Source organism: Heptranchias perlo, chromosome 35 (assembly GCF_035084215.1).
Source record: "Heptranchias perlo isolate sHepPer1 chromosome 35, sHepPer1.hap1, whole genome shotgun sequence".
NCBI lineage: Eukaryota > Metazoa > Chordata > Chondrichthyes > Hexanchiformes > Hexanchidae > Heptranchias > Heptranchias perlo.
The window spans coordinates 10,395,538-10,467,626 of record NC_090359.1 but is presented as its reverse complement, the minus strand read 5'-3'; the positions used below and the strand labels follow the sequence as shown (position 1 = coordinate 10,467,626).

General features: G+C 47.9%; 1 long non-coding RNA gene, 2 other non-coding genes and 1 pseudogene across 3 annotated transcripts; 2 read left to right on the top strand and 2 right to left on the bottom strand.

The window, feature by feature from the left end:
* Window positions 1-12,981: 12,981 nt before the first annotated feature.
* Window positions 12,982-13,433, top strand: LOC137302349 (uncharacterized). The gene is made up of 3 exons (XR_010958439.1): window positions 12,982-13,059; window positions 13,147-13,250; window positions 13,342-13,433. It is a non-coding gene; the product is annotated as an uncharacterized lncRNA (long non-coding RNA).
* A 20,886-nt stretch (window positions 13,434-34,319) lies between these two features.
* Window positions 34,320-34,394, bottom strand: trnaf-gaa (transfer RNA phenylalanine (anticodon GAA)). Its single transcript has one exon. It is a non-coding gene; the product is annotated as a tRNA-Phe (tRNA).
* Window positions 34,395-36,965: 2,571 nt separating this feature from the next.
* Window positions 36,966-37,037, bottom strand: trnah-gug (transfer RNA histidin (anticodon GUG)). Its single transcript has one exon. It is a non-coding gene; the product is annotated as a tRNA-His (tRNA).
* Window positions 37,038-56,540: 19,503 nt separating this feature from the next.
* LOC137302607 (U2 spliceosomal RNA) lies at window positions 56,541-56,718 on the top strand (annotated as a pseudogene).
* Window positions 56,719-72,089: the final 15,371 nt, after the last annotated feature.

Below are 72,089 nucleotides of genomic sequence, written 5' to 3'. Positions count from 1 at the left end.
CATCTCCCAAAAGACTAGTGTTTGTACAATGATTGGTGGCTCCAGCTGTGAATCACTTCCATCCCCTCCAGCCCATCTAAAAAAAAAAGTTTTATTCCAAGGCAACATATCTCATCACATAATCCAGGACTGAAAACCTCAACCATTTTGCAATGAAACCAGCTGTCAAGACTTTGGATCTCAGAGAAACACCAATGTGATGAGCCAGACTGTTAGAGAACATCAGAGTCTCATTTCAATCAGATTTAAATATTCTTTAGCCTCATTGAACGCTGATCATAAAAGGAACACGATGGAGAAAATAGAAAGAAAGAAAGACTCCCATTTCTATAGCACCTTTAACAACCTCAGGACGCCCCAAAGTGCTTCACAGCCAATGAAGTACTTTTGAAGTCGAGTCACTGTTGTAATGTTGGGAACGGGGCAACCAAATTGTGCACAGCAATGTTCCACAAACAGCAATGTGATAATGACCAGATAATCTGCTTTAGTGATGTAGGTTGAGGGATAAATATTGGCCACTGGAGAGAATTCCCCTGCTCCTCCTCAAATTAGTGCCATGGGATCTTTTACAGGCAACTGAGAGAGCAGAGAGGGCCTCAGTATAATGTCTCATCTGAAAGATGGCACATCTGATGTGGGGAAATATGAGGTTATTCACTTTGGTAGGAAGAATAGAGAAACAGAATATTTTTTAAATGGTGAGAAACTAGTAAATGTTGGTGTTCAGAGAAATGTTGGGTGTCCTCGTACAAAGAAATACAAAAAGTTAGCATGCAGGTACAGCAAGCAATTTGGAAAGCAAATGGCATGTTGGCCTTTATTGCAAGGGGGTTTGAGTGCAAGACTAAGGAAGTCTTACTACAGTTAGACAGGGCTTTGGTGAGACCTCACCTGGAGGAATACGTACAGTTTTGGTCTCCTTATCTAAGGAAGGATATACTTGCCTTCGAGGTGAAGGTTCACTCAATTATTTCCTGTGATGAGAGGGTTGTCCTCTGAGGAGAGGTTGAGTAGAATGGGCCCAAACTCTCTAGAGTTTGGAAGAATGAGAGATGATCTCATTGAAACATATAAGGTTCTGTGGGGGCTTGACAGGCCTGAGAGATTGTTTTCCCTGGTTGGAGAGTCTAGAACTAGGGGGCATAGTCGCAGTATAAGGGGTCGGCCGTTCAGAGTGAGACAAGGAGGAATTTCTTCACTCAGAGAGTTGTGAATCTTTGGAATTCTCTACCCCAGAGGGCCATGGAAGCTGAGTTGTTGAGTATGTTCAAGGCTGAGACAGATAGATGTTTGAACTCAAGGGGAAATCAAGGGATATGGGTATTGGGCAGGAAAGTGGATTTGAGGTCGATGATCAGCCATGATCTGATTGAATGGCGGAACAGGCTCGAGGGGCCATATGGCCTACTCCTGCTCCTATTTCTTATGCTTTTATGTCTGACAGTGCAGCACTCCCTCAGTGTTGCACTGAAGTATCAGTCTAGACTTTGTGCTCCAGTCCCTGGAGTGGGACTTGAACCCACAACCTTCTGACTCTGAGGTGAGAGTGCTGCCACTGAGCCACAGCTGACACAAATGGAGATGTTTGTGTGGGTGACATTGCATTCAGTAATCTTCACTCCCTCTCATTCTCGCTGAATATCCTGAATTTTACCAAACAACATTTCATGAGAATCAAAACTAAAAATGACACATCCCACAATGCTTTGCCCAGTTGATGCCCCCATGCTGCCAATCCTCAGACACACCCATTCTCTATATTAGAACTGGGGGCGATTCCCACCATCCATGGGATGGAATTTCCATTTCTCTGTCCAATGGTTGGTTTGCAAATTCACTCAAGGCTACTTGATTGCTTTGAATATTGTCTCAGCATCACAGTTAATTGAATTTTGCACTTCAGTCCTGCGCTCCTGATCTTTAGCTGCCCGGTGCGGAGTGGGGGAGGCAAGTCGGAGGACCTCCTCATGAGTCTGCTCCTGGGCCTGGCCAAGGTGACCAGCCACGGGTCCAGGTTGGATATGGCCCATGGGGGCTGTCGCTCTGGCTGCGTACCTCTCTGCCGCGGCTTTCTCCATGCCTGGGTGGCCCTGGAGAAGGAGCACGCGTTGTCTGCAGGTACACTTGAGGCCTTCCACGACCGATGGGCACAGCAGGGACTGGAGTGTATGGTAGACACTGCCAATAATATTATGAGTTAATTTGCTAAGTTTTCTTTGTCTTTTGTTTGATTTTGGTGTTTATTAGTTGTGCCCCTTTGTTAGATATCCTTTATTTTGGGTTGATGACACGAGGGCAAACCCAGTGTCTCCTAAACGGGTTATTTATATATTTCTTTTGCTTTTGATTTTATTTAAGCCCCATTGGCTGGGGGTAGGTTTTGGATGACAACTTTATTTTTAATACAAATCAATAACCAGAGTCAAATAAGAATTTTAATTTTCCTGATCAACTCTGTTCTCCAGTCCTTGCAGAAACGGGCATATTTTTTTTTTTTTCTTTTTAGGCCCCCCTTTTATAAGAAGGGGGGGTGTGGGGTGTGCTTAAATACTAAAAACCAAATAAACCAAAACCAAGTGTTCAAATTAAAATGTTATTATCCTCGTCCAGGATGCACTCCAGCCCCTGCGGTGCCCACCGGCCGCGGAAAGCCTCGAGCGTACCGGCAGACACCGCGTGCTCCATCTCCAGGGCCACCCGGGCGCGGAGCATTCCGCGGAAGAGAGGCAGACAGGCCGAGCGACCGCCCCCACGGACCACGATCATCCTAGACCTGTGGATGGCCACCTTGGACAGGCCCAGGAGCAGGCCCACGAGAACGTCCACCGACCTGCCCGCCCCCCTCCTCACCGGGCGGCCAAAGATCAGGAGCGTGGGACTGAAGTGCAGCCAGAACTTGAGGAGCAGCCCCTTCAAATAATGGAACAGGGGCTGCAGTCTCGCACACCCAGTGGACAGATGGAACACGGACTCCTCCAGGCCGCAGAAATCACAAGCGGCCTGGGTGTCCGTGAAATGGCTTAACCGCCGGTTGCACGCGACTGCTCCGTGCGCCACCCCCCACCCCAGATCCCCAAAGTAACACGGGAGGACCCCTGTATAGAGAGCCTCCCAATGGGGAACCCCGTCTCCGCCGGACGGCAGGACGGCACGCCAGGGCGTGTCCGGCCGAGAGACGAGGGCGAGGAAGTGGATGGTGTGCAGGAGCAGCCCGTACAGGAAATCCCTCCGCGCGGTGTGAAACGGCACGGAGGGAATTTCCGAGAGACGACTCAAGTTGTGAGGCGCGGCCCCCCGAGGGAGGTTCCGGGGTTTGGCGCCGAGGAGGAACTCCGTCCGAACGGGGGTCAGGTCGGACGGGATGGCTCCGCACGCCTGAGCCGCCTCCACATCCCGAGTGGAGTCAGGGCCGAGCGCCGATTTCAACGCCTGGATGGCGGCGGCCGCGTCCCCGGCACGCCACGAGGACATCCGTGCGGCGAGCGCCCACGGCTCCAACCAACCCGACCCACCGCCATCCAGGACGTCCCTGATTCTGGTCACCCGACTGGCCACGGCCCTCCGCACCGACAGCCGCGAGTGGCCGAAGCCGACATCGCGGAGGAACGGATTCCCGAGCAGCGGCTCCTGCAGGACGGCCGCTACCCCTGACGGGCGAGAGCACCGACTGGAGGCGACCATGTTCCAGACCCTGAGCAGATCCTGGTAAAAGACAGGCAGCTCCTGCAAAGACGTGCGGCCGCCCACCAGCGAGATGAACAGGAGCTGCGTGTCGTAGTTCAGGCCGTGCAGCTGGCGGAAAAAATACGTCGCCAGCGCACGCCATCTAAGAGGACGCTCAACGTACAGGTATCGCCGCAGCGTCCGAAGGCGGAAAGTTGCCACCTGGGTGCGGACGCACACCAGCCCCTGACCGCCCTCCCTAAGCGGGAGACTCAGGACCGCGGCAGCGACCCAGTGCATCCCTTTGGCCCAGAAGAAGTCGACGAACTTCCTCTGAATCTTGGCGACAAACTCGGGGGGTGGGGTCAAAGTGACCAACCGGTACCACAACATGGCGGCCACCAGCTGGTTTATGACCAGCACTCGACCCCTGTAGGATAACACTCGGAGCAGTCCTGTCCAGCGCACCAGGCAAGCGGCGACTTTGGCCTCCAGCTCTTCCCAGTTCGCCGGCCAGGCTTCCTCAGCAGGGCCGAGGTAGACTCCCAGGTACCGGAGGTGCGTGGTACTCCAGGCGAAAGGCCTGAGCTCCTCCGGCAGGGAGTCCACCCGCCACTGACCCACCAGGAGTCCGGAACATTTCTCCTAGTTGATCCTTGCGGAAGACGCCGCAGAGTAGACCTCTTGGCACTCGCGCATCCTCCGCAAGTCAAGGGGATCGGTGACCACGAGGAGCACGTCGTCGGCGTAAGCCGAAAGGACGACCTCCACGTCCGGCTCGCGCAGAGCCAGTCCCGACAACCTCTTGCGCAAGAGGCGCAGGAAAGGCTCCACGCAGACGGTGTATAATTGGCCGGACATGGGGCACCCCTGACGCACTCCTCTCCCGAAGCGAAGGGGCGCCGTCAAGGATCCGTTAACCTTAATCAGACACTCCGCGGCGGCGTACAGAAAGTCGGATCCGGGCGACGAAATGCGACCCGAACCCGAAAGCGCGCAGAGTCCCGAATAGATACTCGTGATCCACCCTGTCGAACGCCTTCTCCTGATCTAAGGAAAGGAAGGCGACCGACAGACCAGCCCTCTGGGAATGGTGGATCAGGTCCCGGACCAGATGGATGTTATCGTGGATCTTTCGGCCCGGGACCGTGTAGGACTGGTCGGGGTGGATCATGTGGTCCAGCACGGTGCCCAGGCGAGCAGACATCGCCTTGGCAAAGACCTTATAATCCGTGCTGAGGAGGGAGACCGGGCGCCAGTTTTTAAGGTTGCGGAGATCCCCCTTCTTAGGCAGCAGGACCACGACCGCCCTGCGCCACGAAAGGGGCATCTCCCCGGTCGCCAGACATTCCCCCAGGACCCGCGCGTAGTCGCCCCCCAGGACGTCCCAGAAGGCCCTGAGGAACTCCACGGTCAGCCCATCCAGCCCCGGGGACTTGCCCCTAGAGAGCTGGTGGAGGGCGCCCGTCAGCTCCGCCAAACTGAGGGGAGCGTCCATACTGTCGGCGTCCTCCGGGCCGACCTTCGGCAGGTCCTCCCACAAAACTCTGCGCGCCTCCTCGCTGGACGGATCCGGAGAGAACAGAGCCTCGTAGAAAGATCGAGCCCGGGCCCTGACTCCCTCCGGGTCCGAGACGAGGGACCCGTCGTCGGCCAGCAGCGTAAGGAGCTGCTTACGAGCCCCCCGCCGCTTTTCCAGCGAGTAGAAGAAGGGAGAGCCGCGGTCCAGGTCCCGCAGGAGCTGGAGCCGCGACCTCACGTACGCTCCTCGGGACCCGACCAGTTGCAGGTCCCTCAGAGCGTCCTTCCTCTCCTCGTACACCTGCCGCAGGGCCGGATCCTCGGCGGCCTGACCGAGACGGGACTCCAGGCCAAGCACCTCCTGCTCCAACCGCCTGACCTCGGACTCCCGCCTCTTGGTCGACCCCCTAGCGTACTCTTGACAGAAGAGGCGGACGTGAGCCTTGCCCACGTCCCACCATAGCCTCAAGGAGGAGAAGCCTCCCCGCTTCCCTCTCCAGTCGCTCCAGAACAGACGGAACGAGTCCCGGAACCGCGCGTCCTCCAGCAGCCGGTTGTTAAAGTGCCAGTTCGCGGACCCTGACCGGGCGCGGAGCAGAGCGAGCTCCATCCACACCAGGTGGTGGTCCGAGCACGACACCGGCCGGATGGAGGCCGACGGGACGCAGGAGGCGTACGCCCGCGAAACGTACAGGCGGTCGATTCTGGTGCTCCCTCCTGCAGCCCTCACAAAGGTGAACTGGCCGGAGTCGGGATGGAGATTCCGCCAGACGTCCACCAAGTCGAAGGACCCGACCAGGTCCCTCAACTTCCCCGTCGCCGACCGGTGATCCGCGGGACCGGAGCGGTCCCTCGCCTCGAGGGTACGGTTAAAATCCCCCCCGAGGATAATGCACTCGCCGGCGTCGACGGAGTTCAGGTAAGTGGACACTTCTTCAAAGAAGCTCACTTGCTCGCCCTCGGACCAGGGGGCGTACACGTTCACCAGGTGAAGCGGCACGTCCCCGTGGCGAAGGGCCACGTGGAGCAAGCGGCCCGGCACCGGCTCCTTGACCCCCAAGATCTCCGGCTGAAAAGTCGGGGCCAACAAGATGGCCACCCCGCTCGAAACGCTGGCGAGGTGACTCAAGTAGACCCCCCCTCCCCATTCCAGGATCCACGTGGCCTCGTCTCCCGGAACGGTGTGGGTTTCCTGCAGAAAGCACACCGCATACTTCCCGTCCCGCAGGACCGAGAACTTGTCAAATCTACGGCGGGCGTCTCTGCCGCCGTTGATGTTGAGGCTGGCTATGGTTATCTCCATGGCAAGAGCACAGCGCAACCTACTTAAACCTAACGCGCGGAGGGAGCGGGGCCGCTAGTCGACCGCCACTCCCTCAAGAGCCCGGTGAGGAGAAACCTGAGCCGGCGCAACCCGACCCTGCCGCCGCCCCCCTCCACGGCCACGGACGCGACGGCGGCCAGGACCGAGCGGATTAACTGCGCCGGCTCCGACCAACGGTCGAGGTCCAGCCGGACGCCATCGCGACGATGGCTCCAAACGGACAAAAATCCCGGAGCTCCTCAACGGGGATGAGGGGAGACTCGGTGCCGGGCACGAGGGCGTCCACCACCTCACTGGTGGTGAACTCCAAATCCTCCCCAGTGCCCACCACCGAGTCCCCGTCCTCCTCCGGATCATCGTCGCTCGCGGCCGACCCACTCCCCGCACAGGGTGCGGAGAACGAGACGGCCGCGCCGGCCGGCCCCGCCTCTGTCACGATCCCACCCCCAGGATCATCGGCAGAGGAGTCCCCCCCGGGCTCTACCGGGGGCTCTGGGTCAGAGGGCGGCGCCGGCCGGGGACCCTCCCCATCCTCCGGGTGGTGAAAAACGGGCACCCGGATATAGGGGCAAACCGGGGAAACGGGGGAGAACGTGTACTCCAGTTCTCCCACCTCCCCCGGCTCCGTGCCCAGATACTGGGAGGAGGGGGACCCCCCACCCACGTCGCCACCGACCGACCCGGCCCGTGAGATGTTTTTATTAAACCCCGCCACCAGGTCGAGCAGGTCCTGGGAGAGGTCGAGCCGAGGGCAGACGAATCCGGCCTCTTCGGCCTCGCCCGCCCCGGCACCCAGGACGCCCGACCCGGTGAACGGGGTACGTATGTCTATGGGCGGATCCGCGACCCCCCCTATCAGCAGGGTCTCTCCATCCCCCCCGGGCGGCACGGGCACGATCTCCTCCCCCCAAGAGGCAGAAGACCCCCGCCGCTGTTTAGATGTAGCGGGTGGGGCCGCAGGATCCGCGAGTGGCGCCAACTCCCCATCCACGGGGGGCCGTCCCTTAGCAGGTTGCCCCCCCGCTTCCAGGGAGTGGCGCCTTTTCTTCTTGCCGGAGGGTCGCGGAGGGAGGGGGAGCCCCATGTCTGCTGGGGCCCCCACCTCCGCTCCCTCCTGACTACCCGCCAGCCCGGGCTCTGTCGCGACCGCGAGATGTTGATCAGCCGCGGTCACGACCACGGCCTTGGGCTGGCTAGAACCGTTAACGTCCCGGGGACCAGCCTCCTGGTGCCTCGTCTTCTTCAGCGCTTTTCGCGGCCGAGGGTGCCCTCCTTCCCCCCCGGCGGAGGCCTCGTCGGCAACCTCCGCCCGCGCAGTTGACTCTCCCGACGCGGGGGCGGGGTTAGGGGGAGGAGCGGTGGCGGCGCCAGCCTTGGCCGCCGTAGCTTGTTTGGCGGCCTGGGAGGCGGGGCAGTTCTTCTTTAGGTGCCCCACCTCCTTACAGGCATGGCACCGCCCACCCTCCGCCGTCCAGAAGACGCGGTAAGGGGTCCCCTCGTGGAGGGCGTTAAAGCCCCCCTCCGTCACCTCCTCCCGTGCCAGCTTGACGAATGCCTGGCGACGGAAGGAGTAAACATGCCGGAGGCTGTTCTCCCTGAGTCCGAGCGGCAGCGGCGTTACCCCCGACCTCACCTCCCCCAGTTGACGTAGGTGGGGGAGGAGGAGCTCGTCCGACAGGAAAGGCGGGACGTTGGATAAAATGACTCGCTGCGCGGTGGCCTCCAGCGGGTCCACCGGCAGGAAGGTCCCGCCAACCGTGAGCCCCTTACTAAGGGCCAGGGACACCGCCCGCTCGGACCTCAGGAAGAACACCGCCCTCCCGTACATTTTTGAGGCCGCGACGATGGCCGAGGGGCCGACAACCTCGGCCATGGCCTTTACGCAGGCCTCAATGGTCATGTTGGGGTGGGCGTAGCTCTTCACCCCATGCTTCCTCGTAATGAGGCGGAAAGGCGCCGGCCCAGCAGGAGCGGCACGAACTGTAGGAGCGGCCCCCGAGGTAACCGCCGCATACGTCCTGCTGGGTCCCGGCACCGGCGAAGATGGTGACGCCATGACTGTGAGAGCCACACCCACCCCAAGTCTCGGGCCTACTGATGAATTTAGGCCTTTTTTAAAAGAAGCCCTGAGGAAACCTCTCTCCCCGAATCCCAGAGCTTGGTTGGGAGAGGGGCCCCTTTGCTGGTTTTATTTTCCCCCAGAATATCCGGGAGAGCAAGAGAAGGTGGGAGGGATGGATGGTGGAATGGGAAGGAGGGAGTCTGCAGGGGTAGGCTGCTGCAGAAGTGGGTGGAAGAGGGGCGGGGTTGCACCTTAAAAGGTGGATCTTCTTCTGTCTGTCTTCCGGTGGGCAGGGGGAGGAGATGTCTTCCCCTAGACAGCTGGAGCTGCCTAGGCTCAGTCCTCCAAAGATTGAAAAAAGTAACTTCACCCAGGCAGCTCCAGCTGTCCTGGGCCAGACACTTGGGGGAACCCCCTGTCCTCTAAGGTCTTCTTCCTCCCCCTACCTTCAGCCGACGCACCTCACTGCACCGACCTCCTCTTCCTCCCTCTGTTCGGTGTCGCAAACCAGCAGCAGCAGCAGCACAACCCCTCCCGGCTGCTGTTTGGTCGTATTCTTCTTCACCCTCCCTCCTTGTTGATGGTGGTTTCTCCTCCTTCTCCTTCTCCTTCTCCCCAAGGGACCCAGGCAAGGGCCTGCTCTCTCTGCTCTCCACTCAGTGGCAGTTCAGCCACAAACACCTCCAATGCCGAGCTGGTGTGTCTCAAAGACAACCCAACAGAGATGTGATCAGATTCCGTTTGAGGAAAGTCAAAGAAACCAACAGCAATGGCATCACAGAATAATTCTCCAATCCCACCTGTATTCCAAAGCTCTGATTGGTTCTGGGAATCACACCCCACCTTCTGTCCTTTGTTAATTGGTGCCTGGATTTTTTTTTTTTTTTCTTCTCTCTTTAGGCCCCCCTTTTATAAGAAGGGGGGGTGTGGGGTGTGCTTAAATACTAAAAACCAAATAAACCAAAACCAAGTGTTCAAATTAAAATTTTATTTTCCTCGTCCAGGATGCACTCCAGCCCCTGCGGTGCCCACCGGCCGCGGAAAGCCTCGAGCGTACCGGCAGACACCGCGTGCTCCATCTCCAGGGCCACCCGGGCGCGGAGCATTCCGCGGAAGAGAGGCAGACAGGCCGAGCGACCGCCCCCACGGACCACGATCATCCTAGACCTGTGGATGGCCACCTTGGACAGGCCCAGGAGCAGGCCCACGAGGACGTCCACCGACCTGCCCGCCCCCCTCCTCACCGGGCGGCCAAAGATCAGGAGCGTGGGACTGAAGTGCAGCCAGAACTTGAGGAGCAGCCCCTTCAAATAATGGAACAGGGGCTGCAGTCTCGCAAACCCAGTGTACAGATGGAACACGGACTCCTCCAGGCCGCAGAAATCACAAGCGGCCTGGGTGTCCGTGAAATGGCGTAACCGCCGGTTGCACGCGACTGCTCCGTGCGCCACCCTCCACCCCAGATCCCCAAAGTAACACGGGAGGACCCCTGTATAGAGAGCCTCCCAATGGGGACCCCCGTCTCCGCCGGACGGCAGGATGGTACGCCAGGGCGTGTCCGGCCGAGAGACGAGGGCGGGGAAGTGGATGGTGTGCAGGAGCAGCCCGTACAGGAAATCCCTCCGCGCGGTGTGAAACGGCACGGAGGGAATTTCCGAGAGACGACTCAAGTTGTGAGGCGCGGCCCCCCGAGGGAGGTTCCGGGGTTTGGCGCCGAGGAGGAACTCCGTCCGAACGGGGGTCAGGTCGGACGGGATGGCTCCGCACGCCTGAGCCGCCTCCACATCCCGAGTGGAGTCAGGGCCGAGCGCCGATTTCAACGCCCGGATGGCGATGGCCGCGTCCCCGGCACGCCACGAGGACATCCGTGCGGCGAGCGCCCACGGCTCCAACCAACCCGACCCACCGCCATCCAGGACGTCCCTGACTCTGGTCACCCGACCGGCCACGGCCCTCCGCACCGACAGCCGCGAGTGGCCGAAGCCGATATCGCGGAGGAACGGATTCCCGAGCAGCGGCTCCTGCAGGACGGCCGCTACCCCTGACGGGCGAGAGCTCCGACCGGAGGCGACCATGTTCCAGACCCTGAGCAGATCCTGGTAAAAGACAGGCAGCTCCTGCAAAGACGTGCGGCCGCCTACCAGCGAGATGAACAGGAGCTGCGTGTCGTAGTTCAGGCCGTGCAGCTGGCGGAAAAAATACGTCGCCAGCGCACGCCATCTAAGAGGACGCTCAACGTACAGGTATCGCCGCAGCGTCCAAAGGCGGAAAGTTGCCACCTGGGTGCGGACGCACACCAGCCCCTGACCGCCGTCCCTAAGCGGGAGACTCAGGACCGCGGCAGCGACCCAGTGTATCCCTCTGGCCCAGAAGAAGTCGACGAACTTCCTCTGAATCTTGGCGACAAACTCGGGGGGTGGGGTCAAAGTGACCAACCGGTACCACAACATGGCGGCCACCAGCTGGTTTATGACCAGCACTCGACCCCTGTAGGATAACACTCGGAGCAGTCCTGTCCAGCACGCCAGGCGAGCGGCGACCTTGGCCTCCAGCTCTTCCCAGTTCGCCGGCCAGGCTTCCTCGGCAGGGCCGAGGTAGACTCCCAGGTACCGGAGGTGCGTGGTACTCCAGGCGAAAGGCCTGAGCTCCTCCGGCAGGGAGTCCACCCGCCACTGACCCACCAGAAAACTAGACGAAACTGGAGTGCATCCTGGATATCCACAGGTCCAGGATGCTCGCGGTCCGTGGGGGCGGTCGCTCGGCCTGTCTGCCTCTCTTTCGCGGGTTGCTCCGCGCCCGGGTGGCCCTGGAGATGGAGCACGCGGTGTCTGCCGGTACGCTTGAGGCTTTCCGCGACCGGTGGTCACCGCAGGGGCTGGAGTGCATCCTGGACGAGGAAAATAAAATTTTAATTTGATGCCTGGTTTCGTTTTATTTGGTTTTTCGTACTTAAGCACACCCTACACCACCCCCCCTTCTTATAAAAGGGGGGACTAAAAAACACAAAAAAAAAAGAAGAAAAAAAAGGGTGCTCGTTCGTGGGTAAAGTGATAGTTGAATTATTTGGTATCATGGGGGATTTTGCAGTGAGAGGTTTGTTCCCGGTGCTGGTGTTAGTTGGAGCGGTTTGTTGCTCTGATATTTGGCAACAGTTTCGAGGCCAGAGATTTCCATGGAGAAGAGTAAAACCCACCCCTGTGCCCCAGAGAGTCCCTCCCCCTGTCCCTCCCTTTGGTTCCCATTTCAGTGTGTCTGAGGGGAGAAGTCTGTCTCCACTGCAGACTGTGATGGTGCAGTGTGGAGAGCAGAACCTGCTGGTGAGGGTGGACATGGATTTATTTGGAACCAGGCACCTGATTAAAGCTGCTGACCTGACCCTGGGGACAGCAGGTTGTCGGCCAACTGGGATCTACTCTCAGAACCACACTGTCCTCTTTGACTATGGGCTCCATGAATGTGGCAGCAGATTGCAGGTAATGTGATTCCTCAACTCTTGTTCCAATTTCACTGTGCAGATTACTGCCCACTCTGAACTCATTAACATCGGGTGAAACTTCAGCCACTGAGGAGATCCCTGAATGAAATCTGTGTATAAATTTTTGCCCACTGTGAAGTATCACCCTGTGTGAAACTACTTCTTTATGTTGACATGTCAATCTTCGCTTTATAGTTAAAAAGAACTTCATCTTGTCACTGAGGGACTGCATCTTTCTTGAATGGGTCATTGCTACTCTCTAACTCTGAGATTCAACTCTATTGACCTTGAACCTTCACCTGCATTTCTCCAAACCACTCTGTTCTTTTGTGCCTCAATTGATTTATCTTTTCCGTTCCTTCCTGTGGATATTCAGGCCTGCTGCCTCAACTTGTGGTCAATGAATGTTCAGTGTGGAAGTTCCTGTTGAGACTTCCCTTGAAAGATGAAACAAGTGGAACAATAATTGGGATACAGTGTATTAAAGGGGAACTCCACTTTTGGTTGTTACACCTGCCAATACCATTGATTCCACGGACACAGATGAGGTTTAAAAGTGATGTTGTGTTTTGTGCTCCATATCAGGGGTAACTTGAGCCCCTTAAGGTGAAAGCTCTAATCTATATGGGAAAGAATGCTCATCAAATCTGGCAGTGCCAATCATTTCAGGGTTTCTGACTGCAGGCCTGAAGTCCCCTGTAATAGAAGGTGGACTGAGTCGAGGAACAGAGGCTGCTGCAGGCAACTTCTACCAATGGTGGAGCCTCTTCAATCATGTGTCATTGAGGATCAGCTGAAACCCCTTAAACTGCTGCTTAACAGGGTAGGAAAATGACCAGAAATAGCTTTTGTTCAATGAGACCAGCTCTTCATTCCTGAACCGGATGTCTTTCAGATGGCTGGCGATTTCCTGGTCGACACCACCCACCTGAACCACACCCCAAATGCTCGTGGATCTGTCATTGTGAGAACTAATGGAGCAGTCATTCCCATTGAGTGCCACTATTTTAGGTAAGTATCTTTACTCTATTGCAAATAAGGTCTACAGCAGGTGCAGTTCTGTGAAGTTGTCCTGAAATTACTGTACTGTCCTTTCAGGAAGGGCAATGTGAGCAGTGACCCTATCAAGCCCACCTGGATCCCATTCAGCTCGACCAAGTCTGGAGAAGGGCTTCTGTCATTCTCACTGCGTCTTATGAACGGTATGTGATGGGTGGATGGGGAGTGCTTTTCTGTCGTCTCCCACTGGGAGTTACACCCACTGTCTCCAACCATTTTCCTCTTGTACTTCAGATGACTGGCTTACAGAGCGCACCTCGACTGTCTACTACCTGGGTGACCTCATTCACATTGAGGCCTCTGTTTCATTGACCAACCACATGCCCTTGAAGCTCTGCATTTACAGCTGTGCAGCTACATTGAGCCCAGACAAGGATTCCACCCCAAGATACAACATCATTGACTCCCATGGGTAAGGAGCTCTCTGCTTTCTCCAGCTGGTTCTGTCTCAATCGGTTCACTTTATTCACTTTGTCCCTTTTTTAATCTTTCTTCAGTTGCCTCCTGGACAGCAAAGCTGAGGACTCCTTTTCAACCTTTGTGTTGCCAAGAGGTGAACGTGAGCTGGACAAACTCCAGTTTGATCTGGATGCGTTCCGCTTCTTTGGAGATGACCGTTCCTTGGTAAGAGGAAGCCAAACATTGGGTTGCCCATGTTGGGAGGAGGTCACGAAATAACAACTTGTATTGAATGTGTCCCTCAGATTTTCATCACCTGTCACCTGAAAGTTGCTGGAGTGGATCGGAGAAATTCCATGAACAAGGCTTGTACTTTCCAGAATATGTAAGTTCCCTCTCTCGTTCAGGGATGTGTTGATTAAAGGGTGATGGACAACCTGGTTGATAAACTGATTCTCTGGTTGAGCTGGACCCCATTGGAAGAATCGACCAATGACGTGTGTGCCTGTTGTCATCTGGGCAACTGCAGTGCCACAAGGGATTTCCTCGTTGATTCCAGAGGAAGGAGGGATCTTGTATTTGGACCTGGTAGGACATTGATCCTCTTGATTGTTGGAGGTCACCCTTTACTCTCTAACTGGAATGTTTGATATTGCAGAGAGTGATGCTGAGTTGAAGTGGGAGGGTGAGGCCTCACTTGGACCCTTGGTCATTCTGGATCCTCATGTGACAGACCTGGCAACTGAGCACCTTAATGATGTTGAGCAAAGGATGCAGGAGAGGTCTCCAGGTAGTGAGTTGGCCGACTGCTAGTTTCCATTTTCCCCTCAGTATTTCCTTCACTAACCATTGGTTTCTTGTTGCTTTATAGGTGTGGCGTCTGAGGTGGTCCTGATCTTGGCCCTGACTGTGAGCGCTGTCTCTCTGATCTCTGCTTCTTGGATTGCCTTGTTCCTGAACAGGAAACACAAGCAAACCCAGTTTAACTAGTTATCAAATGACCAATAAAGCAGTGACCACTTGTATCTTCTCATGGCTGGTTGCTCATTTCTCACTGTCTCCAGTCAACGACACAATGAGTGCTCAATACCGTGTTAGTAACACACTGCACTCCTCCGTCAGTTCCTCCTGTTAGTGAAATGGGTTGAAATGGGTCCATGTAACTTGTGGCAGAATGGCTGGTAATAGTGTATCCAGGCCCAGTCCAGGGATGGCTGCAGCAATGGGTGAAGGCTTGCCAGGCCCTCATTGTGCAGGTCAATGAGCTCTGAAGGGACAGTGGGACTGGCCTGAAGTACTGGTGCCGGGTGGTTGACTGCCCAATCATTCCCTTGGTGCTCTGTGGCCATTGATCACTCGAATCCGCACATGGGCTCCAAACTCCTAAACTTTCCCATTTGGAGCTAATTGTCCAAACACCAATCGGATTGAAAGTCGGTGGACTTGAACTCTCTTCCAAGATTGAAGATCTCTGCCCCTGGTGTGAAGATCTTTGTTTTGTTGGGCTGGGGCTCCAAGTAAATTTCCAATGCCCAGTGTAAAGATTAATGTTCACAGGGGGCAATGTTGTGCTCATTGGGTACAGGCACAGAGTGCGAGGGACGGGGAGCCCAGCGGTTGTGATTTACCTCTGTTGGATTTGAATTTCACCTGTCTTCTCGTGAGCACAGACTGAAGTTTCGTTATCCTCCGCTTCCCCTCATGGCAGGCCCTCAGGATTGTATTGTAAGTAGTTAGTCCTATTTTTCAGATTACGTTATTGTTCATCATTCACTATATTTGAGGGGTGGCAATAGGAACAGGAGTTGGCCATTTAGCCCCTCTCGCCTGGTCCACCATTCAATGAGATCATGGTTGATCTGTGACATAACTCCATATACCTGCCTTAGTCATATCCCTTACCTTTTTGATTAACAAAATTTTAACCTGAGATAATAGATTTAACAATTGAGCTAGCATCAACTGCCATTTGTGGAAGAGTGTTCCTAACTTCTCCCACTCGTTGTGTGTAGAAGTGTCTCTTAACTTCATTCCTGAAAGTCCTAATTCGAACTTCGAGGTTATGTCCCCTGGTCGTTAAACTGGCTGTGTCTTTATAACTTTACAGTGAATTGGGTACAATCCATGTCTGGGACAACCTTGCCTTTGAAATACTGAAATTTGTTCATAAAATATTCAGATTTAATAAGAGCATATTTGTTTATCTTTACTGAGCTGGGTTTTTCTTTTTGGTAAATCAGACATTCAGGGGGTCTATTAAACAGGATGGGAGCTGTTAGCAGTAAACACCCTCTTCAGACAACATTCTTTGGCAGGTGGAAACCACTTCTCCATTTAAATCAAATCATGGTAATATTTTACTTGAGCTATAATCACTGAAGTTTAGTGTTTAAACACAGCAGGAGATCCAGGCTCGTTCTGTTGCAGTAGAATCACAATAAGTTAGTGGGAACTTTTAACAATAGCAATTCATTTCTGCTCACTACACACAAGGTGATTTTTCTTCCAGTGGAAACTGCAGTCAGACGGCCCCTCCTCACTTTCACTCTCAGCTTCCTCACACTATTGATGAATAATGTTAGGAAACATTAAACCCAATAGATGACAATACATTGTATTGTAGTGTAGGGCCATCCTACCCTCTTCTGACTGTTGTCTGATTTACATGTAAACATTTCAGGGAGGCTTTACAAACTGGATATACTGGCCAGGACACCAGGAGAACTACTTTGGGGTATTTTTAAAATGTTGCAACAAAATACCATGTAGAAATGCTTCATGAATTCATTCTCAATGAAGCTTAGGATCTTACAGGACAGAAACAGGTGACTTTCCTCTCGCCCCCTCATCCAATTTAATGTTCCTCTGTTCCAAGGTGCCTCCACTATTATTCCCATTTAAAATAATTCATGGAGTCTGTGTGAACAACATTTTCGGGCAGAACTCGACATTGTCCCTTCCCTATAAAGATATTTTTTGAACCGTAGACATGTATCTTTTGCCATGTTACATTTGAACCTGGGGGTTATAGAATCATAGAAATTTACAGCACAGAAGGAGGCTATTCGGCCCATTGTCTGTGCCAGCTGAAAAAGCTATCCAGCCGAATCGCACTCTTGGTCCGCAGCCTTGCAGGTGACGGGACTTCAAGTGCGCATCCAAGTACTTATAAAAAGCGATGTTGGTTTCTGCCTCTACCACCCTTTCATCGAGTCAGGTTCAAACCCACACCACCCTCTGGGTGAAAAAAATTATCCCCAGATCCCCTCGAATTCTTCCAATTATTTGAAATATATGCCCCCTGGTTATTGGCCTCTCTGCTAAGGGATATAGGACCTTCATATTCTTTTTTTATTTGTTCATGGGATGTGGGTGTTACTGGCAAGGGCAGCATTTATTGCCCATCCCATTTGCCTTTGAGAAGGTGGGGGTGAGTTGCCGCCTTGAAGTGATGCAGTCCGTGTGGCCCCCAATAATTTTATACACCTCAATTAAATCCCCCATCAGCATCCTCTGTTTCAATGAAAACAACTCCAGCCGATCCAATCCTTCCTCACAGCTAAAATTCTCCAGTCCTGGAACATCCTTGTAAATCTCCTCTGGACCCTTTCTGGTGCAATCCCATCTTTCCTGTAATGTGGTGACCTGAACTGGACACGGGTTAAATTTATTAGTCCGCCTGTTCCCACAGGTCCCAGTCGAGTTTCTTCATTCCTTTCCTTGGTTCAATCCGTCATTCACCGATTGGGTTTATGACCGGTCACCACCTCCTGTGATTTCCCCAATTGGCTGCCCCTCTTCTCAGAGATTCTCTCGCTCCACAGACCACCTGCACTCTGTCGGTTCCACCAATCCGGGAAGCTTCACCTGTGATTGGATGAACTCGGTGACCCGGGCCCGTCATGGCGGCCGAATCTCCCACAATGCAGAGCGGCAGAGAAAAGGCCCCACCTGTGAGACAGGCCGCGCTGCCCTCTGGGAGAATGTTCGCACATGCGCACATCACCCGCCGGATCAGCGGCCGCTTCCTGTTGTGTCGCGAGACAAACTTTCCGTTTTTTCGGTTGAGAACGAGCGGTTTTTATTGTGACGGAAACTGACGTCACTTTTCCTTTGAATCGCGCGGTTTGATTTAAATAAACGGCGCACATGCGCAGTGTGGCGCGTCCCTCTTAAAGGGCCCTGGACCGGCCGAGAGTCCCCGAGCCCGGGGACAGGACCGAGAGACGGGCAATGGGATTAGAGCGGAGGGCGGCCCCGGGGAGGGGGAACTTGCATTTCTCCAGCGCCTGTCACATCCTCAGTACATTACACTCTGTATAAACACAGAAAGCTGACACACCAGGGGAGATCGCACGGTGTTGGACACGGAGTGAAATAAACTGAAATGTTTATAAAAAGTTACAGATCACAACCCGTGTCTCTGTCTCTCTCCGCCATCCCGGCCTGTGCTCTGTCATCTGATCTCACTCAATGTGTTGCTGATCATTTTCATCAACATCTTTGACTGGCAGCACAAGTTGATGAAACCGTTAAAACAGCATCCGGTTCCTTGGCTTAATAATCGAGAAATAGAGCACAAAAACAAGGAAGTTATGTTAAACGTTTATAAATCATTGTTCAGGCCTCATCTGAAGTATTGTGTCCAATTCTGGGCACTATAATTTATTCAGGAGGTCAAGGTCTTGGAGAGGATGGAGAGGAGATTTCCCAGAATTATACCAGGGATGGGGTTTAGTTGTGTGGAGAGACTCGAGAACCTGGGATTGTTCTGCTTCGAGCAATGAAGGTTAAGGGTAGAAGTAATCCACGTGTTCAAAATTAAGGGGGGTTTTGATCGAGTAAATAAGGAGAAACTTCACCCACTGGTGGGAGGGTCGGCAACCAACGGACGCAGATTTAAGATGATTGGCAAAAGAACTAGAAGGGAGATAAGGAGATTTTTTACACAGCGAATTGTTATGATCTGGAACGCACTGCCTCAAAGGATGGTGGAGCTCGATTCAATCGTAACTTTAAAAGGAAAATTGGATAAATACTTGAAAAGGTAAAAATTACAAAGTTTATGGGTAAAGAGCACGGGAATGGGAGTAATCGGTTACATCCTTCAAAGAGCTGGCCACTGCACGATGGGTCGAATGGCCTCCTGTGCTGTGAGATTCTAGGATTGTATATTTTCCATATATTTGTTTCTGTAAGAAGGACAATGACAGGCTGTCTGAGCAAAGCAGATGTTCAAAAGGTCCAAACACACGAGGCATCAAAGAATCAGGTGTAGATTTCAGCCCAAAGATGTTTTTTCTGCTCCAGTCATCAGCACAACACAGACCTCTGAAACACAACCAGTCACTCCTTCCAATATCACAGAGACAGAAACAGACCAGCTCTCAGTTTGCTTTCGAGTGAGTGCTGAACTCATCACATGGTGTCTGCACTAAACTGGCAATTAGAATCTCCTAATCACTTGGCTGTTTGTTAATACGCTAAAAAATCAGATTTTAACTGACCTGCCCTTTTCAATCCATTTATTGATCATTCACAGAGGCCCAAAGAGACCTCTTAGAGTGTCTGAATCAGCTGTACTAATGATGATCTATTAGTTCTTCGCGATGAACGTGATGAAAACATATGTCGCTCGTTGATTTTGGTGTCAGAGGGTTAGATATTTATCTCACGGTGGGAGAGAGATGAATAAGATGAAATAAAGCGAGTGTCTGTGACAATGTTTGAATGACCGACACCAATCCGGAATTTGTACAATGCTGAATGTTTCAATTCACAATGTGGATTTCCAATGGATTCTCTGCAATGTTAACACAAATCCGTTTGTTCCACAGGAGATGGTCGTGGTTCTGGTCACAGGAAATGTACAAATTCAGAAAATTTATTGTCTTGAATTTCTATATACTTCAGTTCCCAGAACGAATAATTACAGACTCTCTGGGGTACATTTTCCGCTTGGTGATCTGGTGTAAAACTGGCCTTGCAGATTGACCGCTCGTTATTAAAACCACCTGGGGCAGGAATTCTTCCTGGACGGTACCGCCTGACGGCCGGTATCGCTCGCTGAAGCTTCCTCCTGATATTCAGTCAAGTCCCACTGAAGTCAAGGGAACTGAATATCAGGTGGGATGTGTGATGGGAGGCCTATCCGCTATCACCCACTTTGTGCTGCAGCCCAAGACCATTCTGATTCCCATTGAAATGAACGGCAGGGAAATTCCCGCGGTTTGTATAAACGGCGGGCGATCCGCCCACCAAATGACCTCCAGGCGGTGAAGACATATGTCGACATCTCCTCGTCACCGGGGCAGATTCGGTACTGGCGCTCTGGCATGAAACTGCCGTTGGCTCTGTGGGACTGGAGAGACCCAGACCGACTGGAAGTGTACGGGGATATGCTTCTGGCAGACAGCATGGCAGAGTCCACGAGGAAAGGCATCATCACCCTCATCTCCAAGTGAAGCTTTGTTACACTGCCTCTCAGGCAAGTTTATCCTTGCTTAGATAAGGAGACCAAAACTGTACACATTACTCTAGGTGTGGTCTCACCAAAGCCCCGTACAATTGCAACAAGACTTCCTTACTCTTGTATTCCAGCCCCCTTGCAATAAAGGCCAACATGCCATTTGCCTTCCTAATTGCTTGCTGTACCAACATGTTAACTTTCTGTGTTTCTTGCACCAGGACACCCAAGTCTCTCTGAACATGAATATTCAATAGTTGCTCACCATTTTAAAACATTTTGTTTTTCTATTCTTCCTATCAAAGTGAATAACCTCACATTTCCCCACATTATACTCCACCTGCCACCTTGTCCACTCACGTAACCTGTCTGTATCCCTTTGCAGACACTTTGTGTCCTCCTCACAGCTTACTTTCCCACGTAGCGAGCGTCAGAGATCTTTTTACACTCATATACATTGGAAATAGCTGAGGCCCAGTAAAGGCCGGTATCGCTCGCTGATAAGTCAAGGGTAAAATCCCTACGAGGACATTGGTCCCAGCCTTGTTGAGGTGCAACCCGTCCATCTTGTACAGGTCTTTAGTATTAATCAAAGTGCACAATGACGCCCCCGGTAAAGCGAGTATCTCCCCACAGATACGACCTGACCTGCTGAGTGTTGCCAGCAGTTTCTGGGTTTATTTTTGAGCTTTCACGATAGCAGTTTTCCTGACAACCTGCAACTTGCCTCAAGGGCGCAGCTTCAAGCACAACTTTCTTGTGCTCTTCTCACACACAAGATCACACTTTACTTTCCGACACATGCGTTTAAAATCTGCCGTTTCCGCACACAGCGTCCTGCGCCACGAGAATTTGAAAGACCTTCCGCTCATGGCCTGTAATCGCTCCTTTTCCCCACAGGCGCTCTTTACATTTATCCTCTACTCGATTCAATCACAGGTTTCAACAGAACTATTAAGATCAAGGCGGAACACTTCCGATCTTACTGCACCGCCCCAACTTGCCAAATGTGAACCTTTCAACCGCCATTCGCAGCTCTGTGGCGCTGCCCGTCGCTCACGCAACTCAACTGCTGAGAGAAAAGAGCCAACAAGCATCAAAACAAAAACCCCAGTTCTTCAGTTACCATCCCCTGGATCACAAGATTCCCCAAGTAAATTTCGTGAACATTCGGGCGGCTGTCTTTCCAGAGACCAGCCCTGCTTTCGTCGTGTTTGTCTGTCGAGCGGTCACGCAGATCGAAATGTATCGACTGGTTTCAAGGCACAAATGAACATTGGTGTGAATGGGACATGTGCCCAATAGAAACAGCGGTCGGAGCAGAACAAACTTATAAGGCGTGAGATCGTGAAAGTGAATGTTAGAGTCGGCAATGGAGCAGGAAAGTGTCCATGAAATAGAAGGAGGGAAGTAAAGGCGGCCCATTGACTGTGGAAGGATGAAAAAGCTGGGAGAAGAGGCGGGTTTGAACTGTGGAACATCAAGTACAGGCATGTGAGAGTGCTGGGATTTGACGGAATTAAAAGGTTTCACCAAAATAATATTATTTCTTGTGCGAAAGATTGATTTCTTGCTGCATTCTCTCAGCATATGTGGCAAAGGAGAAAATCGGTAAATGACACTCTGTGGAGACTCGGATTCGCACGGAGGTGACTGCGACCACAACGCAGAGTATTCACCACAAAACGATCACGACGAGGGACATCAGGTGTGGCAGTTGTGCCCGAACAACAGCAATGGCGCTGCTTCGAAAAGAAGGATTCTGAGCGATGAGGTCAAAACAACCAGCACCTCAAATTGGAGCAGCGGTGGGATTTAAACCCACGCCCCACAGAGACTGGGACCTCAATCCAGCGCCTTCGACCGCTCAGCCACACTACCATATCACCTCTACTGCCCTCAGAATCTGGGAACTGGTGATTGAAAAGCGGCTTTCTTACTCTGACCTTTCAGTCCAAGACTTTTGCCTTGAAAGAATAAAATAAAAGGGCTTTCTTTGCACTGTTCATGCGACAAGGTGGCCGAGTGGTTACGGGAACGGGCTGCTAATCCACTGTGCTCTGCACCCATGGTTTTGTATCCCACCCGCGCCATTATTGTATTTTTTTAATCGTTCATGGGATGTGGGCGTCGCTGGCAAGGCCACCATTTATTGCCCATCCCTAATTGCCATTGAGAAGATGGTGGTGAGCCGCCTTCTTGAACCGTTGCAGTCCGTGTGGTGAAGGTTCTCCCAATGTGCTGTTAGGTCCGGAGTTCCAGGTTTTTGTCTGAGCGACGCTGAAGGAAGGGTGATATATTTCCAAGTCGGGATGGTGTGTCACTTGGAGGGGAACGTGCAGGTGGTGTGGTTCCCATGTGCCTGCTGCCCTTGTCGTTCTAGCTGTTAGAGGTTGCGGGTTTGGGAGGTGCTGTCGAAGAAGCCTTGGCGAGTGGCTGCAGTGCATCCTGTGGATGGTACACACTGCAGCCACGGTGCGCCGGTGGTGAAGGGAGTGAATGTTTCGGGTGGTGGATGGGATGCCAATCAAGTGGGCTACTTTGTCCTGGATGGTGCCGAGCTTCTTGAATGTTGTTGGAGCTGCACTCATCCAGGCAAGTGGAGAGTATTCCATCACACTCCTTACTTGTGCCTCGCAGATGGTGGAAAGGCTTTGGGGAGTCCAGAGGTGGGTCACTCACCACAGAATACCCAGCTTCTGGCCTACTCTTGTAGCCACAGTATTTATATGGCTGGTCCAGTTAAGTTTCTGGTCAATGGTGACCCCCAGGATGTTGATGGTGGGGGATTCGGCGATGGTAATGCCATTGAATGTCAAGGGGAGGTAGTTAGACTCTCTCTTGTTGGAGATTGTCATTGCCTGGCAATTGTCTGGCGTGAATGTTACTTGCCACTTATCAGCCCAAGCCTGGATGTTGTCCAGGTCTTGCTGCATGTGGGCACTGACTGCATCTTATCTGTGGGGTTGCGAATGGAACTGAACACTGCGCAATCGTCAGCAAAGATCCCCATTTCTGACCTTATGATGGGGGAAAGGTCATTGATGAAGCAGCTGAAGATGGTTGGGCCAAAGACACTGCCCTGAGGAACTCCAGCAGCAATGTCCTGGGGCTGAGATGATTGGCCTCCAACAACCACTCCATCTTCTTTTGCGCTCGGTGTGCCGATCCAGTGGAGAGCTTTCCACCGGAGCGGCAGCTGAACGGATGGTCTCAATCTTTGTGACAAAATAGTCCAGGCGCTCCTCGCAATTTTTTTGGTGAGTGTGGAGGGGGAAGGGGGTGCAAGAAGACGGTTTGTGGTCGGGAAGAGATACAGGGGATATCTTTGGATTCCAGGATGATCCTGGAATAGTGAGCAGTTTTCTGTCTCACTCTGTTCAGAGAGAAAGAGACAGAGACAGACGCAGGAAAACATAGAAACGATGAGGCACATACACAGACAAACAGACACAGACACACAGAAACAGACACACATACACATGGAGTGACTCAGAAATACAGAGATACAGAACATGGATAATTTGGCTGATTTTTGTTCGATTTCTGTCGTAGATTTCGTGAAATCTTGCAGATCAATTAAAATGAGCATAAAATTCGCGGTGTTCAACATCGTGGAATTTCAATTCACTTAAGAATTATTAATTCGACAAGGAACTTGTTGAATTTTGAAACGCAGAGATGAAACGGGTTGATGAATGACGGGATCTGATGTCTGTCCGATTTGAACCTGCGCGGGGGAAATGAATGAATTTCGAATCTGTCACCTTAATCACCAGTTAGTAAAAATCACAATTGCTCTGCATCCAGTCCTCAAATAGTCTTCGTACAATAATATTCTGAAAGTGACAATCACCTGTTTTTTTGCTCTGTATTTTATTTTTAGGAAGAAGCTCGGCGAAGACATAAAATTAAAAGTTGGCGTCTTCTCAATGCTTCCTCCCCGTCGGGGAATTAAACCCCGGACGAAGGCGGGGCAACTCACCACGATAAGAGAGAAAGAAAGAACGAATGAAAGACAGAGTCAGTTGTTCGTTGTCTAACAAAGAGATGGAAATGTAAAAGGTTCTTTCAAGAGTGGCCCGTAGAAAATGAAACAAACTGTCATCAAATAAATAGTTGAAAGAAATGCACTGATACATGAAGCATGTCTAACACCATCTGGGATGAGTGCACAGTCAATGTAGCAGCTCCTCGTTAGTACAGTGGTGAGTGTCCCCGCCTGTTACGCGAGAGACCGGGGTTCAATTCCCCGACGGGGCGATTAAACTTTCGCCGCCTTGGAAAGCTTTTTCTCTCATTTATCTCCAATATTGGATGCGGAATACACAGTGTAAAACTGACTCGGAGTTTCCCACTTTCCCCAATTTAATTTCACTGATATTCCAGCGGTTTTAAAATCTGCTCTCAGCTTCACTCTTCACCTCGATGTTCGACTGGTTTCTGTGATGTTGGGGATTTCGGGAGGAGGCCGAGATGGATCATCCACTCGGCACTTCTGGCTGAAGACGGTTTCTAAAACTTTGCACTCACACGCTGGGCTTTACCATCATTGAGGATGGGGATGTTCATAGAGCCTCTTCCCGTTAGTTGTTTAATTATCCACCATCATTCACAAATGGGTGTGGCAGGACTGCAGAGCTTTGATCTGATCCGTTGTTTGTGGGATCGTTTAGCTCTGTCCACAGCATGCTGCTTCCACTGTTTGTCAAGTATTCCTGTGTTACTTTCAGGTTTTTGGTGTGTGAGTGTTTATGTAGCTAGGAATGTGTGTGTTTGTGTATGTGTGAATATGACGATGTCTGTCTCACTTGTTATATTCGTTTCTGAGTGTCCCTCTCTTTCTTTCTATCTGTCACTTTTTCCCTGCTCCCCAAATAATTTTTCTCTGGACCTTGACTGACAAAGAGATAGTAAGTAAGTCTTCTTTCAACAGTGGCATGTGGAAAGTTAATCAAATTGTCATCAAAGAAGTAGTTAAAATAGATTCACTGAAACATGCATCCTTTTCATTGCTGTTTGTGAGATCTTTCATGTCTGCGCCTGTTCCGAGACCTGTCTCTCTCTGTTTCGGGCTGGTGACAGCGCGATTCTGCGTTTCATTTTTTGCCCATCATTGTGGTTCTCACATCGAGCTGAAGAGAGAGGCAGAGAGCAGATTTTGAAAATCGCTGTGAAATCAATTTGTGGAAGTGGGAAAGGCCGAGTCAGTTTTTCATTGTATTTTCAACATCCAATATTGCAGAGAAATGAAAGTGAAGCTTCGAAAGCAGCAATAACCTTCTCGTCGGGGAATTGAACCCCGGTCTCCCGCGTGACAGGCGGGGATACTCACCACTATACTAACGAGGAATTCGTGTCGATATTTGCCGTATATTCACCACAGATGCTTCACGTTTCAGTGAATCTGTTTGAACTGTTCATTTGATGACAGTTTGTTTAACTTTCCACGGACCCCTGTTGAAAGAAGAATTACCGACCACTTTTCCATCTCATGTTGGATCATGATGTGGGTAACGCGGGAGAGAGTGAGACAGATCTTCTCAGGAAAATATAGAAAATATGAGGCACATACACAGACAGACAGACACAGACACACAGACACATGGATTGACTCAGAAATACTGAGAGTCAGAATATGGATAATTTGGCTGATTTTTGTTCCATTTCTGTCGTAGATTTCGTGAAATCTTGCAGATCAATTAAAATGAGCATAAAACTCGAGGTACTCAATGCTGTGGAATTTTAATTCACTTCAGAATTATTAATTCTACAAGAAACTTGTTGAATTTTGAAATGCAGAGATGAAACAGGTTGATGAATGACGGGATCTGAAGACTGTCAGATTTGAACCTGCGCGGGGGAAATGAATGAATTTCTGATCTGTCACCTTCACCACCTGTTAGTAAAAATCACAATTGCTCTGCATCCAGTCCTCAAATAGTCTCCGTACAATAATATTCTGAAAGTGACAATCACCAGTTTTTTTGCTCTGTAGTTTTTGTTTAGGAAGAAGCTCGGCGAAGACATAAAATTAAAAGTTAGCGTCTGTAAAATGCTACCTCCCAGTCGGGGTATTGAACCCCGGACGAAGGCGGGGCAACTCACCACGATAAGAGAGAAAGAAAGAACGAAAGAAAGACAGAGTCAGTTGTCGTTGTCTCACAAAGAGATGGAAATGTAAAAGGTTCTTTCAACAGTGGCAAGTGGAAAATGAAACAAACTGTCATCAAATAAATAGTTAAAAGTAATGCACTGATACGTGAAGCATGTCTAACACCATCTGGGATGAGTGCAAGATCAATGTAAGAGTTCCTCGTTGGTATTGTGGTGAGTATCCCCGCCTGTCACGCGGGAGACCGGGATTTAGTTCCCCTACGGGGGGTTTAAACTTTCGCCGCCTTCAAAAGCTTTTATCTCCAATATTGGATGCGGAATATACAGTGTAAAACTGACTCGGAGTTTCCCACTTTCGCCAATTTAATTTCACTGATATTCCAGCGGTTTTAAAATCTGCTCTCAGCGTCACTCTTCACCTCGATGTTCGACTGGTTTCTGTGATGTTGGGGATTTCGGGAGGAGGCCGAGATGGATCATCCACTCGGCACTTCTGGCTGAAGACGGTTTCTAAAACTTTGCACTCACACGCTGGGCTTTACCATCATTGAGGATGGGGATGTTCATAGAGCCTCTTCCCGTTAGTTGTTTAATTATCCACCATCATTCACAAACGGGTGTGGCAGGACTGCAGAGCTTTGATCTGATCAGTTGTTTGTGGGATCGCTTCGCTCCATCTGCAGCATACTGTTTGTCAAGTAGTCCTGTGTTACTTTCATGTTATTGGTGTGTGTATGTTTGTGTGTATATGTCTGTGTGTGAGTGTTTATGTCTCTAGCATGTGGGCCTCCATTTTTACAGCTTTTTTATTTTAAACTCTTGGGGGCCGGGATTCCTGGGCCTTCTCCTTCACACCACATGAGAGGAGGCGAGAAGGCCCGAAACAGCAGGTAAATGCCTTTATCGCACAGCTTGTTGGCCCGGAGGAGCAGGAGTGCTTCCCCCAGGCCCAACAAGCCAACCGGCCGTGATCCCACACAGGCGATCGGCCGACCCCCTCCAAATCACCGACACCCCTGCACGAGCGACAAACCCCATGATCTCCGACCCCCGCGATGACCCCCGACCCCCGATGACTGACTCGCCGATGCCTCCGATGACTGACCCACCCATGACCTCATGACCCCCGTGACCCCCCTCCTCGATAAAATCATGCCCAATGGGTTTGATTCCCGTTGTGTTTTCTCTCTGTCGGTTTGCTGATAAACGTCTAAATCGCGGCCTGTTCCCATCAATGGTCACAAGTAGTAACAGACAGAGCGGGTCTGACCGCCCCGAGATGTGGAAAAGACATCAGTTTAGGACAAATGCCTCAAATCAAATGGTCTCCCGGCACCGAGAGAGAGAAATTCCAGAGAAAAAGGCAGAAGAGAAAAGAGAAATAAAAACTCAATAAAGACGCTATCAATATTTCCCATTCTTGATGCCTGTCTATTCCTTCCCCAACCTTTCTGTGCCGGTTAAAATTTCAGTGAAATAAATGCGAGAATCGACTCGAAGAACGAGAACAGAGCAACAAAAATCACCGAACACAGAATCAAACCCAGAGACCTTCAGATCTTCAATCTCACGCTCTCCAAACTCAACTATTTCGACTCCACTGTAAATTGGACTTTGTGACATCACCTTGGACAAAAATATAAACCGGGTGGAAATTCCCCTCCCGCTCATTCCTCCCTCTGGGGGAATGGGACCCGGTCAGATCTCGGAGCTCAGGTTATGTTAATGTTCAGCTGATGATATCTTAATATTATCTTGTGTTTGGCCTCATTTAATCAGGTTCATGGGCACTTTCTTCCATCATCCCTTCTCCCTGAAAGGAATGTGGTGCAGCGGTTGCCAAATTTAACAGGAAAAATCAATTATCGCCCGCTTTTCACAGGAGAAGAAACTCATCCTGGAGATTCACGCGGAGCAATTTCCCAAATAATGGTCCCGCCCCGGATTGAATCAGAGACTTTTCATGAGTGATGTAAACATGATAACCGCTGCACTCGGGAAACCACTGCTCAATTTAAGGCAGCGTGTGCCTTCTCCGTTAAACAACTTCTGTCCCACACTTGAAGCTCTCATTCCATCTCTTTCTCAAACATTTCACTGATCAAAACTTCACAAGTCACAGAGGAAAAAGACTTAATTTCAAAATCATTAAACTCCCGAAGGAGCTGCGGGGACAGACTGAGCGGTGTAACTGAGTACAGAGATACAGAGAGACACCAGCAGAGGGAGGTAGAGAGCGGTGTAACTGTGTACAGAGATACAGAGAGACACCAGCAGAGGGAGGTAGAGAGCGGTGTAACTGAGCACAGAGATACAGAGAGACACCAGCAGAGGGAGGTAGAGAGCGGTGTAACTGAGCACAGAGATACAGAGACACACCAGCAGAGGGAGGTAGAGAGCGGTGTAACTGAGTACAGAGATACAGAGAGACACCAGCAGAGGGAGGTAGAGAGCGGTGTAACTGAGTACAGAGATACAGAGAGACACCAGCAGAGGGAGGTAGAGAGCGGTGTAACTGATTACAGAGATACAGAGAGACACCAGCAGAGGGAGGTAGAGAGCGGTGTAACTGAGCACAGAGATACAGAGACACACCAGCAGAGGGAGGTAGAGAGCGGTGTAACTGAGTACAGAGATACAGAGAGACACCAGCAGAGGGAGGTAGAGAGCGGTGTAACTGAGTACAGAGATACAGAGAGTCACCAGCAGAGGGAGGTAGAGAGCGGTGCAACTGGGTACAGAGATACAGAGAGACACCAGCAGAGGGAGGTAGAGAGCGGTGTAACTGATTACAGAGATACAGAGAGACACCAGCAGAGGGAGGTAGAGAGCGGTGTAACTGAGCACAGAGATACAGAGACACACCAGCAGAGGGAGGTAGAGAGCGGTGTAACTGAGTACAGAGATACAGAGAGACACCAGCAGAGGGAGGTAGAGAGCGGTGTAACTGAGTACAGAGATACAGAGAGTCACCAGCAGAGGGAGGTAGAGAGCGGTGCAACTGGGTACAGAGATACAGAGAGACACCAGCAGAGGGAGGTAGAGAGCGGTGTAACTGAGTGCAGAGAGACAGAGAGACACCAGCAGAGTGTCCAGGAAACCAACCTTTTATCTGAAATCTGAGGCGAGATATAAACTGCACAGAGTAGAGGAAGCATTACTGTGTATCTAACCCGTGTTGTACCTGCCCTGGGAATGTTTGATGGGGCAGTTCAGATGGAACTTTAATCAGTCTCTCCACATAACTGAAGTCCCTCATCCCTGGTACCATTCTAATAAATCTCCTCTGCACCCTCTCTAAGGCCTTGACATCCTTCTTCATGTTTCGTGCCCAGAATTAAACACAATACTCCAGCTGAGGCCTCACCAGTGTTTTATAAAGGTTTTGTATCAATTCCTTGCTTTTGTATTCAATGCCTCAATTAATAAAGCAAAGGGCCCCATTTGCTTTTTTAACTGCCTTCTCAACTTGTCCTGCCACCTTCCAAGATTTGTGTAACTACACCCCCAGGTCTCTCGATTCCTGCACTCCCTTTAAAATTGTGCCATTTCGTTTAAATTGCCTCTCCTCATTCTTCCTACCAAAATGTATCAATTCACAATTCTCTGCATTAAATTTCATCTGCCCATTTCACCAGTCTGTCTATGTCCTCCTGAAGTCTGTTACCATCCTCAACATTGTTTATTACATTTCTGAGTTTCGTGTCATCTGCAAACTTTGAAATTATACCCTGTACTCCCAAGTCCCGGTCATTAATATATATCAAAAAGAGCAGTGGTCCTAATACCGAGCCCTGGGGGACACCACTATATACTTGCCTCCAGTCTGAAAAACAACCGTTCACCACTACTCTCTGTTTTCTGCTCCTTAGCCAATTTTGTATCCATGCTGCCATTGTCCGTTTAATCCCATGGGCTTCAATTTTGCTAACAAGTCTATTGTGTGATACTTTATCCTCCCTTAATCTCTCCCTGCATAGAAACTCCCCGACCCATATTCATGGCCACCCCCTCGACCTTGCCATCTCACGTGGTCTCTCTTCTCCTGATCGTGTCAATCATGGATAAGGCCATCTCTGATCACTTCCTTGTATCCCTCTCCACCCACATGGAATCAGAGAATCATAGAAAGGTCACAGCATGGAAGGAGGCCATTTGGCACATCGAGTCCTTACCGGCTCCATGCAAGATCAATCCAGCTGGTCCCCCTCCCCCAATGCACATCATAGAATGAACTCAGGAATCACACGCCACTTTCTATGAGCGGTATCAGGCTGAGGTTATGGTGCAGACCGGGACCCAGGGCTGAGGCTGTCGTCATCAGTTACTCTGGGAGTGGCACAGTCTGGTTCATGACTAGCCGGGGGTGAGAGTAACACCAGAGAGTCAGGCTGGTGTTTAGAAGGGTGTGGGTACCAGCTCCAGTTCCAGGACTGGGACACATGATCCAGACTGACTGTGTCGTGCTGAGAGGGAGCTGCATCGTGAGAGGTGCTGTCCTTTGAATGAGGTGTTTAATGGGGGTCCCTTCTTTCTGCTCCGAGGTGTAAAAGATCCCGTGGCAATTTGTGAAGAGCAGGGAGTTCTCCCGGTGTCCTGGCCAACATTCTTCCCTCGACCATCAGCACCCAACAAACAGGAGATCGGCTCAATATCTCATCACTGTTTGTGGGATCTTGCTGTACACAACTTGTCTGCTACCTTCTCTTAAAAACGATAGTGACTGATCTTCGAGAGAAGTGCGTTGGGATGTCCTGAGGATGTGAAAGGTGCTATACAAATGCAAGTTCCTTGTTTCTCACAGGGGGCCGTGTCTCGTTCCTCGTCTCATTGAGACTCTCAGTTAATTGGTCCGTTCTCTGCGCAGATGGGGCCCGACTCACTGAGTGTTTCCCGAATGTTCTGTGTGTGTTTCACTCAGACTCGGGCTTTACAGTAAATAATAAAAGGACTGTAGTCAAAAACTTGGCCATGAACTGCTGCCCAACCTGTCGTGACATTGTTGCTTGCTTCCCTTCAGTTTTTGGTGCACTGTCGCCTGAAGAGCTGTGGTTTGCCTCATTTCTCAGTGTGATTGTGGGACTGACACAGAAGTGAGAGAGAAAGCAGCAGCCACAGCCTGGACTGCAGGCAAATTGGGAGGCTGAAACTAAAAGTTGACTATTCCCACACCGGGAATCGAAGCCGTGCCACCTGGGTGAAAACCAAGAATCCTAACCGCTAGACCACATGGGAACTGAAATAAAACACCAGCAGGAAGGGCACTGAGACTACAACCGGAAAGTTAACGGACGATTCAAAGGAGGTATTCACAATTATGAAAGGTTTTGACAGAGTGTGTAAAGAGAAATTGTTTCCAGTGATGGAATGGTTAATAACCAGAGGACACAGATTTCAGATAAATTGAAAGAAATCATTGGGGGATTTGGAGAGATTTGTTTACACAGCGAGTTGTTATGATCTGGAATGCACTGCCTGAAAGGGAGGTGGAAGCAGGTTCAATAGTAACTTTCAAAAGGGAATTGGATAAATAGTTGACGTGTAATAAATTGCAGGGCTGTGGGGAAAGAGCCGGGGAGTGGGACTAACCCACTTCCTTCTGTGTTCATCCCTGGAAAAAACCCTCCCCCAGTTCACTTACAACAGCACTTTCAAATTCCCAACTCTCTGGACTTTGGCCCTCCATTCACCACGACATTTCTGCAGCTACTGATTTGCTCAATCACACCCTCACCTCCACCTTTGACGCCCTTGTACCCATTAAAGCCATCAGTCTCCCTCACCCTGGTCAATCCCCCTGGGTCTGCCCTCATTTCTGCTTCCTTAAGTCCAAGGGACACAGCTTTGAAAGTTTATGGTGGACAACTGCTTTGGCCATTCATCGCCAGATCTGGCTGGACCACATAAAGCACTATCGGGTCCTGTCTCCTCTGACAAAACTGCTCACTATTCCAGGATCATCCTGGAATGTAAAGATAACCCCTGGCTTCTCTTCTCCACTACAAACCGTCTTCTTAAACCCCACTCCCCTCACTCCTCCACCCTCACCTCCAACAAAAAGTGCGAGGAGCTCATGGACTTCTTTGTCACTGAGATTGAGACCATCCATTCAGCTGCCTCTGCCGCTCCCCTCCCTTCCCCGAGCTCACCAAGTTTCTCTCCTATCTCCCCTCATGCCCTCTCTGAGCTCATCATGACCATGAGACCCACCTCCTGCTCCCTCGACCCTATTCCCAACAATCTGCTGACCACACAACCTACCTTCCTGGCCCCATGTTAGCTGACATTGTTAATGGTCTCCTCTCCTCAGGTACTGTCCCCCTCCCCATCAAATCTGCCGTCATCACCCTCCTTCTCAAAAGACCCACCCTTGACCCCTGTGTCCTTGTAAACTACCACCACATCTCCCACCTCCCTTTCCTCTCCAAAGTCTTGTCACCTCCCAAATCCATGTCCATCTTTCCCACAACACCATGTTTGAATCCCTCCAATCAGGTTTCCACTCCTGCCACTGTACTGAAACGGCCCTTGTCAAAGTCACAAACGACATCCTCTGTGACTGTGTGGAGGGAGATTTAATCTTCATCTAACCCTTGATGCACCTGCCCCCGGAATGTTTGATGGCACAGTGTAGAGGGAGCTTTACTCTGCCATGTACTGTACAGTATCAGTCTGTGATGGAGCAGAGCCCTGCTCTTTAATGGAAATTATTCTTTCGATGAGCCACTGAGCCCCTAAAGCAGCCTCCGAGACCCAAAGTCTGATTTCCATCCCACAGTTCCAGCAGTTTGCGAGGGCTGGGCCACGTTAACAGCAGCTCTCTGTTCCTGGTCTGGAGCTGAGGTGTTGGGTATTGTCCCTGACACAGGGACCAGACGGTGAGCTGCTGGCTCCTATTGTTCTGGGATCATTCCCTGCTGCTCTGTTCTCACCTCTTCACTGGGTCTCAGATTATTACCAGCCATCTTCCTGATCAATAAACAATCGGCAGTCTGAACGCGGAGATTTGAAATGTGTGAAACATTTCATGTGTCTCATCCCTCTCCCTGGACACAAATAAATAGGCCGTCATGAAATGTTCACAGTCCATTTCTTGAGCCCTCTCCTTCTTAGAAGAATCTTTTAAACTCCTTGCTAAAGTGACCATTGATCTGAATGTCTTGTTTTGCGGTATGTTCGAGATTGTTCCAGGTCAGCATTGTAATAATTCGGTGGTAGTTGAAAAGTGGGATCATTATATTAAATCAAGATATTTATCACAGCCCCGCCCCCCAAACATTCAAACCACCGTTCAGGAGGAGAACCCCTCTGCTCACTGACCTACATTGGCTCCCAGTCCACCAACATCTCAAATTTTAAATTCTCATCCTCGTGTTCAAATCCCTCCATGACCTCGCCCCTCCCTATCTCTGTAACCTCCTCCACCCCGACAACCCTCCGAGATCTCTGAGCTCCTCCAATTCAGGCCTCTTGCGCATCCACGATTTTCATCGCTCCACCATTGGCGGCCGTGCCTTCAACCGTCTGGGCCCAAAGCTCTGGATTTCCCTCCCTAAACCTCCCGCCTCTCTCCCTCTCTCTCCTCCCTTAAGACACTTAAAACCGACCTCATCTGTCCCAATATCTCTTTTTGTGTCTCCGTGTCACATTTTGTTTGATAATCGCTCCTGTGAAGCGCCTTGGGACGTTTTACTCCGTTAAAGGCGCGATATAAATGCAAGTTGTTGTTGTTGGGGTGGAGAAAGGGTTTTCTTTCTTTTTATCACTCTTTTCTATCTCTCTATTTCTTTCCTTTCTCGGACTCTGTTTTCCGGGTCTGTTTACTGACACACATTACAATCTGTGTCACTCGGTGTCTAACAATGTGAGGCAATGTGTTTTATTCCCGCTGTGTTATCTCTCTGGCGGTTTGCTGATAAATGTTTAACTCGCGGCCTGTTCCCGTTAATGGTCACAAGCAGTAACAGACAGACAGAGCGTGTCTGACCGCCCTGAGATGTGGAAAAGGCATCAGTTTAGGACAAATGCATCAAATCAAATGTTCATCGAGCACCGAGAAAGACAAAAACCAGAGAGAAAGGCAGAAGGAAATAGAGAAATAAAAGCTAAATACAGACATCCTTGATGTCTCTCTATTCCATCCCCAACCGTTCAGTGTCGGGTAAAAATGTCAGTGTAAATAAATGTTCGAGAATCGGCCCAAAGAAGAAGAAACAAAATAACCCAAAACTGCCGAAACCCGGTATCGAACCAGGGACCTTTAGATCTTCAGTCTAACGCTCTCCCAACTGAGCAGTACTTTTGCGTCATCCCCTTGGAATAAAATATAACCCCGGGTGGAATTGCCCCTCCCGCTCATTCCTCACTTCGGGAGAATGAGACCGACCATCAAGGAGAGATTTTCTGATCCTGTCGTTGAATCTCATTTATATTAAACATTCCTTGAACTCTCTGCCGGGGGGATTCAGAGCTGGGGTTCACCATGAACCAGCTTCCCCTCAATTCCCAGCTTTATCAGTGAATCGACCAACAAACGCTCGACAGAGCTCAGGTTATATTAATAATAAAAACAGAAAATGCGGGAAACACTCAGCAGGTCAGGCAGCATCTGTGGAGAGAGAAACATCCTTTCAGGTCGATGACCTTTCATCAGAACTCTCTCCACAGACGCTGCCTGACCTGCTGAGTATTTCCAGTATTTTCTGTTTTTACTTCAGATTTCCAGCATCTGCAGTATTTAGCTTTTGTTTTACAGCTTGTATTAATGTTCTGCTGATGATATCTTAATATTATCTTGTTTTTGGGCCACTTTAATCAGGTTCATGGACAAATTCTTTCATCACCCCTTCTCCCACATCGCTTCTCTCTCTCATTCATTATTTTCTCCTTTCAATCCAGAAGAGGGCGGGAATCAGAGCTCACCCCCCGAACCCTCCGCACACAGAGCCCCGTCTACCACTCCGTGTGATCCAAGAGACAATTCAATACATTACACTCTGTATAAACACAGAAAGCTGACACACCAGGGGAGACCGCACAGTTTTGGACACGGAGTGAAATAAACTGAAGTGTTTATAAAAAGTTACAGATCACAACACGTGTCTCTGTCTCTCTCCGCCATCCCGGCCAGTGCTGAGTGAGCTGATCTCAACTGATGTGGTACTGAATCCCACACAGAGCAGGATGGGCACATGTTCAATCTCCAGCCTGTACTGAGTGAGCTGATCTCACGAGGTGTGCGACTGAGCCACGGAGCAAGAGAAGCCGAGGCTCAGTCCCGGGCCTGTGCCGAGTGAGCTGACTCAATGTGTTCCTGGTAATTTTCATCAACATCTTTGACAAGTTGGTGAAGCCGTTAAAACAGCATCCGGTTCCTTGGCTTAATAATAGAGAAATAGAGCACAAAAGCAAGGAAGTTATGTTAAACGTTTATAAATAATTGTTCAGGCCTCATCTGAAGTATTGTGTCCAATTCTGGGCACTATAATTTATTAAGGAGGTCAAGGTCTTGGAGAGGATGGAGAGGAGATTTCCCAGAATTATACCAGGGATGGGGTTTAGTTGTGTGGAGAGACTCGAGAACCTGGGATTGTTCTGCTTCGAGCAATGAAGGTTAAGGGTCGAAGTAATCCACGTGTTCAAAATTAAGGGGGTTTTTGATCGAGTAAATAAGGAGAAACTTCACCCACTAGCGGGAGGGTCGGCAACCAACGGATGCAGATTTAAGATAATTGGCAAAAGAACTAGAAGGGAAATAAGGAGATTTTTTTTACACAGCAAATTGTTATGATCTGGAACGCACTGCCTTAAAGGATGTTGGAGCTCGATTCAATCGTAACTTTAAAAGGAGAATTGGATAAATACTTGAGTATCTCCCCACAGATACTACCTGACCTGCTGAGTGTTGCCAACAGTTTCTCGGTTTATTTTTGAGCTTTCACTATCGCAGTTTTCCTGACAACCTGCAACTTGCCTCAAGGGCGCAGCTTCAAGCACAACTTTCTTGTGCTCTTCTCACACACAAGATCGCACTTTACTTTCCAACACACGCGTTTTGAAATCTGCCGTTTCCGCACACAGCGTCCTGCGCCATGAGAATTTGAAAGACCTTCCGCTCATGGCCTGTAATCGCTCCTTTTTCCCCACAGGCGCTCTTTACATTTATCCTCTACTCGATTCAATCACAAATTTCAACAGAACTATTAAGATCAAGGCGGAACACTTCCGATCTTACTGCACCGCCCCAACTTGTCAAATGTGCACCTTTCAACCGCCATTCGCAGCTCTGTAACGCTGCCCGTCACTCACGCAACTCAACTGCTGAGAGAAAAGAGCCAACAAGCATCAAAACAAAAACAAGTTCTTCAGTTACCATCCCCTGGATCACAAGATTCCCCAAGTAAATTTCGTGAACATTCGGGCGGCTGTCTTTCCAGAGACCAGCCCTGCTTTCGTCGTGTTTGTCTGTCGAGCGGTCACGCAGATCGAAATGTATCGACTGGTTTCAAGGCACAAATGAACATTGGTGCGAATGGGACATGTGCCCAATAGAAACAGCGGTCGGAGCAGAACAAACTTATAAGGCGTGAGATCGTGAAAGTGAATGTCGGAGTCGGCAATGGAGCAGGAAAGTGTCCATGAAATGGAAGGAGGGAAGTAAAGGCGGCCTATTGAGGATCGAAGAAAGAAAAAGCGGGGAGAAGAGGCGGGTTTGAACTGTGGAACATCAAGTACAGGCATGTGAGAGTGCTGGGATTTGAAGGAATGGATAGGTTTTCGCCACCAACAAAAAATATTTCTTATATATATTAAAGATTGATATATTGCTGCATTCTATCAGTATGTGTGGCAGAGGATAAAAGAGGTGAGAAAGTTATGCCGTGACTCGGATTCGAACCGAGGTTGCTGCGACCACAACGCAGAGTACTAACCACTATACGATCACGGCGCCACACCTCAGCTGTTGTTACAACACCCGAACCACAGCAATAAGCAGCGCCTCAAATTGTTGCAGAATAGCGGTCCAGCCCCTCCCACGGCCCATCCTTTTAATATCCACCCAGCAATTTCACCAGTGCTGGTTTCATCAACTTGTGCTTCTTTTTGAATTGTTCTCGGTGTTATCTGTCCTCATCCTTTACTTGGCCCACTCGAATCCTAGAATCATAGAAAGGCAACAGCACGGAAGGAGGCCATTCGGCCCATCGAGTCCCCGCCGGCTCCATGCAAGAGCAATCCAGCTGGTCCCACTCACCCGCCCGATTCCCGGCAGCCCTGCAATTCTTTTCCTGTCAAGTACTTATCCATTTCCTTCTGAAGGCCATGATTGAATCTGCCTCCACCACCCCCTCGGGCAGTGCATTCCAGATCCCAATCACTCGCTGTGCAAAAAAGTTTTTCCTCATTTCACCTTTGGTTCTTTTGCCAATCACGTCAAATCTGTGTCCTCTGGTGCTTGACATTTCCACCAATGGGAACAGTTTCTCTCTATCGACTCTGTCTGTACCCTTGATGATTTTGAATATCTCGATCAAATCTCCTCACAACCGTCTCTGTTCCAAGGAGAACAACCCCAGCTTCTCCAGTCCGTCCACGTAACGAAAGTCCCTCATCCCTGGAATCATTCTTGTAAATCTCCTCTGCACCCTCTCGAAGGCCATCAGATCTTTCCTAAAGTGCAGTGCCCAGAACTGGACACAATGCTCCAGTTGTGGCCAAACCAGTGTTTTACAAAGTTTCATCATGACTTCCATAATTTTTTACTCGATGCCTCTATTTATAAATTCCAGGATCCCGTATGCTTTTTAATCGGCTTTCTTAACCTGCCTTGTCACCTTTAACGATTTGTGCACATATACCCCCAGATCTCTCTGTTCCTGTACCTCTTTTAGAGTTGTGCCCTCTAATTTATTTTGCCTCTCCTCGTTCTTCCTACCGAAATGTATCACTTCACATTTTTCTGCGTTAAATTTCATCTGCCACGTGTCCGCCCATGCCACCAGCCTGTCGAAATCCGCTTGAAGTCTATCACTATCCTCCTCACTGGTTACTACCCTTCCAGGTTTTGTGTCATCTGCAAATTTTGAAATTGTGCCCTGAACACCCCAGTCCAAGTCATTAATATATATCAAGAAAAGCAGTGGTCCCAGCACACGGCATCTACAAATTTGTCCAATGCCCCTAGAGTGAAGCGGGATCACTTTTCACTCATAAACCAGCAACCCTGATGTTAAAATCATCTGCCGGAGAAAGACGCGATTTCAGCGCGGTGACACTGGGCCAGAGTAAAGTTCAGTTAATGTGATTGCCGAGTGGCGAGGGAGTCAAAGGATATGGGGAAAAGGCGGAAAAGTGGAGTTGAGGTAAAAATCAGATCAGCCATGATCTCATTAAATGGCGGAGCAGGCTCGAAGGGCCAAATGGCCGACTCCTGCTCCTATCTCTTATGGTCTTATGATCTTATGGTGGCGAGAGGGTGGATTTGGAACTCCTGTGCGGCTGCTTTGCGCAGGTAACACGACTTGTTACAAACTAAACCATTAATTCACCGAGCTAAAGTTTGAGGTTGTAGCGACAAGAACCTGATTACATTAATTACAGGAAATTAATGAAACTCTGTGAAAGATGAATAATTGTTGTAATCGCCATTGATCAACCGATAACTTTCTGCTGCAGACTGACAGAAACACTGACATGGACACTGGGTGACAGAGAAACTTTAATCAGTTTCAACAACAACAACTACAAATACAACGTTCATTTATATCGCACATTTAACGTAGCAAAACGTCCCAAGGGGCTTCACAGGAGCTTTTTTAAACAAAATTTGACACCGAGCCACAGAAGGAGATATTAGAAGCAGATGCTTCACGTTTCAGTGAATCTGTTTGAATTTTTCATTTGATGACATTTTGTTTAACTTTCCACGGATCACTGTTGAAAGAAGAATTACCGACCACTTTTCCATCTCCTGTTGATCATGTCCACAGTAAAATTACGTGGGTAGCGCGGGAGAGAGTGAGAGAGAGAAAGAGACAGAGACCCATTCGGGAAAAGATAGAAAATGTGAGGCACATACACAGACAGACAGACACAGACACAAAGAAACAGACACACACAGAAACAGACACACATACATGGACACATAGAGTGACTCAGAAATACAGAGACAGACGATCGATAATTTGGCTGATTTTTGTTCTTTTTCTGTCGTAGATTTCGTGAAATCTTGCAGGTCAATTAAAATGAGCATAAAACTCGAGGTGTTCAATGCCGTGGAATTTTAATTCACTTCAGAATTATTAATTCTACAAGAAACTTGTTGAATTTTGAAACGCAGAGATGAAAGGGGATGAAAAAAGACAGGATCTGAAATCTACCAGATTCGAACCTACGCGGGGTAAACGAATGGATTTCCAAACTATCACCTTAATCACTAGTTAGTTAAAATCACAATTGCTCTGCATCCAGTCCCCGTTCAATAATATTCTGAAAGCAACAATCAGCTGTTTATTTTTCTCTGTAGTTTTTTTTAGGAAGAAGCTTGGCGAAGACATAAAATTAAAGTTGGCGTCTAATAAATGCTTCCTCCCCGTCGGGGAATTAAACCACGGACTAAGGCGGGGCAACTCACCACGATAAAAGAGAAAGAAAGAACGAAAGAAAGACAGAGTCAGTTGTTCGTTGTCTAACAAAGAGATGGAAATGTTAAAGGTTCTTTCAACGGTGGCCCGTGGAAAATTAAACAAACTGTGATCAAATAAATAGTTAAAAGAAATTCACTGACACATGAAGCATTTTTAACGCCATCTGGGGTGAGTGTAGAATCAGTATAGTAGTTCCTCGTTAGTATAGTGGTAAGTATCCCCACCTGTCACGTGAGAGACCGGGGTTCAATTCCCCAACGAGGAGGTTAAACTTTCGCTGCCTTTAAAAGCTTTTATCTCCAATATTGGATGTGGAAAGTGCAGTGTAAAACTGACTCGGAGATTCCCACTTTCCTCAATTTAAATGAACTGATATTCCAGCGGTTTTAAAATCTGCTCTGTGCGTCATTCTTCACCTCGATGTAAGACTTGCTTCTGTGAAGATGGTTGCTCACAGCTCAGCCTTGTCTTTTGCACTCACGTGCTGGGCTTTACCATCATTGAGGATGGGGATGTTCACAGAGCCTCCTCCCGTTAGTTGTTTAATTGACCACCACCATTCACAACTGGGTGTGGCAGGACTGCAGAAGATCCGTTGGTTGTGGGATTGCTTTGCTCTGTCTATAGCATGCTGCTTCTGCTGTTTGGCAAGTAGTCCTGTGTTACTTTCAGGTTATTGGTGGGTGTATGTTTGTGTGTACATGCCGGTGTGTCTTTGTGTGAGTGTGTATGTAGCTATGAATGTGTGTGTTTGTGTATGTGTGAATATGTCTGCGTGTGTCTCACTTTTTCTACCCGTTTCTGAGTGTCTCTCTCTTTCTTTCTTTCTGTCACTTTTTCCCTGTTCCCCATATAATTTTTCTCTGGACCTTGACTAACAAAGAGATAGAAAGTAAGTCTTCTTTCAGCAGTGGCGCGTGGAAAGTTAAACAAACTGTCATCAAAGAAGGAGTTAAAATAGATTCACTGAAACATGCATCCTTTTCATTGCTGTATGTGAGATCTTCCGAGTCGGCTTTCTCATCTGCGCCTGTTCCGAGACCTGTCTCTCTCTGTATCTCCATCTTTTTTCTTTCTGTCTGTCTGTCTCTCTCTCGATCGGTCTCTCCCTGTTTCGGGCTGGTGACTCAGACCCGGTCTGTCCACAGCACAATTCTGCATTTTATTTCTTGCCTATCATTGTGGTTCTCACATCGAGCTGAAGAGTGAGGCAGAGAGCAGATTTTAAAATCGCTGTGAAATCAAATTGTGGAAGTGGGAAAGGCCGAGTCAGTTTTTCATTGTATTTTCAACATCCAATATTGCAGATAAATGAAAGTGAAACTTCTAAAGCAGCAATAACCTCCTCGTCGGGAAATTGAACCCCGGTCTCCCACGTGACAGGCGGGGATACTCACCACTATACTAACGAGGAATCGATGCTGGGTGTTACCGGACATTCACCACAGATGCTTCATGTTTTACTGATTCTTTTTGAACGATTGTTTGATGACAGTTTGTTTAATTTTCCACAGGCCACTGTTGAAAAAAGACTTCCCGACCACTTTTTCATCTCTTTGTTCACTTATGTCCAGAGTAAAATTATGTGGGGAGCGCGGGAGAGAGTGAGAGAGAGAAAGAAGGAGAAACAGACGCATTCAGGAAAACATAGAAAACGTGAGACACACGCATGCATCGACAGACACAAAAATACACAGAAAGACACACCTACACAAAGAAACAGACACACACGCATACATATAAACATAGAGTGACTCAAACATCGGGAGAGACAGACCAGAGGTTATCTGGATGATTTTTTAAATTCTTTCATGGGATGTGGGCATTGCTGGCAAGGCCAGCAGGTATTGCTCATCCCTAATTGCCCTTGAGAAGGTGGTGGTGAGCTTCCGTTCATGAACCGCTGCAGTCTGTATGGTGAAGGTACTCCCACAGTGCTGGTAGATGGGGAGTTCCAGGATTTTGACCCAGCGATGATGAAGGAACAGCGATGTACTTCCAAGTCAGGATGGTGTGTGAATTGAAAGGGACTGTGCAGGTGGTGTTGTTCCCGTGTACCTGCTGCCCTTTTCCTTCTAGGTGGTAGAGTCGAGGTTTTGGGAGGTCCTTACGAACAAGCTTTGGCGAGTTGCTGCATTGCTTCCTGTGGATGGTACACACTGCAGCCACGGTGCGCCGGTGGTGGAGGGAGTGAATGTTTAAGGTGGATGAGGTGCCAATCAAGCGGGCTGTTTTGTCCTGGATGGTGTCGAGTTTCTTGAGTGTTGTTGGAGCTGCACTCATCCAGGCAAGTGGCGAGTATTTCTTCACACTCCTGACTAGTGCCTTGTTGATGGTGGAAAGGCTTTGGGGAGTCAGGAGGTGAGTCAGTCGCCGCAGAATACCCAGCCTCTGATCTGCTCCTGTAGCCACAGTATTTATGTGGCTTCACCAGTTAAGTTTCCGGTGAATGGTGACACCCAGGATGTTGATGGTGGGCGATTCGGCAACAGTAATGAAATTAAATGTCAAGGGGAAGTGGTTGGACTCTCTCTTGGAGATGATCATTGCCTGTCACTTGTCTGGCGTGAATGTTAATTGCCACTTATCCGCCGAAGCCTGGATGTTGTCCAGGTTTTGCTGCATGTGAGAACGGACTGTTTCATTATCTGAGGGGTTGTGAATGAAACTGAACACAGTGCAATCAGTAGCGAACACCCCACTTCTGACCTTATGATGGAGTGAATGTCATTGATGAAGCAGCTGAAGATGGTTGGGCCTCGGACACTGCCCTGAGGAACTCCTGCAGCGATGTCCTGGGGCTGAGATGATTGGCCTCCAACAATCACTATCATCTTCCTCTGTGCTAGCTATGACGCCAGCCACTGGAGAGTTTTGTCTCTGATTCACATTTACTTCAATTTTATTAGGGCTCCTTGATGCCACACTCGGTCAAAAGCTGCCTTGGTGTCAAGGGCAATCACTCTCACCTCAACTTTGGCATTCAGCTCTTTTGTCCATGTTTGGACCAAGGCCGTAATGAAGTCTGGAGCCGAGTGATCCTGGTGGAACCAAAACTGAGCATCGGTGAGAAGGTGATTCGTGAGTAAATGCTGCTTGATAACACTGTCGACGACACCTTCCATCACTCTGCTGATCTTTGAGAGTAGACTGATGGGGCGGTTATTGGATGAATTGGATTTCTCCTGTTTTTTGTGGACAGGACATACCTGGGCAATTAACCACTTTGTTGGGTAGATGCCAGTGTTGTAGCTGTACTGGAACAGCTTGGCTAGAGGCGCATCTAGTTCTGGAACACAAGTCTCCAGCACTACAGCTGGGATTTTGTCAGGGCCCTTTGCCTTTGCTGAATCCAATGCGCTCAGCCGTTCCTTGATATCACGTGGGGTGGATCGAATTAGCTGAAGACTGGCTTCTGTGATGGTGGGGATCTCAGGAGGAGACCGAGAAGGATCATCCATTTGGCACTTCCGGCTGAAGATGGTTGCAAACACTTCAGCCTTGTCTTTTGCACTCACGTGCTGGGCTCTGCCATCATTGAAGATGATTGTCCATCACCATTCAGGACTGGATGTGGCAGGACTGCAGAGCTTTGATCTGCTCCGTTGGTTGTGGGATTGCTTAGCTGTGCTCTCCAGCATGCTACTTCTGTTGTTTGGCTTGCATGTAGTCCTGTGTTGTAGGACAATTGTAGCTTCACCAGGTTGACACCTCATTTTAGGTACTCCTGGTGCTGCTCCTGACACGCTCTTCTACACCCCTCATTGAACCAGGGTCGATCCATTGGCTTGTTGGTAATGGTAGAGTGAGGTATATGCCGGGCCATGAGGTTACAGATTGTGGTGGAATACAATTCAGCTGCTGCTGTTGGCCCACAGCACCATATGGATGCCCAGTTTGGAGTTGCATAGATCTGTTCTGAATCTATCCCATTGAGCACGGCCACCACACAATATGCTGGACAGTGTGAAGTCGGAATTTCGTCTCCATAAGGACTATGCAGTGGTCGGTCCAACCAATGCTGTCATGGGCAGATGCATCTGCGACAGGTAGATTGATGTGGACGAAGTCCAAAAGGTTTTTCCCTCATGTTTGTTCTCTCACCACCTGCCACAATCCCAGTATGGCAGTTATGTCCTTCAGGACTCGGCCAGCAGTGGTGCTACCGAACCACTCTTGGTGATGGACAGTGAGGTTTCCCCAATCAGAGTACATCAGGTGCACTTGCTACCCTCACTGCTTCCTCCAAGTGGTGCTCAACAGGGAGGAGTAACGATTCATCAGCTGAGGGAGGTCGGTAAGTGGGAATCAGCAGGAGGTTTCCTTCCCCTTGTTTGACCTGAAACCATGACATTTCATGGTGTCCAGAGTCAACTGATGCGGACTGTCACGGCCACTCCCTCCTGACTGTATACCACTGTGCTGCCACCTCTGGTGGGTCAGGACATACCCAGGGATAATGATGGAGGAGTCTCGGGCTTTGGCTGAAAGGCATGATTCTGTGAGTGTCGCTATTTCAGGCTGTTGCTTGACCAATCTCTGGGACAGCTGTCCCAATTTTGGCACAAGTCCCCTAATGTTCGTGAGGTGAACTTCGTAGGGTCGACTGTGCTTGGATTGCCTGAGCCTTGTTCGGTGCGTGTGGCCCGTATTGTTTTATTCTTATTACGTAGCGGGATTGTGCAACTGAGTCGCTTGTTAGGCCATTTCAGAGAACCGTTAAGAATCAACCTCATTGCTATTGGTCTGAGGACGGCATGTTTCCTTCCCTCAGGGGGGCATTAGTGAACCAGAGGGGTTTTTATGACAATCCGGTATGTTCATGGTTACCATTTCTGACAGTAGCTTTTCAGTCCAGATTTTATTTAAATAACTGATTTTAAATTCCCCAGCTCCTGTGGTGGAGATTTGAACTCATGACTCCCGATTATTAGTCCGGGCCTACTGGATTACTCGTCCAGTAACATAATCACTATGCGACCGTACCCTTTCCCTTGGGCTTAAGGGAGAGGAGACGAGAGCTGTACCAGAGTGGCCGAACAGTGTGAGAGAGAGTAATGGTTTTAACGAGGACAACCGCATCAAAAGTGGAGGTGAGAGTGTGATTGAGCAGATCGGTCGCTGCAGAAATGTCGTGGTGAATGGAGGGCCAAAGGCTGGACAGTTGGGACTTTGAAATTGTGATTGTAAGTGACTTGGGGGGAGGGTTTTTTTGATGGGCGAACACAGAATGAAGTGGGTTTTGGAGGGGGAAGGGGGATGTGGGTACAGAGGGATACAAGGAAGTGATCAGGGATGGCCTTATCCATGAGTATAGTGATGAGTATCTTCGCCTGTCACGTGGAAAGACAGGGGTTCAATTCCTCCGACGGAGCGATTAAACTTTCTGCCTTCAAAAGCTTCACTTTCATTTATCTGCAATATTGGATGCAGGAAATACAGAGCAAAACTGACTCGGAGTTTCTCACTTGCCACAATTTAATTTCACTGATATTCCAACGGTTTTAAAATCTGCTCTCTGTCACTCTTCACCTCGATGTCAGAACCACAATAATGAGGAAGAAATGAAACGAACAATCTCACTGTGAATAACATCAACAATAACTTGCATTTATATTGCACCTTTAAGGTGGTGAAACGTCCCAAGGCGCTTCAAAGGAGCGATTTTAAAACAAAATTTGACACCGAGCCACATAAGGAGACATTAGGACAGGTGACCAAAAGCTCGGTCAAATAGGCAGGTTTTACGGAGTGTCTTAAAGGCGGATGTGAAAGGTGCTATATAAATGCAAGTTCTTTGTTTCTCACAGGGGGCCGTGTCTTGTTCCTCGTCTCATTGAGATCTCAGTTAATTGGTCTGTTCTCTCCACAGATGGGGCCCGACTCGCTGAGTGTTTCCAGAATGTTGTGTGTGACTCGGGTTTTAGAGTAAATGATAAAAGGACTGTAGTCAAACACTAGGCCATGAGCTGCTGCCCAGCTGCTGAGTGACCTTTCGGGACATTGTTGCTTGCTTCCCTTCAGCTTGTGGTTCTGGATTTTTGATGCACTGTCCCTTTAAGAGCTGTGGTCTGCCTGCAGCGGTCAGACAAGTATCAAAGGCTCCCAGAACTATGCTTGGCTCTGTCTTTCACTGAGATGCAGAGATCAGCCGGACTTTAACGTAAATTCCACCAGCTGGCAGAAAAGAGTGAGTAACAACTCGTTTGAGCCCATAGTGTGAGCTGCGGCCAATAATAAAGAAGTGAAAAATTATCTTATAAGAACAGAAGTGGGTCATTCAGCCTCTCGATTCTGTGCCGCCATTCAGTCAGATCATGGCTGATCTGTACCTCAACTCCAATTACCCGCCTTTGATCCATATCCCTTGATATCTTCATTGAACAAAAATCTATCAATCTCAGTCTCAAAAATCATTTTGAGTTAACTAACGTTAGCCAGAAAGAGAGGAAATCAGGAAGAAAATGGAGTTCCAGAGAAAGAGGGAATAAAAGAGGTAGATTAACAGACAGAGAAATTTGGGAGTCAAGTAAAAGGAGTGTGTGTGAGGGAGAGAGGCCTGGGCATTGAGAGAGACAGAAAGAGGGGGAATGAGTGAAACAAGGTGACACGGACTGTGCTAAATTACATGGTAGGGCGAGAGAGGGAACAGCAGGACCGGCCTGGGAATGGGAGTACAGAAGATTCAAGTAAAAATGTTACATTGGTGAACTGGGTTTCGATATTTCTTACACTGTGTGCTTGTGGTTTCAATCTTCATGTAATTTATTAAACTTAAAAATTGTGACTCTTTCATTATACAATTCATTGTTCCAAAAGGTTACTCAGCTGGTCGATGTGTAATGTTCCGTCACCTTAATGAGTGTGATAGTCAAAGGTCAGATGGGACCAAAACTTATTTGTTCAGGAGTCTGTAAATAATATGTGATGTCAGTCGGGATGCGATCTAATTATCCCATTTGGGGTTTATTTACATATAAGTATCCCGCTGTTTTAACTTCGTTACCTGACTATGATGTGGAGATGCCGGTGATGGACTGGGGTTGACAATTGTAAACAATTTTACAACACCAAGTTATAGTCCAGCAATTTTATTTTAAATTCACAAGCTTTCGGAGGCTTCCTCCTTCCTCAGGTGACTATCGCAGTTCGCATACCTCTTCACAGCACCGAAAGACATCGTCTCCACACAGAAATGCATTTGTCTCCATTTACGCAGATAGAATTCGTTTATTGCCCTGTTCTGGCAGCAATTGGAGTACCTGGTAAGTCATTATCAGCACGTACGGTGTAAGTAACAGAATGTTTAACGATATTGCTGTTTGTGCTCTGAGCCTGGTAAATGTAGAATGTTATTCTTCACCGTTTTGTGATACAGTTAAAACTTCCATCCTTGTCCCATTGGTCAATGCACCGAGTAACTCACCCTCGCTCTGTGCTGAACTGTCGAGTCTGGGGTCTAAATGTGTCCTTGGTGCTCCCTGGCCAGGCAGGGGTAAAACAGGCAGGGCGCACAGTCCTGAGTGTAATCCACTGCCTCCTGGTGGAAAGCGCGCCTGTTGTGGAGATCGGGCGAGGAAAGACCGGGTGAGATTGTCGTGTTTCCCGAGGACCGATCGCCTGGGGTTCCGGAGAGCAGATTGCGGCTGTGTATCCCGGCATGAGTCAGTGTCTTCAGGATAGAAGGACCGGGAACAAACGGAATACGCATCAGATAAATAAAACATATGACAGAAACCGTCCTCCTCACTCGAAGGTACAATCTTGTGTTCCCGTCAAATGTTCCTCTCAGATCATAATTATATTTCAGCAAAATGGCTTCACAGGACTTTTGATGTGTTTGATGTTTAAAGTATTGTTTGGACTAGTTGAATGACGATGACTGTATACTTCAGTCCATGTGTGTTATTGTGGAGAGTGGGGAAACCAGTCTTGACACTGGTTCGGGAGGGGGATTAGCTGGAGACCATGAGTGAGAGTTGGCGGTGATTTGTTCTTATTCCGCGCGGCTCCTGGGATCGATCTCTTATTCCAAGGATCCGACTGTCCTTTGTTTTGTTCACGCCTTGTGCTGAGATATAAAGACTGGACCTGGTTATAACTGGAGCACGTTACAGAATTAAATTCCTTGACATATTGTGTCATGATGCATTCACAATACTCCACTGGAAACCTCATCTAATTAATTACTAATAGATGACGGGCAGCAACTCAATACCAGGCTCGTGTTTTCAATGTATTTTCTAAAATCAAAGTCTCTGGTATTGTGTGGGTCAAATCATTAGGTTTTTCCCCCGTATTACGATTTAAGCCAAATCCAGAGTCACCTTGTCTGTATTTCCTGATTTAACTCGTCTTGTCGCCTTTCACTTTCATAGTTGGTGACGTCCTGCCCCGCGGACCTCCCAGTGTCGGAATCGACTAAATAAACTTAATCTCAAGGATCACAAGTGAGGACTCAGTTGTCGGGTGAGGGATCCCGGGGCCACCGTCACCCGAAAGGAACCTCCCAGAATGAGCTGCCCCTTCGGAACAGGAGGCAGAAGCCAAGGGGAAAAACCAATAAATAAACACAATCATAGCCCATGTACATCGGTTAAACTGAGAGCTCATTGATCAGCCCGGTTCGTGATTTCACTGTTTCTGTCTCTCTCTTTCTCTCAGTGAACTTGCTGGCGATTGTGATCCTGTCCCGTGGAAAGTGCGGTCTCTCCAAATGTATCACTCGCTACTTGGTGGCCATGGCGACGGCGGATCTCCTGGTGATTGTCTGTAATGTGATCTTATATCGGATTGCTCATCTTTATTGGCGGGACACTTTCCTGCTCTACACTCGTGTTTGCAGATTTATTCTCTTCCTGGCTCCTACTGCCACAGACAGTTCTGTTTGGTTAACGGTCGCTTTTACCTTTGATCGTTTTGTAGCCATTAGTTGTCAGAAGCTGAAAACAAAATATTGCACCGAGAAAACTTCACTTGTGATGATAGTGACTTTGAGCGCGCTGTTCGATTTAAAGAACATTCCCCGGCCCTTTGTGTATGATCATTACCCTACTGTTAACAATATACCGTGGGGTTGCCTTGTATCATCACAGTTTTATATTCTACCCGCATGGATCGCATTTTCTTGGATTGAACAGCTGTTAACCCCGTTGCTTCCATTCTGTTTGATTTTATTGTTTAATGCTCTCACCGTCAGACGCATTTTAGTGGCCAGTCGGGCCCGAAGGAGCCTCCGGGACCTCAGCAATGGTGAGAATGACAAGGACCCTGAGATGAAGAACCGCAGAAGGTCCATCGTTTTAATTTTTGCCATATCCAGCAGTTTTATCCTGCTCTGGATGACAACGGTCGTATATTTTTTATATTATCGAATTTCAGGTGTCTTTAACCGCCGATCTTTGTTTAACCCTTTTGCAACCTTCGAACAAGCGGGAATTCTGCTTCAGCTTCTGAGTTCCTGTACGAACACGGCCATTTACACAGTGACCCAGAGTAAGTTCAGAGAGGAGCTGCTCAATGTGATTAAATATCCGTTTACTCTAATTGGTAAATTGGTCAAATGAGGAAAACGGCTGAAGTGAAGCTGGAACTGACTTCCCAACATCACAACTCAATTCCAGATCACAATTATCACCTCAATTTACCAAAGGGACTCAGCATCAGGGCCAACGATATCTCCTTTAAACACATTTCTTCTCAAAAGTTAGATCAAAATTTAATTTTACAGCAGCCGACAAAAAATGAGCAAAAGCAACAGACAGTAACATTATCAAAACATGTTCCTGTATTCAGATCATTTTTTAAACACATCCTCAGGGAGTCTGACCCGAAATGTAATTGTCCGGAGGAAGGGCTGTGAATTAGCGACTGGATATTCGTTTCCACCGGACCGGACTAATAATCGAGCCCCGCCTACAGCATCTGTGGGGTTAATTCTCTCTTTTAACTATTTCTGGGCCCCCTGAAAACATTCCTGTAACTCCGTGTCTGTGATATTTTAACAGCCGTTGGTCCTCAATAGTCTGGGAATCACTGATGGGTTTTTTTTCTGCCTTCTCCCGGATTCAGGAGGCAGGCAAGGGCTGTCGTTTTGCTCTGCTCAGACCTCCACTCAGCTCGGTTCTGAAGTGTTTACTGGAAGTGCAGTCAGAATGATGCTTGATTTTTTTTGATTTTTTTTGTGTTTTTAGGCCCCCCTTTTACAAGAAGTGGGGTTCAGGGTGTGTTCATGTGCAGAAAAACCAAAAACCCCAAAATAAGTGTCAAATTTAAATTTTATTATTTCGGTCCAGGATGCACTCCAGCCCCTGCGGTGCCCCCCGGTCGCGGAAAGCCCCAAGCGTACTGGCAGACACCGCGTGCTCCATCTCCAGGGCCACCCAGGCACGGAGAAATCCGGGGAAGAGAGGCCGACAGTTGGAGCGACCGCCCCCACGGGCCCCGTCGAACCTGGACCTGTGGATGGCCACCTTGGACAGGCCCACGAGGAGATCCTCCGACTGACCCGCCCTCCTCCTCACCCGGTGGCCAAAGATGAGGAGCGTGGGACTGAAACGCAGCCAGAAGTTGTGGAGCAGCCCCTTTAAATAGTGGAACAGGGGCTGCAACCTCTCACACTCCTTGTAGACATGAAACACGGAATCATTCAGGCGCAGAAGGTCTGTTGATGTTTCAAAACAGGCGTGAAGTCTTTTTTTTAAAAATCAGGCCAATGACTCAGTTAGAATAGTTGATGGAGGAATTTCACAGGAGTAGATGAAGTTTCCGTCACTCAGAAGGGATTAACAGAGAGTAAAGCCGGGTTAGCTGGAGGCACTGCCGCAGAAGGGGAACCGAGGAATGAGTGAATGCACAGAAGGCCAGTGTTGGAGGATCAAAGAGTGTGGGACATGGAGATGGAGGCGTTTGCAGAGGTCGGACAGGCAAACCTTGGAGGGACTTTTCGGGAATGTGTTGAGGGTCAGGAAACCAATGGAAGTCAATGAGATCTGACACGTGGAGCAATGGGAGGGCGGGGTATGGGGATCGGCAGGGAGGTGATCGAAGAGGAGGAGTCCAGAGATAATGCTCAAAGGAAGAGATGTTGACAAAGCAGGAAGGGGTGAGGCCAATGTGTGTTTGGAAGAAATCCACGGCAACACCACAGAGGTTAGGGGGAGAAGGTGAATTGTACAGACAGGCAGTGAGGATTCAGAAAGTACCTTGTATGACAGTGTTACCACTCATCAGACAAGTTTCAGTCAGAAAGAGAAAGAGACAGTGAAAGGGGAAAACGCCAAATACAGGGTCAGGGACGCACGGGGAGACGGGGTCAGGGACGCACGGGGAGACGGGGTCAGGGACGCACGGGGAGACGGGGTCAGGGACGCACGGGGAGACGGGGTCAGGGTCAGGGACGCACGGGGAGACGGGGTCAGGGACGCACGGGGAGACGGGGTCAGGGACGCACAGGGAGACGGGGTCAGGGACATAGATTTTTTAAAAAAATAAACATGGCTCAAGTTAGCTCAGTTCCTGTAGACAGCAAGTTGTACAAAGGGCGTTATCACTGATATATGAATAACCCTCTTTGTAACTAAGTGACAAATTTCAGGAGTTTGTTGGATCCCTTTTGTACAATGTGTGACTTTGCCAGTAAGGGGTTGGACTGTGTAAGAAATCTCCATGTGCTGTGTTAATAAAACTCTGGTCCTGGTGTCACTGGGGATCTGCTCTCTCTTTACTGTAAGAAATTTCCATTAAATGAATAATCTGTGAATCTAAATAGCTGAGATCATCTTAAAGAATGGCTGACCTGCAGCATGAACACAGCTGTCCGTGAGCCTGTCTCTCTGTCTCCCACCTTCCCGTTCGAGTCTCTCTCTCTCTCTCTCTCTCTCTGACACGGTCTGTATCTGTCTTCATCCCTCTCTATCTCCCATTGCCTATCTCACTATTCCTGCTGCCCTGCTTATTTGCCTCCAACTCCTTGCACACTAGTGTATCTCTCTTCCTCCCTGTCCCTTTCACTCGATCCGCACCCCTCCCTACCTTGCTCCCCATCTCCCATTCTCTCCCAACCGAGTTCTCACCTCTGAGTCCACCTCACTGTTTCCCTACCCCTCACTCTCTCACTTCCTTTTCATCCCTCTCGATCATCCCCATCAATCACTCTTTACCCTCTCTCTTCCCTCCCACTCTGTCCCGATCCACTTTCTCTCTGTGCCTGGCCCTGTTCTCTGCAATTTTGCTGACCCGTTTTCTACACAATGCCCTCATTTTGCCCCGTTCCTGGATCTCTCTGTCTGCCATCCACCCCTCTCTGTTTAAGTTGCTCCCTTTCTTTATCCACCCTCCCTCTCTCTGCATATTCCATTTCTCTGTCTCTCCACATCCCTCCCTCTCACTACCCGTCTCTCTCTATATATTCCATTTCTCTGCCTTTAACTGCAGCTGCCACCTATTTGTTCACTCCACTCCATGGTTGATGTTCAGAGATTATGAGGGTGATTTTAAAACGGAGCCGGGAAAGGGGCGGGTCAATTTGAGGTCAGGAAACCCATGAGTACGGGTTTCCGGGACGTCCTTAAGATTTTGACGAAAGGACATCTTTTATTTTTTTTGTTTCCCGTCTGACTGACCGGTTGATTGACAGGCTGGTCTCAGTGGGACGGGAAACCAGCCAGGGAGAGGACGTCTTCAGGTAAGTCTTTGTTTGCATGGATGGGGGCACGGGTGAGCACGGGGCATGGATGGGCATAGGTGGGCACGGGGGTCGCAAGTCATGTGGGATGGGATCGGGGGTCATTGCAGGGGTCAGCAATCATTGAGGGGAATGTCGGGGGTCGGAGGGGGACGATCGGGGTCGGGGGTCTGGGATCGGGGGAGGGGTGTCGGTGCAGGTAGGCTTGTTGGGCCTGGGGGAAGCACTCCTGCTCCTCAGGGCCCACAAGCTGTGCCTTTCTAGGCACCTACCTGTTAGTCTCGGGCCTTCTCACCTCCTTTCACGAGGAGTAAAACAGAAGGCCCAGGAATCCGGCCCCCCCGGGGTTGAAATCGGGAATTAGTAAAAAATGGATGCGTGAAGCCTCCTTGAAAGGTTATGAGGCCCGACCCGCCCCCTGGGAGTGGGTTGGTCGCCCGCCCCTGTGAAAACGGGAAATGGGCGGGTTGGAGGCGGGTCTGAAATGGTGGCAATTTTCAATGCACCCCCGCCCCCAACCCACCCGTTCTTTACTTTTAAAATCGAGCCCTATATTTTCAGGCTGGTGATACATCAACACAAGTTGCTCAGTTTCCGTTAAACTTTGTGGACAGTCAGTTGCAATTTTACTCGCAGGGCCTAGGTTCATTATTCACGAACTAAGCAAAGATATGCTCTGCATATTAGAAGATTAAATGAGTGAAGTTTTGTTACTATTATTATTAATTCTAAGGAAGGTGATGCGGCCCCAACACCCCAATAGCACCAACATTTTCACCAGTTTGACACTGATTCACTTTTAACACCAGCCATGCTGCAGCCTATCTTACATAGAACGTCCGGCACAGAAATAGGCCATTCCCCACAACAGGTCCATGCCGGTGTTTATGCTCCACACAAGCCCCCTCCCTCCCTGCTTCATCTAACCAGATCAGCATATTCTTCTATTCTTCTCTCCCTCATCTGCTGATCTAACCAGATCAGCATATTCTTCTATTCTTCTCTCCCTCATCTGCTGATCTAGCTTCTCCTTAAATGCATCTCTGCTATTCGCCTCAACTACTCCTTGTGGCAGCAAGTTCCACATTCGAATCACTCTCTGGGTAAATAGGTTTCTCCTGAATTCCCTATTGGATTTATTAGTGACTATCTTATATTTATGGCCCCTAGTTCTGGTCTCCCCCGCAAGTGGAAATATCTTCTCTACGACTCCTCTATCAAACCCTCTCATGATCTTAAAGATCTCCATCAGGTCAGCTCTCAGTCTTCTCTTTTCTCGAGAAAATAGCCCCAGCCTGTTCAATCTTTCCTGTTAGGATGATTTTGGGATCATCCTCGTAAATCTTTTTTTCACCTACTCTATAGAGTGCCTCTATATTATTTTTATAATATGGAGACCAGAACTGTTCACAGTACTCCAAGTGTGGTCTAACCAAGGTTCTTTATAAGTTTAACATAACTTCTCTGCTTTTCAATTCTATCCCTCTAGAAATGAACCCCAGTGTTGGTTTGCTTTTTTTAATGGCCTTATTAACCTGTGTTGTTATTTTTAGTGATTTGTGTATCTGTACCCCGAGACGCCTCTGCTCCTTTACCCCATTATTGAAGCAGTGGCCCACTTATTCTTCCCATCATATTTTAAAACCTCACACTTATCTATATTGAGATTCATTTGCCAGTTACACGCCCATTGTGCAAATTTATTTATATCTTCCTGTATTATGTCACACTCCTCCTCAGTATTAACTATACCCACCAGTTTGGTGTTGTCCGCAAATTTTGAAATTATACTTCCAATTCCCAAGTCCAAATCGTTTATATAAATGGTGAAGACAGTGGTCCCAGCACCAATCCCTGTGATTCACCACTCAGAACATTTGCCAGTCTGAGTGACTACCTTTAACACTTACACTCTGTTTTCTGTTTTGTACCCAGCTTGCTAATATTTCTGCTCTTCGTCCTGACTCCACATGCTCTGATCTTATCTGAGTGAGATCATTAATTAAATACAATATTTGCGGTGGGCCCATTCCCAGTAAGTAATGGATTGATGCTGCCCAGACTGATTTAATGTGGGATCCTTACAAGCAGCAGGTGAAACAGATTTACCTCCTGTCAGTGTGGGCTGTATTCAAACACAGGCATTGGAGGCTGAAATTACCAACATCAAGCCCACAGGAACCCACAGACACCTCCATAAGAACAGAAACGTGCACGGTAATAGTATAAAATACAACAAGAGAAATGGATTGTGTGTCACAACAAACTATTGGGGCACAGAAGTACGTGATGTGGACACAACATTAACAATCCTTCGTGTTCGATTGGAAGGATTCCCCCATTGTGCAGCGATGAGGCTTTCTGCCAAAGTCATTTGACAGAACACCTCATCGCCAGTGCTTTCAAACAAGCACCAAGACGTAGCTTAGCTGGTGGTGAGAAGGGCCCTTCCCACCAGATCCTTCATGCACTCCCGACCTCTCAGTGCCACTACGCGCTGTCCCCAAGGAAGTTGCGATGGGGACGAGACCATCACCCATCTCCTCCTGGAATGTCCCTTTGCAAAGAAGATCTGGAGAGAGATGCAGTGGTATCTGTCCAGGTTCATACATACGAATTAAGAGCAGGAGTAGGCCATTCAGCCCCTCGAGCCTGCTCTGCCATTTGATAAGATGATGGCTGATCTGATTGTGACCACAACCCTACTTTCCCGTGTACCTACGATAACCTTTGACTCCCTTGTTAATCAGGAATCTATATAACTTAGCCATAAAAATATTCAATGACCCTGCCTCCGCTGCTCTCTGGAGAAGGGAGTTCCACAGACTCACGACCCTCTGAGAGAAAAATTTCTCCTCATCTCCATCTTAAATGGGAGACCCCTTATTTTTAAACTGGTTCTAGTTTCTCCCACAAGGGAGCAGTTCTGTGACACATGATTCTGTGCTTTATGGGCTGTTACCAGGGAAGCACTCCGAGACAGATATCAACTGCTACTGGAAGACCATCAACTCGGTGAAATATGCCTTTTGGTCTGCCCGAAATTTGCTGGTCTTCCAGCGCAAGGAGCTGTCCTCGACCGAGTGTTGCAGACTGGCACATTCCAAGGTCCAGGTCCACGTGCTCAGGGATGCACTGAAGCTGGGTGCGGCCGCCGCAAAGGCTCTGTGGGGAAAGGCTATTGTTTCGAGCTCTCCCACAATTGTAAACCGAGGGGCTGCAATCAGGGAAAACCCACCTCGGGCAGAATGTAAAATACAAATTTATGTAATGAAATGTAATGTCATAGAGTCATAGAGTCATACAGCACGGATAGAGGCCCTTCGGCCCATCGTGTCCGCGCCGGCCATCAGCCCTGACTACTCTAATCCCATATTCCAGCATTTGGTCCGTAGCCTTGTATGCTATGGCATTTCAAGTGCTCATCCAAATGCTTCTTGAATGTTGTGAGGGTTCCTGCCTCCACAACCCTTTCAGGCAGTGAGTTCCAGACCCCAACCACCCTCTGGGTGAAAAAGTTCTTTCTCAAATCCCCTCTAAACCTCCCGCCTTTTACCTTGAATCTATGTCCCCTTGTTTTCGAACCCTCAACGAAGGGAAAAAGCATCCTATCTGTGCCCCTCATAATTTTGTACACCTCAATCATGTCCCCCCTCAGCCTCCTCTGCTCCAAGGAAAACAAACCCAATCTTCCCAGTCTCTCTTCATAGCTGAAGCGCTCCAGCCCTGGTAACATCCTGGTGAATCTCCTCTGCACCCTCTCCAAAACGATCACATCCTTCCTGTAGTGTGGCGACCAGAACTGCACACAGTACTCCAGCTGTGGCCGAACCAGTGTTTTATACAGCTCCTGTAATGATTCATTACAGGAGCTGTATAATTCATTACAGATTCATTACTACCTGTAATGAATCTGTAATCAATAAGCTTATTGATTGTAATGCAATAAGGCACCCTCGAGTGTCATGAACTGTAATTATGAACAATGTGTAACTGTATTGTTGGAATCATAATTGAACTGTACTTTATGTATCTTGCAAAAAGTATATTCTGTATTGTGTATGTTTGAAATGTGATGACAACTGTATTGTATGTATTGTTACAAATTTTATGAATAAGTATATTTTTTGAAAAAAAAATCTGTTCTTATCAGTTTAATATCTGATACGTCCCCTATCTGGGGACCCTATATTAATTTGATTTTTGGAACAGGGAGATGGAATCGGGGCTTGCTCCGTCCACAAGCTGATCTGAACCCTAAACTGATCCATTATCCTAAACGGACTCAGAATATTAAAATACGGCAAATCCTAAACAGACCTGAAACACCAAGCAGACCTGGAAACCCGACCTGGCCCAGAACCCTAGCTGACTCCACTGGTTCACTTGTTAGTTCTGTAGTTTGTTTAAGGCTCTTCTGCTGTTTTTAGGTATGATGTAATGTTAGGGGTCATTGAGATCAGTCTGTGAGGATCAGTCTTTGCCGGGGTCCTGTGGAATATTTTGCAGTGCTGGGTGTTTTTGGATGTGTGGAGAATGTTAGTCTTGAGGGTCCTGAGTTAATTGGAGCTCTTGTGGTCAGTTTGTGTGGAGTATGTTACAACCAGATACTGAGCCAGAAACTCAAAACAACACAGAATCTCAAATTGACCAAACTAATCCAGAATATAAAACTGAACTGGGACCCTGAACCAATCCCAATTCTAAAGTGACCAACTCATGTAAAATGAATTATAAACATAAAGAAAAGCCAAGAACCCAAATTTGTGTTGAAACTGAAAACAAGCCCAGAATCCAAGATTGAACCAAAGTCTTACACTGATTCATCAGCCTAAAAATATTCAATGCATGAAACATATCTCGAACCCAGAATGAACCCACATGACGAGGCTGACACCGAAGGCTGAGCGTCAGGGATTTCTACAATCCCTCGGTGTTGGCATCAGTCTGGGCGTGTTGAGTCATCAGAGATCGTTGTCTATGTTTGTTGTTCTGTGTCAGTTTGTGGGTGTTGTGGTTTGGGGTTTCTCTGCTCAGTATTGCGGTAATGTGCACTGTTTAAGGTCCATTTACAGATGCTGTGGTTTGCTGTGACAGTGCAGTTATCATTTTACAGGAGGCAGAAGCCCAACGTGTGATGCCATCGTTAGCTTTGGGTGTTTGATCAATGTGTGGATGGTGAGGTAAGTGTGTGGGGACTGGGTCAGTTTCTGGGTATTGTGTTTTTTTGCGGATGATGTGATCGGTTTGGGGCGTATTGTGGACAGCTTCAGGATGCTGACTCATTTGGGGAGATGGGATAGTCAGTCATTGAACACTGCCTCAGTTATGGTCCCTGAACACAGTTTGCAGTACCAGAGTCAGTTTCAGGGTGCTGTGGTCAGTTTCAGAGATACATGGTATTAGCTTGAGGTGCTGTATTAGCTTGAGGTGCTGGGCCAGTTAGAGGTACTGTACTACTTGAAGAGCTAGGTTAGGTTAAGGTGCTGGACTAACTTGAGGTGCTAGGTTAGCTTGAGGTGTTGGATTAGTTTGGAGGCTGTATTATTTTGAAGTATTAGGTTATTTTGAGGTTCTGGGCTGGTCTGAGGTGCTGTTTTTGCTTGAGGTATTAGATTATGTTGAGGTGCTGGATTACTTAGGGCGGCAGCTTTAGTTTGAGGTAATCAATTTACTGCAAGTGCAGTTTTAGCTTAAGTTACTGGGTTAGTTGGAGGTGCTGTATTAGATTGAGCTGCTGGGATAGTTTAAGCTTTTGTAAATGTCTGAGGTTCTTGATCAGTATGTTTCCAGCCCAACGAGGAAGGAAGCAGTGCTGGATCTAGTTCTGGGGAATGAAGTGGGGCAAGTTTCAATGGGAGAGTGTTTTGGAAACAGTGAACACAATATGATTAGGTTTAGAGTAATTATGGAAAAGTACAAAGACAATGAAAGTTGAAGATACTTAACCGGAAGAGGGTTAATTTCAGTGAGCTGAAAAGGGATCTGGCCCTTGTGGAATGGGAACAAAGATTATCAGGTAAAACAGTTAAAGAGCAAAGGGAGGCCTTCAAGGAGGAGATAGTTCAGGTACTTCATCTAACCCTATCAGCATATCCTTCTATTCTTTTCTTCCTTATGTATTTATCTAGCTTCCTTTTAAATGCATCTATGTTATTCGCCTCAACTACTGCATATAATAGTACGTTCTACATTCTAACCACTCTCTGGGTAAAGAAGTTTCTCCTGATTTCTTTTTTGATTTTATTAGTGACTAACTTATATTTATGTCACCTAGTTTTGGACTCTTCAAAAGTGGTCACATCTTCTCTACGTCTACCCTATCAAACCCCTTCATAATTTTAAAGATCTCTATTAGATCACCCTCTGCCTTCTCTTTTCTAGACAAAATACAGCGATCCTGTTCAGTCTTTCCCCATAGTTAAAATCTCAGTTCTCATATTATTCTTGGAAATCTTGTTTGCACCTTCCCCAGTGCCTCTATATCCTTCTGGTAATATGTCGACCAGAAATGTGCACGGTACTCTAAGTGTGCTCTATCCAAGGTTCTGTACAAGTTTAATATAACTGCTCGGCTTTTCAATTCTATTCCTCAAGAAATGAACCCACTGCTTTGTTTACATTTGTACGATCTTGTTAACCTGCGTTATTACTTTGAATGATTTGTGAATCTGTATGCCTCGATCCCTTTGCTCCTCCACCCATTTCGACTCTTATTTCCCGAGGATTATGTGGCCTCCTTATTCCTCCTACCAAAATGCACCACCTCACACTTTTATTTTATTCGTTAATAGAATGTGGGCATCACTGGCAAGCATTTATTGCCCATCCTAATTGCCCTTGAGAAGGTGGTGGTGAGCTGCCTTCGTGAACAACTGAGTGGCTTGCGAGGCCATTTCAGAGGGCGATTAAGAATCAACCACGTTGCTGTGGGTCTGGAGTCACATATGGACCAGGCCAGGTAAGGACGGCAGGTTTCCTTCCCTGAAGGACATTAATGAACCCGATGGGTTTTTACGACATTCCAGTAGTTTCATGGTAACCATTACTGATGCTAGTTTTTTTTATTCCAGATTTTATTTAATTAATTGAATTTAAATTCCCCAGCTGCCGTGGCAGGATTTGAACTCATGACTGGAATATTAGTCCAGGCCTTCTGGATTACTAGTCCAATGACAACCACTATGCTACTGGACCCAACATTGAAATTCATTAACCATTTACACGCCTATTCTGCATGTTTATTTACGTCTTCTTGAATGTTATCAGTTTTCTTCAGTATTAATGAAGCCCCCAAATTTAGTGTCAATCACAAATTTTGAAATTGTACTTCTGATTCCCGAGTCCAAATCGTTTATGTAAATGATAAACAACAGTGGTCCCAGCACCGATCCCTGTGGAACACCGTTTCCCACCTTCTGTCAGTCTGAGTAAACACCTTTAACCACTACTCTCTGTTCTCTGTTTTGTAGCCAGTTTGCTATCCATTCTGCTACTTGTTCCCTGACTCGACCTGCTCTAACCACAGTCATGATTCTACTATGTGGTACCTTATCAAAGGCCTTTTGAAAATCCCTTATCTACTCTTTCTGTTCCTTCTTCAAAGAATTCAATAAGGTTGGTCAAGCATGACCTTCCCTTTTGAAATCTGTGCTGACTATTCTTGATTATATTTTCGGTTGCCAGATGTATTTCTATTACATCTGTGAGGAAAGATTCCATTATCTTTCCCACCACCGAATTTAAGCTCACTGGTCTATAGTTCTTTATCGCCGTTCTATCGTCTATTTTAAACATAGGAATAACATCAGCTGTTCGCCAATCCTCTGGCAGCATTCCCTTCTCTAATGAATTGATATACATGTATGTAATAGTGCCTCTGCTATTTCTCCCCTAACTTCTATTAATATGCATGGACGCAATCTACCTGGACAGAGGTTTTATCTTTTCTACGTTTGACTCGTTTATCAATTATCTCCCCTTTTCTATCATAAATGTCTTTATAACTTTTTTGATTTCTGCTTCTAATGTCTTATCCATCTTGTTAGTGTCAATATTGAGGCAAAGTAATGATTCAACATTTCTGCCGTTACCTGTGAGTTCACCTTATGCATCCCTTAGTGGCCCGACCCCTGTCATGATTTTCCTTTTGTTATTTATGTGTCTGTAGAATACTTTACTTTTTAAAAAGTATTTTTTGATAATTTAATTTTGTAATTCCTCTTTGCCTTCCGAATAGGTTTTTTTTACTTATTTCCTAACCTCTTCGTATTCCCTTTTGTCATCCTCTTTATTGTCCAGGTGCTGAGTGTATGCCTTTTTCTTTAGTTTCAATTCTGATCTTATCTCTTTATTCATCCATGGTATTTCATTATTAGTGTCAGTGTCCGTGGAACTGTACCCCAGTGAGTGACAGTGTCCGTGGAACTGTACCCCAGTGAGTGACAGTGTCCGTGGAACTGTACCCCAGTGAGTGACAGTGTCCGTGGAACTGTACCCCAGTGAGTGACAGTGTCCGTGGAACTGTACCCCAGTGAGTGACAGTGTCCGTGGAACTGTACCCCAGTGAGTGACAGTGTCCGTGGAACTGTACCCCAGTGAGTGACAGTGTCCGTGGAACTGTACCCCAGTGAGTGACAGTGTCCGTGGAACTGTACCCCAGTGAGTGACAGTGTCCGTGGAACTGTATCCCAGTGTCAGTGTCCACGGAACTGTTCGCAGAGTGTGTCAGGATCAACGGAATAGTATTCGAGTGACAGACAATGTCCATGGAACTGTGAGAGTAGGTCCTCGTGGAACTGTTCCCCAGTGAGAGTCAGGGTATACAGAACTGTAGCCCAGTGAGAGTCAGGGTGCATAGAACTGTAGCCCAGTGAGAGTCAGGGTGCATAGAACTGTAGCCCAGTGAGAGTCAGGGTGCATAGAACTGTAGCCCAGTGAGAGTCAGGGTGCAGAGAACTGTAGCCCAGTGAGAGTCAGGGTCCATGGAACTGTACCCCTGTGAATGTAGGCGCCCATAGAACTGAATCAAGTGAGAGTAAAGGCCCATTGAACTGCACTCTCACACCCTCAGGAGTAGATCATTCATTCCCTCGATTCTGTTCTGCCGTTCATTTAGATCATGGCTAATCTGTATCTTAACTCTTTTTACCCATCTTGTATATAATGTATTTGGATTAGATGGCAATTATCTTCAATCTATTTTTTTCTGGTTATCAACCCTCCTGTCAGTGGAAACAGTTTCTCCTTATTTACTCAAAGGTCAGTTTATTTTTTAAACTTACCTCAGTGTGCCTTGCAGGCTTCTCGACAGGTTCCCCCTGTGGGGTGGCCTCCCTGCTCAGAAGTGGGTTAAATTTCAGGGGTTATGATGTGATCGAGGAGTCCAGCGGGAGACTCGTTAAAAGCCAAGATGAGTGGCGTTAAAGCGGCTGATTGACGGGAATGGAGCAGGAAATGGAGCTGCTCCATTTTAACTGCTCCTGTGATCAGGGAGAGTTAAAATCACCCTGTTTCACATTGCATGATAGTCCACATGTGTCACTGGAGGGAAAGCTACAACTGCAAGTTATTCTTGCAGGTGTTATGAATGAGTTCGGGGTCTATTAGTAACTATTCACCACATTACTAGTCAATGAAACAATGCATTACTTTGCTTTTAAGTCATACTCCATCTAAAACAAGGGTACGTTTTAATATCTGCGTCTGTCTCTCCCATGTCTGTCTCTCTCTCTCTCTCTCTCCCCGTCTGTCTCTCCCGTGTCGCCGTCTGTGTCTCCTGTCACTCACACATATATTGTGGGGAAAGGCCTGTCGCAATTAAGCCTCAGGCCCTCTCCATCCAAAATAATGCCACGGTATTTGCCACCTTTTCTGAGGGTGCCTCTGTGTATAAATGTGCCAAGGATCACATGCCAGGCACTGTACTTATGTGGCACATTATCCGTTCTCATTATAATGGACACATTTCAGCTGGCAGAAAGGTACAGAGAGAAATATGTGTTGCTTAATCACCCCTCTGCACCAACAATGTTTCAGTGAGTGATGGGGAGATGGGCTGAGATTTATAAATAGACTTGCAGTACATTCTCTCTCTCTCTCTCTGGTGTATAATAGAAATGAGTCACAGTGACAGGAGCAGAAAACTGCTTGGATAGAGGATCTGACACAACACATTAAAGCTGGCGATGACTGGTGTGGCAGGATTGTAAATTTAAAGGGACTTTACCATTTGGCTGGAGAGTTTTTAAGGGAAACGCGACTCCTCGAAGAGCCCACTTCTACCCGCCTGATACGTTGGCTGCGGTGGACAATTTTCTCCGTGTGGACAATATATTTGCTGAATTGTAAACTATTCCACAGTGATTAACACTGAGCCTCGGTCATTTCTATATCTGAGGCCGTTTCTCCCCTTCTCTGGGTCTTAGACCTCCACCATTTCTGGTCTGAATCCAGCCACTAGAAGAGGGTGTAAGAGCAACCTGGGCAATTCTCCCTTGATCTCCCCCCACCACCTGTGGAGAGTCCCTGCCTCCCTGGCCCAGCCTTTGCTTGGTATCTTCCCCAGTGGTAAGGTCGGGTTTAGAAACATGGCAGGTGGGTGAAAACCTGTATCTTACTGCTGGACCGGTCTTTTAAATTCAATTATAATTTTTATCCCTCAACCAACATCACTAAAACAGATGATCTGGTCATTATCACATTGCTGTTTGTGGGACCTTATTGTGTGCAATGTACTGCCGTGTTTCCTACAGTAAAGCAGCAACCACACTTCAAAAGTACTTAATTGGTAGAGGAACCACCTAGGGAACAGGTTATTTTAGATCTCGTATTGTGTAATGAGACAGGGTTAATTAGTAAACTTATAGTAAAGGATCCTCTGGAGGAGAGTGAACATAATATGATAGAATTTCATATTCAGTTTGAGAGTGATGTGGCTAAGTCCGAAACTAGGGTCTTAAATATAAATAAAGCCAATTATGTAGGTATGAGGGGCGAGTTGGCTGAGGTAGATTGGGAAATTAGATTAAAAGATATAACGGTAGACAAACAATGGCAAATATTTAAAGAAATAATTCATAATTCTCAACTAATATACATTCCCTTGAGGAATAAAACTCCACGGGAAAAGTGGTACAATTGTGGCTAATTAGAGAATTTAAGGATTAAATTAGATTAAAAGAAGAGGCTTACAATGTAGTCAAAAAGCGTAGTTCGCCTGAGGATTGGGAGGGTTTTAGAAATCAGCAAAGGATGATCAAAAATTCAGAAAGAGGGAGAAAGTTGAATCTGACAGTAAACCAACAGGAAATATAAAAACAGATTGTAAGAGCTTCCACAAGTTTGTTGAAAAGGAAGAGATGAGTGAAAGTAATCATGGGTCCCTTAGAGGCAGAGACAGAAGAAATTATAATGGGGAGTAAGGAAATGGCAGAGATGTTAAACAAATATTTGATATCTGTCTTCACAGCAGATGACACAAAAAACATACCGGAAACAGTGGGGAACCAAGGGCCTAATGAGAGTGAGGAACTTAAAGTAATTAATATTAGTAAAGAAAAACTGCTGGAGAAATTAATGGGACGAAAAGCCGAGAAACCCCCTGGACCTGATGGCCGACATCCTCGGGTTTTAAAAGAGGTGACTGCAGAGATAGTGGATGCATTGGTTGTGATCTTACAGAATTCCCCAGATTCTGGAATGGTCCCCGTGGATTGCAAGGCAGCAAATGTAACCCCGCCATTTAAGAAAGGAGTGAGAGAGAAAAGAGGGAACTGTCGGCTAGTTAGCTTGACATCAATAGTAGGGAAAATGCTAGAATGTATTATTAAGGACGTAGTAAAAGGGCACCTTGAAAATCATAATATGATTAGGCAGAGTCATACTTTTTAATCTTCGAATCGTAGAATCAAAGAAAGATTACAGCACGGAAGGAGGCCATTCGGCCCATCGAGTCCACGCCAGCTCCATCCAAGAGCAATCCAACTGGTCCCATTCCCCCGCCCTATCCCCATCGCCCTGAAAATTTTTTACTTTCAAGTACTTATCCAGTCTCCTTTTAAAGGCCATGATTGAATCTGCCTCCACCACCCCCTCAGGCAGCACATTCCAGATCATAACCACTCGCTGTGTAAAAAAGTTTTACATCATATCACCTTCGGTTCTTTTGCCAATCACCTTAAGTCGATGCCCTCTGGTTCTTGACCCTTCCGCCAATGGGAACAGTTTCTCTCCATCTACTCTGTCTGGACCCTTCATGATTTTGAACACCTCTATCAAATATGCTCTCAACCTTTTCTGTTCCAAAGAGAACAACCCGAGCTTCTCCAGTCTATCCATGTAAGAAAAGTCCATTATCCCTGGAATCATTCTGGTAAATCTCTTCTGCACCCTCTCTATGGCCTTCACATCTTTCCGAAAGTGCGGTGCCCAGAACTGCACACAATATTCCAGTTGTGGCCAAACCAGTGTTTTATAAAGGTTTATTATGATTTCCTTACTTTTGTACTCTATGCCTCTATTTATAAAGCCCAGGATCCCGACCACTTTTTTAACCGCTTTCTCAACCTGCCCTGCCACCTTCAACGATTTGTGCACATATACCCCCAGATCTCACTGTTCCTGCACCCCTTTTAGAATTGTGCCCTCGATAGTTTATATTGCCTCTCCACTTTCTTCCTACCGAAATGTATCACTTCACATTTATCTGGGTTAAATTTCACCTGCCACGTGTCCGCCCATGCCATCAGCCTGTCTATATCCTCTTGAAGTCTGTCACTATCCTCCTCACTGCACACTCCCCTTCCAAGTCTCGTATCATCTGCAAATTTGAAATTGTGCCCTGTACACCCAAGTCCAAGTCCTTAATATATATCAAGAAAAGCAGTGGTCCCAGCACCGACCCCTGGGGAACACCACTGTGCATCTCCCTCCAGTCCGAAAAACAACCGATCACCACTACTCTCTGTTTCCTGTCATTTCGCCAATTCTGTATCCATGTTGTTATTGCCCCCTTTATTCCATGGGCCGCAACCTCGATGACAAGCCTACCACGTGGCACTTTATTAAACGACTTTGGAACGTCCGTATACACAAAGTCAACCGCATTGCCCTCATCTACACTCTCTGTTACCTCATCAAAAAACTCCATCAGGTTAGTTAAACACGATTTGCCTGTAAAAAATCCATGCTGGCTTTCCCTCATCAATCCACATTCGTCCAAGTGACTGTTAATTCTGTCCAGTATTATCGTTTCCAGAAGTTTCCCCACCACCGAGGTTAAACTGACTGGCCTATTGTTGCTGGGTTTATCCTTACACCCTTTTTTGAACAAGGGTGTAACATTTGCAAATCTCCAATCCTCTGGCACCACTCCCATGTCCAAGGATGTCTGGAAGATTACGGCCAGTACCTCTGCAATTTCCCCCCTTACTTCCTTCAGCATCCTCGGGTGTATCCCATCCAGACCAGGTGACTTATCTACTTTAAGTACAGCTAGCCTTTCTAGTACCTCTTCTTTATCAATTTTTAGCCCATCAGTATCTTAACTATATCTTCCTATACCGAGACTCTGGCAGCATCTTCTTCCTTGGTAAAGACAGATGCAAAGTGCTCATTTAATACCTCAGCCATGCCCACTGCCTCCAGGAGTAGATCTCCTTTATGGTCCCTAATCGGCTCCACCCCTCCTCTTACTACCTGTTTACTGTTAACATGTCTGTCGAAGACTTTTGGATTCCCTTTTATATTGGTTGCTAGTCTATTCTCATACTCTCTCTTTTCCCCTCTTATTTCCTTTTTCACTTCCCCTCTGAACTTTCTATATTCTGCCTGGTTCTCACTTGTGTTATCGACCTGACACCTGTCATACACCGCTTTTTTCCGCTTCATCTTATTCTCTATCTCCTTTGTCATCCAGGGAGCTCTGGCTTTAGTTGCCCTACCTTTCTCCCTCGTTGGAATGTACCTTGTCTGTACCTGAATCATCTCCTCTTTAAAGGCTGCCCACTGTTCAATTACAGTTTTGCCTGCCAATCTGTGATTCCAATTTACCTGAGCCAGATCTGTTCTCATCCCACTGAAATAGGCCCTCCTCCAGAAAGGGATGGGCTGCAGACAGAGTGATCTAGGGACAGGGCAAAACGTGGGGATTGCATAGAAAACGTGTTCGAGAAATTAAAAAGAGAGCAGGGTCAGGCACAGAGAAAAAGCGATTGATGGGAACGAGAGGGACGAAAAGAAATGGAGAGAGGGAGGGGTAAGGAAACAGAATGAGGTGGACACAGAGATGAGAACGCGGTTGGGAGAGAATAGGAGATGAAATGGGACAGGGAGGAAGTGAGAGAAACCAGCATGCAGGTAATGGGAGGCAAAAGAAGCAGGGGAAACAGGAATAGTGAGAGAGTCAGGGAGAGACGGAGACAGGTACAGTCCATGAGAGAGAGAGAGAGCGAGAGAGAGCGAGAGAGAGCGAGAGAGAACGAGCGAGAACGAGCGAGAACGAGCGAGAACGAGAGCGAGAGAGAGAGCGAGAGAGAGAGCGAGAGAGAGAGCGAGAGAGAGAGCGAGAGAGAGAGCGAGAGAGAGAGCGAGAGAGAGAGCGAGAGAGCGCAAGAGAGAGAGAGAGAGAGAGCGCAAGAGAGAGAGAGAGAGCGCAAGAGAGAGCGAGAGCGGCATACAGACAGAGAGGCATACAGACAGCATGTTGCAGGTCAGCCATTCTTTAAGATTATCTCAGCTATTTTGATTCACAGATTATTCATTTTATTGAGCGACAGGTCATTTATTATTGAATGGCAGGGGATCTCATTTGCTAAATCAGTTGATCCATTTTCTGCAGCAGATCATGTGCAGTGTCCAGAGTAACACTTGGCTCAATCGGTAGGGTGACAGGATCTGGGATTGAGTTGGGAGGATCTACAATTTTGCTTCTAGTACATGGAATGTAGTTTACAGGGTCTGGGGTGGAGTTTCATTCTGTGTACACTTTTGTAAAACATTTTGAAAACAATAGTGAGCGAGCCCCAGTTGGAGCGAGATGGAGAGTTTCATTAACCCAGTACGGGGTGTGTCAGCATCTAGAGATTTATTACAGTAAAGAGAGAGCAGGTCCCCAGTGACAGCAGGAGCAGAGTTTTATTAACACAGTACATGGAGATTTCTGACACATTCCAACCCCTTACTGGTAAAGTCACCTTCAACGATTTGTGCACATATACCCCCAGATCTCTCAGTTCCTGTACCCCTTTTAGAGTTGTGCCCTCCAGATTATATTGCCTCTCCTTGTTCTTCCTACCGAAATATATCACTTCGCATTTTTCTGCGAAAAATTTCATCTGCCACTTGTTCACCATGCTACCAGCCTGACTGTATCCTCTTGAAGTTTATCACTATCCGTCTCACTGTTTACTTCCTTTCCAAGTGTTGCGTCTTCTGCAAATTTGGAAATTGTGCTCTGTACATCCAAGTCCAAGTCATTAATATATATCAAGAAAAGCAATGGTCCCAGCACTGATTCCTGGGGAACACCACTGTACACCTCCCTCCAGTCCAAAAAACAACTGTTCACCACTACTCTGTTTCCTGTTCCTTAGCCAATTCTGTATCCATGTTGCTACTGCCCCCTTTTTTCCATGGGCCGCAATCTTGATAAACCTACCATGCAGCACTTTATCAAACGCCTACTGAAAGTCCATATACACAACATCAACTGCATTGCCCCCAACTACCCTCTCCCATACGTCATCAAAAAACTCTATCAGGTTAGTTAAACACGATTTGCCTTGAACAAATCCGTGCTGGCTTTCCCAAATCAATCCACACTCATCCAAATGTCTGCTAATTCTGTCCCAGATTATCATTTCTAAAAGTTACCCCACCACTGAGGTGAAACTGACTGGCCTATAGTTGCTGGGTTTATCCTGACACCCTTTCTTGAACAAGGGAGTAAAATTTGCAATTCTCCAGCATCACCCCCGTATCTAAGGATGTTTGGAAGATTATGGCCAGTACCGCCACAATTTCCACTCTTACTTCCCTCAGCAACCGAGGATGCATCCCGTCTGGACCGGGTGACTTATCTATTTTAAGTACAGCTAGCCTTTCTAGTACCTCTTCTTTATCAATTTTTAGCCCATCCAGTATCTCAACTATATCTTCCGTTGCTGAGACGCCAACTCCTCTCGTCCGTCGTCCAGCTGGGTGGGACTGCGCTCGCCTGGTTCAAATCTTATCTATCCAGTCGTAGCCAGAGAATCTCCTGCAATGGCTTCTTTTCCAACTCCCAGACCGTCAATTCTGGAGCACCCAAGGATTTATCCTTGGCCCCCTATGTCTCATCTACATGCTGCCCCTTGGCGACATCGTCCGAAAACACAATGTCAGGTTCCACATGTACGCTGACGATGCCCAGGTCTACCTCACCACTACCTGCCTCGACCCCTCCACTGTCTCTGATTTTTCACATTGCTTGTCCAACATTCAGTACTGGATGAGCAGCAATTTCCTCCAACTAAATATTGCAAAGATCGAAGCCATTGTCTTCGTTCCCCACCACAAACACCGTTCCCGAGCCACCGACTCCATCCCTCTCCCCGGTCACTGTCTGAGGCTGAACCAGACCATTCATAACCTTGGTGTCCTATTTGACCCTGGGATGAGTTTCCGACCACATATCTGCTCTATCACGAAGTCCATCTACTTCCTCCTCCATAACATCACCCGTCTCCGTCCCTGCCTCAGCTCATCTGCTGCTGAAACTCTTATCCATGCCTTTGTTATCTCTAGACTTGACTATTCCAATACTCTCCTGGCCGGCCTCCCATCTTCCATCCTCCATAGACTTGAGCTTGTCCAAAACTCCCGTATTTTATCTCGCAGCAAGTCCCGTTCACCCATCACTCCTGTGCTCGCTGACCGACATTCGTTCCCGGTCCAGCAACACCTCGATTTTAAAATTCTCATCCTTCATTTCAAAACTCTCCATGACCCTCGCCCCTGCCTATCTCTGTAACCTCCTCCAGCCCTACAACCCTCCGAGAACTCTGCGCTCTCCAATTCTGGCCTCTTGTGCATCCCCGATTTTAATCGTTCCACCATTGGCGGCCGTGCCTTCGGCTGCCTAGATCCTAAGCTCTGGAATTCCTTCCCTAAACTTCTTCACCTCTCCACCTCTCTTCCTTTAAGACGCTCCTTCAGCCGAACTCTTTGGCCAAGCTTTTGGTCACCCGTACTAATATCTCCTTCTGTGGCTCGGTGAAAAATTCTGTTTGATAATCACTCCTGTGAAGCACCTTAGGATGTTTTACTACATTAAAGGTGATATTGGCCAAGGTGCTTACCCCGAGGAAGGGAGGAACCATCACAGGCCGAGTCTCACTGGGCAGCTGTCCGACAACTCCGAGCGGCTGATTAGATTCGAGAATCTGTCACTGGAATACAATAGGACTATTTTTGAGCCGATGATTATATTTAATTTGAATATATTTGTCATTAATGGCATTTGATTGATTTACTTTAACATTAAATTGTTCTTTTCTTTCCACTCTTTTCATGGATTAAATTCACTCACAATATCAGCTGCCAACTCCAGTTTGTGAGGGATATCAAGGACAACACTAAAGGTTTTTCCAAGTATATTAAGAAAAAGAAGGTGACTCAGAGTAATGTGGCCCCTTAAAGACAGACGCAGGGGATTATAGTAATTGAAAGGGAGAGAGGGTGAAGAATTTGAAAAATTTGTACAGGAGAACTTTCTTAATTAGTATATTTCTAGCCCAACAAGGGAGGAAGCAGTGCTGGATCTAGTTTTAGGGAATGATGTAAGGCAAGTGGAGTGTATTTCAGTGGGGGAACATCTGGGTAATAGTGATCATAATATAATTTGGTTTGAAGTAGTTACGGAAAGGGACAAAGAAAAATCCAAGGTGAAAATATCCAACTGAAAGGGAGCCAATTTCAGTGATTTGAGAAGGGATCGAGCACAGGTGGACTGGAAAGAAAGATTGGACAAAAAAAAACAGTAAATGAGCAATGACAGGTCTTCAAGGTGGAGATAGTTCGGGTATAAACCAAGGATTTTCCCATAAGGAGGAAAGATACGGCATCCAAAGCTCGAGCTCCCTGGATGACAAAGGAAATAGAGCTTAAAATAAAACAGAAAAAGGTTTATGACCACTGTCAAGTACAGAATACAGCACAAAACCAGGAGAGTGTGCAGGGGGAAATTGAAAAGGATATAAGAAGGGCAAAGAGAGAATATGAGAAAAGATTAGCGGGTAACATAAATGGGAACCCAAAAATCTTTCATAAAAATATAAAAAGTAAAAGGATAAAAGGAATGGTGGGGCCGGTTAGGGACAAAATAGGAAATCTGCTTGTGGAGGCAGAGGACATGACTGAGGTACTGAATGAGGACTTTGCACCTGTCTTCACAAAAGAAGAGGATGAAGTTAATGTCACAGTAGAGGAGGAGGGAGTAGAGATATTGGATAGGATCAAAATAGATCGAAAGGAGGTGCTAAATAGGTTGGCATCACTCAAAGTGAACAAGTCCCCCGGTCCAGGTGGGATGCATCCTAGGTTGCTGAGGGAAGCAAGGGTGGTGATAGCAGAAGCTCTGTCCACAATCTTTCAATCCTCCTTGGATATGGGAGTGGTGCCAGAGGACTGGAGGATTGCAAATGTTACAACCCTGTTCAAAAAAGGAGAGAGGGATAAAACTGGTAACTGCAGGCCAGTCAGTCTAATATCAGTGGTGGGAAAACTACTAGAGACCATTGTCAAGGACAAAATTAATTCTCACTTGGAGAGGCATGGGTTAATAAGGAACAGCCAGCACGGATTTCTTAAAGGCAAATCACGTCTGACTAACCTGATTGAATTCTTTGATGAAGTAACAGAGAGGGTTGATGAAGGTAGTGCAGTAGATGTTGTATATATGGACTTTCAAAAGGCATTTGATAAAGTGCCACATAATAGACTTATTTGGAAAACAGAAGCACATGGGATTAAAGGGACGGCGGTAACTTGGGTACATAATTGGCTAGGGGATAGGAGGCAGAGAGTCGTGGTGAACGGATGTTTTTCTGACTGGAGAGAAGTATGCAGTGGGGTCCCCCAGGGGTCAGTATTAGGACCATTATTTTTCTTGTTATATCAAAATGACCTGGACTTGGGTTTTGGGAGCACAATTTCAAAGTTTGCGACCGATGCAGGACTTAGCAACGTAGTAAATAGTGAGGAGGATAGTAGCAGATTTCAGGAGGACATAGACAGACTGGTAAAATGGGCAGACACAGGGCAGATGCAATTTAAGACGGAGAAGTGTGAAGTGATGCACTTTGGGAGGAACAACACGGAGAGGCAGTATAATCTAAATGGGACTATTTTGAGGGGAGTGCAAGAGCAGAGGGACCTGGGGTACAGAGTCAGAAATCTTTGAAGGTGGCAGGGCAAGTTGATAAGATGGTTAAGAAAGGGTATGGGATACCTGGGTTTGTAAATAGGGACATTGAATATAAAAACAAGGAAGTCATGCTGAACCTTTACAAATCACTGGTTAGGCCTCAGCTGGAGTATTGTGTATAATTCTGGGCACCTCAATTCAGGAAGGATGTCAAGATCATGGAGAGGGTACAGAGGAGGTTTACCAGGATGGTACAAGGGATGA